This window comes from Saccopteryx leptura, chromosome 13 (genome assembly GCF_036850995.1).
Source record: "Saccopteryx leptura isolate mSacLep1 chromosome 13, mSacLep1_pri_phased_curated, whole genome shotgun sequence".
NCBI lineage: Eukaryota > Metazoa > Chordata > Mammalia > Chiroptera > Emballonuridae > Saccopteryx > Saccopteryx leptura.
Window position 1 is genome coordinate 1,547,014 of NC_089515.1, and position 67,840 is coordinate 1,614,853.

The window sequence follows — 67,840 nt, forward strand, 5'->3', positions numbered from 1 at the left end:
TGCTCCCTACTCAGCACAGCCTCTGCCTCAGACCCCCAGACGCAGGCGGGTCTCCGAATTACCACTGACGGAAACTCAGGGTCGGCAGGTTAGTGGCCTGCAGCTGCTCAGCCAGGAATCAATGGAGAGAGGCCTGCAGCCCTGGGTTTGGTTTGGTGGTAGGCAGTTAGCTATGAGCAGTGCAAGGCTCATAGCTCAGGAACAGGCTGGACACAGCAGGGCACAGGGCAGAAAGCCTACCAGTGGGCAAAACTGAGAGAACAAGGACCTTGCCCCCAGAGTGACCTTACTGCCACTACCTGGACTCCTGGTTGGTAGGAAGTGACCAGGCCTTCAGACCCAGCCCGGCCTTCCCTGCTGGCGCCCGCCCCGCTCTGTGCCGCTCCACCCTGCAGGCCCAGCCCGGCCTTCCCTGCTGGCGCCCGCCCCGCTCTGTGCCGCTCCACCCTGCAGGCCCAGCCCGGCCTTCCCTGCTGGCGCCCGCCCCGCTCTGTGCCGCTCCATCCTGCAGGCCCAGCCTGGCTGCAGCCCTGCTGGTGCCCGCCCCGCTCTGTGCCGCTCCACCCTGCAGGGCCAGCCTGGCTGCAGCCCTGCTGGTGCCCGCCCCGCTCTGTGCCGCTCCACCCTGCAGGCCCAGCCCGGCCTTCCCTGCTGGTGCCCGCCCCGCTCTGTGCCGCTCCACCCTGCAGGCCCAGCCTGGCTGCAGCCCTGCCACCCTGGCCTTCCTTCCTTCAGTGCTTCTCCCAGCTCACTGTGCGCTTCTCTCTACCTGTCTGCTCTGAACCATCACGGGTGAGGGGCGTCATACAAAGCAGCATTGACTCGCTCCAGTTCTTGAGTAGAGTCAGAGGCTCACGCCGAAAGCTAAGTCTCCGCTTGCTAACCCCTTTCCCACCCCAGTCCCTTAATTCCAGTGATGTCCTCCCTTGACGGTGGCCTGGCCTGGCGCCCTCCAAGGGCTGCCCGAGTCCTCCAGCGGGGCAGGTGGCAGGTCAGAGGGAAGCAGAGGGTGCTGTTCACTCTGTCATGGGTGCAGGTTGGGGGAGTGGAGTTAGGGGCAAAGGAAGTGCGTGTTTGGAATTTCCAGCTATTTCCAAGTGGCCTCCTTAGAGGTGGTGGTACCAGTTTATTCTTCCTCCAAGACTCTCCATTTCCCCACATTCTCCCCGAACCAATGTCTTTTTTTTTTTTTTTTTTGTATTTTTCTGAAGCTGAAAACGGGGAGAGACAGTCAGACTCCCGCATGCCCCTGACCGGGATCAACCCAGCACGCCCACCAGGGGGCGATGCTCTGCCCATCCGGGGCATCGCTCTGTTGCGACCAGAGCCACTCTAGCCCCTGGGGCAGAGGCCGAGGAGCCATCCCCAGTGCCCAGGCCATCTTTGCTCCAATGGAGCCTCGCTGCGGGAGGGGAAGAGAGAGACAGAGAGGAAGGAGAGGGGGAGGTGTGCAGAAGCAGATGGGTGCTTCTCCTGTGTGCCCTGGCCGGGAATCGAACCCGGGACTTCTGCACGCCAGGCCGACGCTCTACCACTGAGCCAACCGGCCAGGGCCTCCCAACCAGTGTCTTGTCGAACCTTTTCCTCTTTCTCAAACAGAGAGGTGGAGGGTGCTATCTAGTGCTTCAGATTCACATTCTCCTTTTTGTGCGGGGACGGAGCTGTGTCCTCCTCCCCCGGTGAGCACAGATTTGTCAAGTCCTCAGGGAAGTGAGCCCTTCCTCTGGACCACGTGTTGCAAAAGTTTCCTATGATTCAAAGAGATTTTTCTCACTTAGGAGTTTTGATGGGTTGTCATCAGTCTTTCTCCAGTTTCTGGGTTCTGTATTATGCCCATTGCCAGACTGAGAATTTTTATAATTATCTGCTTTCTTTGTGAATTTTTGGATGTCATTTCGTTTTCTGTTTAACTTGTTGATTCCTCTCGAGCGGTTGTGGTATAAGAGTGAGGTAGGTTCCAGGTTCATTCCTCATTCATTCGCCTGGCCACGGCAGCCAGGTGTCACATGCCATTTGCCACTCTTCGGTGGGTGTCCACCCCGCTTTGCTGCTCTGTAGCTCCGAGGAGTTAATTTCCAGACAAATGTGGCCCCTCTGCTAACCCGTAGGGCCAGGCCCAAGTATCTCCGTCGCTAGGCAACCGTCAGCGGTGTGAGCCGTTTGCTTCTGGACAGATGCGGCCCTGCTGCAGACCTGTAGAGCCGGTCCCGGGTCTCCCCGTCGCTAGGCAACGGCCAGTGATGTAAGAGGTTTGCTTCCAGACAAGTGTGACCTCGCTGCTGATCCGTAGGCCGGTCTCGCGTCCCTCTGTTGCTAGGCAACCGCCAGCAGTCTGAGCGAGATGGACCCGGTCATCACGCAGGAGCTGGCCCGCGCCGAGAGTCAGCAGGGTGGGCTGAAAGGGACGCCGAGCCCCGACTTGGGCCCTGGGGACCCCCGATCCCCGGGAACAGGCGACCATGAATGGGCTCACCGGCCGCGCCAGGGTGTGGGGGGCGTCCTGTCGCGGGCAGCGGCCAGCCTGACCGGCCTCGCTGACCCTCCCGCCGCCCGCCGGGGCTGACGGCCGTGCTCGCTGCTGTCCCGACAGACGCCGCCTCCCTGAGGAGGGCCTACGAGCTGATCAAGTCTGCCAACGTGGGCAAGTCCGAGTTCGACCCCGTGGAGAGCTTCAGCCCGCACCTGTTCGTCGTGTGTGCGGAGCAGGCCCTCAAGGTCGCTGTCTTGGCCGGTGCCGGGTTTCCTCTGGGGGCCGGAGGGGGCTGGGGCACGCGGCGCCTGGTGGGCGTCCCGGGAGAGGCCGCGGGACCCTGTGTCTTCGTCTTCGGGGCGACCCTAGGGGAATGGGGCAGCGACCTGACTGCGCTCTCTTGCAGATGGGGCAGCCAGAGGTGAGCGAGGACTGCATCCAGATGTACTTCAAGGTGAAGGGGCCGGTCACCCAGTTTCTGGGTCGGGCGTACCTGTGCAGGGCCCAGCTGTGTGCCCCCAAGTCCACAGAAAACCTGGTAAGAGCTGGTCCCTTGGTGCCACCGCCCTGGGGTTTCCTTCCAGTCCCTGTGAACCGCGAGGCTGAGCCGTGAGCCAGGTGGTCGTCCTTCCAAAATGAATCCATCTGTCCTGCTGCACTTTCCCCCGAGGTAGCCTTGTTTCTCCTCAAAATTTTGCGTCTTGAATCACAACAGTTGATATTTCAACCCACTGTCCAAGTTCGTTGGGCTACACAAGTCAGAAAGTTCTTTTGATCAAGAGTTCAGTAACCAGATTCGCTTTTAGTGACCTTGCCTGTTTGTTTTCTCCCTAAGCATTGGAGTGTGACTTGCATCCTGTTTGACACTTGACCTGTGCATCCTGGTGCCATGGCTGGGCTCCCAGTGGCCACCCCTGAGCCAGACTGAGGGGAACTTGTGGGGGAGAGGCCCAGGCTGCCCCAGAGCGCACACAGGGATGGCAGCAGTGGCCTCTTCGTCCCGCTCTGCTGGGCAGCCTGGACATGGAGGCCTAGTGCTCACATAGTGACCATGGGCAGTGATGGGGCTGTCAGTGCCCAGTTGGATTTAACTGTGCATTCTTTACGTTTTAGGAGGAGTTTGAAAATTGTGTGACTCAGTACATGAAGGCAATCAACTTTGCTAAAGGACAACCCAGGTAGGTGGTGGTCTGCCCTTCCCGAGTGGAATTGGGTTCAGGCTCCTCTTTGTTCAGGCTGCAGGGTCTCATCCTGGCTCTGCTCCTGCAGTGTCAGGCATGTCTCTGACACAGAGCTGGGCTGCGGGTTCGGTCCCCGCCTGGAGCTGCATCCCCTCGTCTGATCAGCGGTTTCCAGGATCTTGGTGACCTTTGCCAGCGTCTGCTGTGGGTGTCTTGGGGGTTCAGCTCAGTTTCCTCCCTACGCTACCCCCCCAGTGGCCTGTGCTCCCCCTGCTACCACCTAGGCCAAGGTCTCACGTCTGTGGAGGTGGTTTGGCAGAGACTCCAACCTCATTTCCTGCTTAATTAATGCTAGCTTCATCAAAAATCAGTATTATTCACCTTTTTTCTTTAAATTGATATTTAGAGACACAGGAAGGGAGAGAAACAGAGACAGAGAAAGAAACATTGATTTGTTTCACTTATTCATGCTGTCACTGGTTGATTCTTGTATGTGCCCCGACTGGGGATCAAAATCACAACCTTAGCATATCAGGATGATGCTCTCACACCAACTGAGCTACCCAGCCAGGGCCAGAATCAATATAACTGAAACTATTAAGCTTGCAGAGAACCTGTTAAGACAGGATGCAATATTAAAGGAGCTTCCAGCATAAACCCCGGGCTTGCTTACTCACTGTCCTACCATCTGCCATCGATGGCCTCTTCTAGCTGGTCCCTGTAACAGGTTTTGGGGATGCAGAGCCCTGTGATGGGTGCTGGGACATGGGGACCTATGACAAGTTCTGGGGATGTGGGGCCTGGTCCCCAGACACTCCTCCAGCAGGGGCCTAGAGCCAGCGGTTCTAAGGACAGTGGGTGTTTCAAGGGGACCATGCCCTGGAGCTGTGGAGCTGGAGCACTGGGCATCCTTGGGGAGGGGCCTGGTCACTACAAAATGCTTTGGGTTTTGGAGACACCAGCAGACTGCCTGATGGCGGACCAGGAGCCTTAAGGTTGTCAGGACCACCTTTAAAAACAGACCTGGGTGCAGCCAGGTAGGGAGGAGAGGGGCTGTGCTCACAGAGGAACCAGTAGCCTTGTCTTACTGGTGGCACCCTGGGTCCTTCTCCTTCCGGGGTGATGTCGACAATTAGCATCACTTGTCCACTTAATGGTCAGTGTGGGAAACTACCAGGCACGTAGGGTCCCACAGGGTGGAGCCCCTCCAGAGAGGCCTGCGATGAGAGAGGCGAATCAGCCCCTGTGGTTCTGAACTCAGTTCCTCAGGTGGCTCCTTGCAGCCCACAGGAAGAAGCCTAGCTTCCCAGGTGCCCTGACCCAGACTGCCTGTCCTGTGCAAGCCCAGAGACTGCTCCCCGAAGGCTCTGCTCTCCCTCCTCCACCTGCCCAGCTCTCTTTTCCTACACTGCTCTGGCTGATCCTTGGTCACTTTTTGGGTCTCAGCAGGATATCACCTCCTCCAGGGAGCCTTCTTTGATTCCTCCCTTCTCTTTCCTGTTCTTGTCTCTCCTTTGGGAACCAAAGAAGGCCTTGCTCAGTGGTATATTTTCATGGAGAGCTGGTTACCTTGTGGAGTAACTGAATGAATGAGATCTCTAGTTTGGCATCAGGAGCCTGTGGCCAGGTGATTGTGACTGGGGCTGAGTGGGAGCTGGGGCACTGTCTGAGCAGGGCACCACGCTGTCCCAGGGAGGGCTATGCATGTTTGCTCACGCAGTGTGGGCCATGTGTCTCAGATGGGACTACTGCCATTTTCTGGGGACAGAGAACCCCAGGTTCCTCCCAGAGGAGGGCTGCGGTCAGCCTGTGCTTCTGACCACGTCTCAGGCCTCCTCCTTTGGTGCCGCAGGTATTACTTCCTGGTCTACAATGCGTCAGTCCTCTACTGGCAAATGGTGAGGCCCTTCCTCAAGCCTGGATATCATCACCACCTGATCCCCAGCCTCTCCCACATCGTGAGCGTGTTAAATCAGATTGAGGAGGAGGACAAGGACTGGCAGGTGGAGCTGATGCTGTGAGTGGAGGTGACCGCCCTGTGCTTGCCCCCTGAGTGGTCATTCAGAGTGCAGATGTAGGTCGCTGCTCCAACTCTGCAGCGAGAGTCACGGTTTTGGGTGACTTGTGTGAAAATGCTTCTAAACTAGATGACCTCATGTAGGTACTGCAACAGGACACATGTTTAGTTTCAAAACCAAGGAGATGTGAGCCTGTATCATAGTCCTGGCTCATGGTTTTAAGAAATTAGTTCAGAAAATTCTGAATATAATAGACGTTTTAGCATAAAACGCAGCCAGAACAGGACACACACTGAGCATGTGGCCACGGGGACAGCCTGAAAAGCCACCATGAGTGGTGTCAGTCGATGTCCCTTGGGCTAAGGGTACAGAAAGGCCATGTGTCATGGGTCTTGTATCTGGCGATGCTATGGCAGGCCAGCAACTGGATGGGTGTCTGCACGACCCAGACGGTCTGTCCTGAAGCTGGACCCAGAGCCTGCAGGCTTCCTCTCCTGCTATGGCCATGTGGGGGCCTCTGACACAAATGACATATGAATGTGATCAAATGTCCCATGTGCCTGCACTGTGGACAATCCCTTTTCCCTGTTCCTGCCTGCCCGTTCCCGCTGAGCAGACTGCAGGCATGGGGTAAGGAGCTGACCCATCATGGTCTTCCCGAAGTCTGTGGAACATGGGAATGATCAAAGTGTAGTATTAGCTGCCTGTTAGACACTTGCAGCAGAAAACGGTGCCCTCAGATTTCCTGTCCGCTCCTTGTGTTATCCAGGGAGTTGCTGGAGTGTCACCTGCAAGCAGGAAGGAGAGAGGAGGCCGCGAGGTTTTGTGCCTCCGCAGCGCCCTTCATCAGGGCTCACGCGCCCCACAGATACCGACAGGTGTTTGCTGCGATGGTGAGCGGCGGGCCAGGCGGGCAGCAGAGGCGCCAGCTATGTCCAGGGTCGGGGTTCAGAACACGGTGTATAAAACCAGCCCGCAGACCCATCCACACCGAGGGATAGAGAACCTGCAGCTGCAAGACAGAGGGAAATCTTTTCTTCATGGTGACCCTGAATGTTTCCTTTGTCACGGCATTGACTTTTAAAAACGGAGGACAATTTGTAAAGCTACATTAGTTACCAGAACAGCATGCACAAGTGTTCGTAATCTTAAATTTTATGTCTTAAAAAATCAAATTCTGTTCGAGAAGCTAAATAATAAACGTCACAAACGGATACACGTTAATGACAAACACTGATGTTAGAGAAGGAAGGTTTGCAAAGTAGTAGCCAAACACAACGTCCTGATCTCTACCTAATTATTTGTTTACCCCTGAATTGATGTCCCGTTTCGTTTTATAACAGGTACAGCATGAACTGATGGACGAGCATCAGCTGAAGGAGGAAAAGAAAACTTCCATCAGCCTGTCCGTCACTTTCCAGATTAACAGGCTGAAAGGGTAAGTGTCCCCTGTCCACAGGGGCGTGGCTGTGTCTGTGCTGGTGGGGGGCTGCTAGGTGGGGGGCTGCCGGACAACCCTGTGTGGAGGCTGAGGTTTGACTCTTGGCCAGGAAGTTGAGCAAACCTGGAGGGATCAGGGAGAGGAATAGTCCCCAGACAGAGACCCGCTACCACAGAGAGGGGGCCAGGTGGGGGAGGAGGCACCAGCGTGTGTGAGCGATGGAGCCAGGAGGCGTGGGTCCTGGGGCAGCCGAGGAAGGGCCTGGTCCCCTGCAGCCTGGGCCCTGCGAGTGCGGCTGGTCTGGCAGAGCGGCTGGGGCACAGCGTCCCAGGCTGTGCTCACTTCCAGTGACGTAGGGAGGAAGCCGGGCCTGGGAGCGAGGACCCGTCAGGCATGTGAGGAGTCCGGGAGAGCCGCGGAGAGAATTTTAGGCCTCTGTTCAGTGGGAAAAGCAGGCTCATGGACTTAGAGGTTTTTTTTAAAAAAAGATAATTTGAATAAACCTGACAGGAGTTCAGTTATTTAATGTTTGAATTAATTTTAGAAAAATGGATAAAAATGATTTACCTGAAGATGTCAACAAAGTCCTGAAGAAGACCTATAGGCAGTTAGGTTCTTCCGATCACCAGCGCCCCCCTCTGGCCACAGAGGAAAAGTAAGTGTTTCCATGTCTCCAGTTTCTCAGCTGCAGGAGGAGCCCATGACCGCCCCGCCCGTGGGGTCCAGTTCTTTTCTCCCCTGACGTCTGTACTGTTCGGGGGGGGGGGCACCGGGGTGAGGTTACTTCACGTCATCCTTTTAAAAATCAAATTTATCTCAGCAGAAGCATTTTCTCCCCAAGTTCACCCTAGGCCTCAGGCCTTGCTGACCTGCTGTGCACCATTCCTTCAGGTGGGAGACAGACGCCCCCCCCCCCTCACCCATCCCCCGCAGGTCACTTCTCAGTTCTGTGTGTTCCTGGTCCCCGAATCCTCCGAGCCTGCTCGGAGTTTAGGATGATCCTGGCTCGAATTCTCGGGAGTGGGTAGCTGAGCCAGAGGCCAGCAGAAGAGAGGAATGTCCGCCAGGCTGTTCCCGCAGCGGGCACAGGGGTGCAGCGGGCTCAGGGGTGCACCCGGCCCAGCGCTGTCGTCCTCGGTGTATCTGATGGAGCGAAGAGACCGATGCCCGTTTCTGGGGCTGCAGTGACGCGGTGGCCATGTTGCTTTGGTCCTGTCTGCTGTGTGTGACCGCCGTGAGGGGTGCTGCTCGGCCAGGCCTGGGCGGGGCTCCCACTCTGACCATACGCCTTCTGTTTTCAGGGACTCCCAGCTTCTCCGGGCGCCTCGTGGTCCTTTGCCTGTAACAGTGGTTATGGCTGTGTTGTCAGTCTGTCATTTGATAGTTGATTTTGGGGTGTTGTGAGCTGAATTGTGTTTCACAAAAAGACATAGTCGAGTCCTAGCCCTCACTGCCTGTGAATGTGGCTCCTTTGGGAGTGGGTCTTGACAGCTAAAAGGAGGTCAGACTGCAGTGGGTGTCAGAGCTGAGAAGAGTGGCCCGTCGCACAGCAGGGCAGGCCTGGGCCTGCAGCGCTGTCCTGTCCTAGGAGCAGAGGGGGTTGTCTCTGGCTCTGCTCCTTTTCTGAGCTGCTCAGGCTGTCAAGGTCCCTCGCATTTCCCTGTGAGCTTCAGCAGCAGCTTGCTCACTCCCACAAGACCCTGATGGGACCGCAGAGGCTCCTGGTGACATCCCGGTGCCCGCTGCAGGACTTGAGTCGGGAAATCCTGTCTGTCCCCATGTTGCCCCGCTCCTGTGATGAATCTGACAGTGACCTGGTGGCCGAGCTGCTGTGCGCAGGTCTGTCCTTGGCCTTCCCCAGATGGTCCTGCATCTCCCCAGAGGCCAGGAAGAGAGCAGTGGACCAGGGCACAGCCCTGTGGTGTCCCTCAGGTCCTGTACCAGAGCCCAGGGGGCTGGGCTTGGGGGCCATGGCTGCAGGGTCACTGCATGCCGGCCCCCTTCCTGCCTGGGCGAGAGGACTGAGCTCGTGCTGCCGCAGCCATTCCCTCCGCTTTGCTTTTGTTTCCAGAATCCTTTTGCTCTTTGAATTAGCTCATCTTTCTTTGACCTTGAAGAGTGAGAGCGTCTCCTCCAGCTGCCTCTCAGACTTGAAGAAGATGGAAAGCCAAGTAAGTGGCCAGTGAGTGTGGGAGCCAGGCAGCTGCCCTCCGGGACCTGGATGCACAGGGGGCGGGAGGGAAAGGCTTGGGACCCCAGGAGACGCACTGCCCTCCGCCTTCCCACGTGTCTCCTGGGGAGGCTCCCAGGGGTTTGCACAGCACACTTCTGCTGCTCAGCGTGTCAGGTTTGTGGTTGGCTTACCTGCAGCCCCGTGATTGGACGGATAAATCCTGTTGTTTTTACTTGAAGCCTGCAGGGAGCACTTTGTGCCCAAAGCTTTTATGAGCATTTAGGATTTTTCCCCAGGTAAGTTCATTGACATGCAATTAATAGGGAATTCTCACTTTTAAGATTTCTAAATATACGTTACACTGTTGCCCTCCAGAGAGAGTTTTATATTCCTCCAAAAAGACCGTGAGAGTGCACGCCCCGGTTTCTTGTTTCCAGTTTAAGAAGCTAGGGAAGGCCTCTCACAGAGCAGAGGCTTGTTTCAGAGGATAAATTAAACTTGATTAAAGGGCAGGGCTCTGCCCTTTGGATGATACTGTTATGAAAATGAAAACACAAACCAGAGACTGAGAGTTTTGTCAAACCTCACCTGTGATGAGAGACCGTGTCCTGAGCACAGGGAGGGCTCTAACTACCTGGGAAACAAGCCGCCCAAGAAGTGAGAAAGGCAGAGTCTGCACCCCACCTGCGCATCCCGGACGCTGCGGGGCACCTGGGGGCCCTCTCCTGTCTCTCCTCCTGTGTTCACACCGATCACGCCGCTGCTCCGTCCCCTGGTGGTGCGGGTTTGTCCTGCTCCAGGAATTCTCTGACCCTAGCTGGGTGTCCCGCACTCGAGCTCCCCTCGATGTGTCTCCCCGGGGGTGTCAGCCCCGCAGGCTCAGGGCACGTCCCACGAATGCCCCACTCAGAGGCCAATTCCAGGTCTTCAGTCCCCGGGTTACCTACCGCTTCTGTTTGACGTGGCTACAAACTGGGGGTTCCCATTCCCCCTCCTCGGGTGTGATTAGTTTGCTGGAGCCGCTCACAGAACTCGGAGGACCACATTGACTGGCTTATTACACCACAAGGGACAGGACAGAGATGAGCAGCCAGGTGGAGGGGTCCACGCTGAGGTGCATCGCCCTCCGCTGGGGGCTCACCGGCCTGGACACCACGGGGTCTTTATGGGGACTTCCCCACGCAGGCACCACTCACCGTCCACTCCATTCCCAGCCCCGGTCCCTCCTCAAGAGAACTGTCCAAGCCTCTGACCCCCAGCCTGTCCTTCCCGGGACCAGCCCCCAGAAGCCACCCCGAGTAGCCTAGTCACCAAGGTGCTCCTGTCCCCCAGGGTCCCGGGCTCTGGGAGCCTGGTGCCGGACCAGGCAGAGACCTCTGTGTTGTCAGGCTGCAGCGGACACAGGGGCTGGGTTTGCGTGCCTGGGGGGAGAGGAAATGGCCCCATCCTTTGGAAAACACTGCAGCAGTTCCGTACAAAGTGACATCTCCGGGCCTCGTCCCTGGCAGGCGTGTCACCGAGGACTGGCCGCCAATGCTCAGAACAGAGTTTATTTAAAAATGTAATGTCCTGGCCCTGGCCAGTTGGCTCAGTGGTAGAGCATCGGCCTGGCGTGCTGGAGTCCCGGGTTCGATTCCTGGCCAGGGCACACAGGAGAAGCGCCTATCTGCTTCTCCACCCCTCCCCCTCCCCTTCCTCTCTGTCTCTCTCTTCCCCTCCTGCAGCCAAGGCTCCATTGGAGCAAAGTTGGCCCAGGCGCTGAGGATGGCTCTGTGGCCTCTGCCTCAGGTGCTAGAATGGCTCTGGTTGCAACAGAGTGACGCCCCAGATGGGCAGAGCATTGCCCCTTGGTGGGCGTGCCGGGTGGATCCCGGTCGGGTGCATGCGGGAGTCTGTCTGACTGCCTCCCCGTTTCAAACTTCAGAAAAATACAAAAAAAAAAAAAAAAAAGGTAATGTCCGGTGACATGAACTATATATTTCCCTCTGTTAAGGAGATTAAAAAAATTTTTTTAGCTTTCTCACTTAAATCTTTGTATCTTTTGGAAACATTTAAAATGTTTAAGTATACTTTTGTGTCATGATTTTTTACTTCCTCGTACATTAAGTTGTGGTTTAAAACGGCCTTTGGGTTGGTGAGACACTGTGTTCCGCAGGAGCCCGGGAGGCTGATCGAAGTCGAGTGCCTGGAGTACGAGTTAGAAGCCTTAAGACTCGAAAATAAGATGAAAACGTACGCGCGAGTGGCCGTGGAGGTAAACCCCAAGCAGCAGCTGCGTGCAGCTTCCCTGCGGGCGTGGAGCCCCGTCCGTGCCACGTTCCGGGGTGCGGACGTGGCGGATCTGCTGGCCTCACCCAGGCTCTGCCGCCGACTCCTGTGTGACGGACATGAAGCCAGCTTACTGTGCCTCAGTTTCCCACCCGTGAACACGGCCTCTGGTGTGACCGTTGGGGGCTGGGAAGGCACCTGTCCCTGGCTCCCAAAACCGCCTCAGCGGTCGGCGTGTGCGGGCAGGGCTGGGGGGCAACATGCCTGTGTGTGGGGGGCTGCCCCCCATAACACTTGCCCTTGGTGAGGGTCCCCGTGTCCCCGTGAGGACTCGGACATTCCAACATTCCAACTCATGTCCAGGAAGGCAAAAAGTCACCTCCCGCCATACCGTGGGGCCACCAGCCTCTTTGGGCCTAGAAACCAGAGGGGCTCCCGGGATGTGGCCAGGTCATCGCCAGTGGTGGGCAGGTGGAGACCCCAGGGAAGAGGGGGAAGCCACACAAGCAAGTCCAGAGGGACATGAATGCCCACCAGTGGTGGCAAGCGTGCCAGCTGGCGATGTCCTTCCTGAGGGAGGTGTGGGCTCCTGGGGGGAGGCCACGCTGGTGCCTGGTCCCAGCGGCACGGCAGGAACTGCCGTAGAGGAGGCTGCACGCGGTGCCTCTCTGCCCGCCAAGGCCTCGGGTGTGTGAGGCTCTGACAACATGTCCCCACGATGGGCCGGGAGTCCGGAGCTTGGGCCGCAGCCCCTGGGCCCTGGGCCAGTGGTGGAGAGAGGCCCGTTCCACAGACCTGCCTGCTGGCCAGGGTGCGTGTCGCCAGGCTGGAGGACATCATCCAGGGTAACACATCATGGGGCAGAGGCCCCGGCAAATGTGTCAGAGTAAGAAATAAGCAGACATGAGCAACTCAGGGGTGTGTGGAGCCGTTTACGGGGTCTGTAAGGCAAGCCGTCCGAGCAGAGATCACGTGGCGTCTCCGCAGACACGGACCGCGGGCTTCGCCCCTTTGCAGCCACCTGACCCTCAGGCTTCCCAGGCGTGGGGTCCGCCTGGGGACTGGTCCTCACCCCTCCAGCCCAAACTGCCGCTGTCTTCTGTGCAGACGCAGCTGAGCATCATACAGAGACTGGACGTCGTGCTGCAGCGCGCCATCCGCCTGGGTGAGCTGTGGGCCATCCACGTGGTGTGCACCACGCAGTGGAACCTGTGTCTGCCCTTGCTTCAGCACAACCTGCGCCCCCTGCTGCGGAGGTCGCTGACCAGCATCGCGGAGATCCTGGAGACGGTGGACAGGTGGCTTGCGCGTCTGTCCTGGGCCGGCCTCAGAGAGGGCACCATGTGGGGTGGGTGGGTGAGGGTAGGACCCCCCCGTCAGGGTTGAGGATGAAGTCCGGCTCCTTTCCCCCAAAAGTGATGTGAGCAGGAGGACGCCCCGTCGTCACAGCGGGCTGCAGTGGCTGCAGGGGTGGGGAGGCCACCGTCTGTCCTGAGCCGGTCAGGCGGCCCTCACCACTAGCTCAGGGCAGCCAAGAGCCAGCCTGGGCCCACGGGCCCTAGGGGACAGACGGATGACCAGATTCCGGTCAGACCTCTGAAAGCTGCTGCCCCATAGCGTGCCTGCGCTCCATGAGCTCCGACGGGGGGTCCTGCCACAGGCCCAGGCGCGGCCCAGGGCCAGCCGAGAGCCAGCATGCACTCCGTCCTCGGCGTGTGAGGGTCGGGACTGGAGCCCGTGGGTCTGAGTCGTTCATCACACGCCATGCACCAGCCTCGGGCCCTGGAGACGCACAGCCCAGGGGTGTGGCCACAGCATGTCCGAGCACGTCGATACCTGCACCTCTACCCACCACAACCCTCACCTGTGCCCACATCTGCACCCACTTCTTTACCACCTCTCACCGCTCTGTGTGTCGGCCAGCTGAGGGCAGTGCTGAGAAGGCCCATGCAGCAGGGAGTCGGGAGGGGATATGGAGGGTACAGCTTTCGGCAGGGTGGTCCCAGTTGGCCGCTGACCTGCTGACTCGGGGACCAGACAGAGAGAGGGACTGAGCGCGGGGAGGATGGAGGCCCAGCAGCCCAGCCCTGTGGGAGGCAGGCCCAGAGCTTGTCCAGGGCCCAGAGCTTGTGTCATCCTGAGTGAGGGGTGGGCACCAGCAAGCTGGAGACAGGAGGGCCTTCAGTGTCCCGTGATGTCTCTGCCGCTGTTGAGAATGGTCTGTGGACAATGCTGGCTGCAGGAGTCCAGGCGAGAGGGGACAAGCAGAGGGAGGCAGGTGCCAGGTGAGAGTCAAGAGGGACCGAGTGCAGGAGCTGGGACTGACCTACGGGAGTCGGGGACACACGGCCTTCCCTGACGTCCCCAGCTGGAGAGGCAGGAGCTGTCCTGTGTGTAGAAGGACACACGGCCTCCCCGAGGTCTCCAGCTGGAGAGGCAGGAGCCGTCCTGTGTGTAGAAGGACACACGGCCTTCCCTGACGTCCCCAGCTGGAGAGGCAGGAGCTGTCCTGTGTGTAGAAGGACACACGGCCTTCCCTGACGTCCCCAGCTGGAGAGGCAGGAGCCGTCCTGTATGTAGAAGGACACACGGCCTCCCCGAGGTCCCCAGCTGGAGAGGCAGGAGCCGTCCTGTGTGTAGAAGGACACACGGCCTCCCCGAGGTCCCCAGCTGGAGAGGCAGGAGCCGTCCTGTGTGTAGAAGGACACACGGCCTCCCCGAGGTCCCCAGCTGGAGAGGCAGGAGCTGTCCTGTGTGTAGAAGGACACACGGCCTTCCCTGACGTCCCCAGCTGGAGAGGCAGGAGCTGTCCTGTGTGTAGAAGGACACACGGCCTCCCCGAGGTCCCCAGCTGGAGAGGCAGGAGCTGTCCTGTGTGTAGAAGGACACACGGCCTTCCCTGACGTCCCCAGCTGGAGAGGCAGGAGCCGTCCTGTGTGTAGAAGGACACACGGCCTTCCCTGACGTCCCCAGCTGGAGAGGCAGGAGCCGTCCTGTGTGTAGAAGGACACACGGCCTCCCCGAGGTCTCCAGCTGGAGAGGCAGGAGCCGTCCTGTGTGTAGAAGGACACACGGCCTCCCCGAGGTCCCCAGCTGGAGAGGCAGGAGCCGTCCTGTATGTAGAAGGACACACGGCCTCCCCGAGGTCCCCAGCTGGAGAGGCAGGAGCCGTCCTGTGTGTAGAAGGACACACGGCCTCCCTGACGTCCCCAGCTGGAGAGGCAGGAGCCGTCCTGTGTGTAGAAGGACATAGGCTGTGGAGTTTGGGGGTGGGGGCTGCAGGGAAAAGCTTGTGAGGTCACCGGGGACTCCAGAAGGGGAGGAAGCCCATGGGGGGCAGTCTTTGAGGCTGCCCAGGGACATTGCAAGGATGGGGCAGGACCTTGGGAGGAGGCAGTGGGTCCTGCTGGCTGAAAAAGTGCTTCTACCAGGAGGGGCTCTGGGCTGCAGCTGGCTGGGGGTGATGCCAGGTGGGCAGGGCCTGCTGGGGCAGGCGCAGGAGAGCAGGGACGCGGTGGGGTCGCCTGGGAAGCACCGTGCTGGCGAGGGCCGTGAGTGGGGAAGCCCAGGCCGGGGGAGTGGCCCATTTCTGGCTACAGAGTGTGTTTCAGGTTCCTTGGCAGGGAGCGTGGACCTCACTGTGACAGGGATGCTGGTGGCATCGGCAGTGCCCTCTCCTGCCCACGGTGCGGGCTCTCTCGGGCAGCAGAGCCAGCACCCTGGCGCCGTGGGCCCTCCTTGCTTCCATCCCCGCGGCTGCAGGGAGCTAGGATGTGTATGCCTCCTCCATGCAGTCAGGTCCGGGGCCTGTAGAACGTTCACCTGACAGGTCCGTGAGGCTGCGGTTGTGTGCAGGGCAGGGCGGAGGCTGGTCTCGTGTGCTGTGGAGCCAAAGCTCCTGCTCAGACAGGCGTCTGCAGCCCGCCCAGCGCCTGTGCTTCCGGCACCGGCAGCAGCGAGAGCAGACGCTGAGCAGGGCTGTGGGGCGCAGGTGTGTGAGCCTCCGCCCTGGGGGCCAGGGGGCAGAGGCTGGGCTCACAGACAGTGGGGAGCCATGAGTTGTGAGACCCAGAGGTGGCACTGCCACGCGGGTGCCCACGGACGTGGGACGCGCCCCTCACAGCGCTCTCGCTAGCAGGTCCCTGTTGCCTGACCTGCTGTTTCTCAGTCCTGGAGCCCAGGTCCCAGCAGCTGTCACCAGCTGGCTCAGGCCCTGTGCCCCTCTGTGAGTCCCTGAGGCGGGGCACCGGAGGCCCACCGCACGTCCTCCCCGCCCCCGAGGGCCGTGCAGGCAGCCAGCACGCCCGGCCCGTGACACCCGCTGTGCCCCCCAGCCTCATGGTCCTGCTGCGCTGCCAAGTGCACATGGAGATGGCGCACATTGAGGAGGACGAGGACCGGCTGGAGCCCGCCATGGGGCACCTGCAGAAGGCCATGCTCCTGGACAGCCAGGGCCTCTACCAGGAGAGGCTCCAGATGGCCTTCACCCGGCTGCGCCTCTGCTCCACGCTGTACCAGTCCCCCGAGCGTGCTGAGGACAAGGCCATCATGGCCATCGAGCAGGTGCGGCCTGGCCTGCTCAGGGCCTGCCGGGGCCCCCGTGCTGCCTCTTCAGAGCCCACGAGCGCTCAGAAAAGACTGGACTGGACCACCTCTTCCCTCCACAGGCGAAGAAAGCTATCTCCAGAGACAGCGTCCGGGAGAAGCGGGCCCTCCTGGTGAATGCGGGCCTGGCCCTGGCCCCTGACACCTTCCAGATCGTGCTGGACAGTGAGAACGAGGCCAAAGGTGGGCACCGCCTCACTCCCGGGCTGCGCCGTGTCCCGCCTGCTATTGTGTGGCCGAGCCCCGGCCGAGCCTCTGCCACCACCCTGGGCCCCTGCAGGTCTGAACCCAGATGCCCTTGACCTCTGCCAACTAGGGCCTGACGTGTGGTCTGTGGTCTCTGGACGCTGGCTCTCTGCTGGTCAGTGTGGGCAGCCACAACACGTGCGTGGGTGCGGCTCACTCAGCAGACTCAGAGTCTCAGGTCTGGCAGTGGCGGGCAAGACCCAGGTGTGGGCAGGGCGGCTCCTCCTGGGGCCGAGGGCAGCTCGCTCCAGGCCTCTGTCCTTGGCTGCCGATGTCCGGCTCGCCCTGTGTCCTCACGCCATCGTCCTGCTGCCCTTGTGGCTCTCTGTGTCTACGTCTCCCTGTGAGGACACCAGGTGTCACAGACGGCCCGCCCTCCCGACTTCATCTCCGCACAGCAGGGAGGTAGAGGATGGGAGGGGGTCACGTCCCAACCACGGGAGGGACGGCTCTGGGATGTGACCCTGAGCACAGCCAGGCGTCTGTGCACACTCTGTGGCCATCGCTGCCTGTGTTTTCATGCCGCCCCGAGCCGTCTGGGGAGCGCGGGCTCAGCCAGAGTCCTCAGGATTCAGGCTTATGAGCTGGGAAGAGCAATGTCTGATGCCAGGTTGATCAAACGCCGGCCGTGGCATGGGGACGGCAGGTGCTGCCATGATGGAGCAGGCGGGGACCAGGCCTCCCTGAAAACACACGGATGCACAGTTAGCTCACCCAACTCTCATGGGAAGATAAAAATGCCCTGGGGAGGGGCCACTCCACACACCGTCCAAGCCCAGGGCTCCAGGGGGCTGTGCCCGTGGTTGCATGCCAGTGACACGGGCTCTCCCTCCATGTCGCGTGAGCCCTGCGCGAGGTGTCAGCTTCGTTGGCCTGTCGTTTCTGTCATCAGTGTCCACTGGAAAGAACAAGGGCCGGTTCACGGCCCTCTTTGCGAAGGCACGGCACCACACTGTCAGCGTGGACAAGGCCGCCGGGCATCTGCGGCGTTTGGGGACCGAGAACGAGAAGGAGCGGTGAGCGGGGGCCTGAGAGGAACCCACAGCGGAGCCGAGCAGCGATGGCAGCTGCCTCGGTCCCCCATGTGGTCTGGGAGGCCAGCAGGAGGAGGCGCATGGCTGGGGGGGGGGGGTTCCTGGCAGGCGGAACCCTTTTTGCCCCTGAGACAGCAAACCGCGCTGGAGGCAGATGATTGCACTCAGCTGAGACTGTCCTGACTGAGCTGGCACCACGCCAGGCCCTGTGTGTGGCCAGGACCTGGTCACTGGCCGCTCACTGTGGGACTTGGGGGGCCTGTCCCAGGGGAGGTGCTTCTCAGTTGTCACAGTGACAGGGGTGCAGCGGCCAGGACATCTGGGCAGGGGACCAGACAGCTTCCCACTGCCCTCTCACCCCTAACCCCGGGCCAGCCTCGCCCTGCTGGGGCGGCCCAGCTGCTTCAAGGCCTGGCCCTGAGCTCTGACTGGGCTGCAGTCGCTCTTTGCACCTTGGAATGGTAGACCCACGGGGGCCTTTTCTCACGAGCATTGCAGTGGCTCCTGGCTGCACGCCGCGCCCGCCTTCACGTGCTCCTGCCTTTGGGTCTTTGGCAAGCAGGGTGCAGATCTGGGCAGAGCTCGCCAAGGTTTCCCGGAAGCAAGGTGTGTGGGACGTGTGCCGCGCGGCCAGCCGCTTCTGCCTCCTGTACGACAGCATCAAGGTGAAGAGGTTGCTGCGGCTGAGGAGAGGTATGCGGCCACCATCCTGCAGGAGGCGGGGTCCGGTCCTGACGCCAGGGAAAGGGTCACTGCACGGGCTGGGCCCACGGTCCTCCGAGGGCAAGCAGGACTTGACAGACGTTCGCGCCTCGGCCACTGAGATGGCTCATGATGGAGTGACCGGTGTCTGGGTCACCCTGGGGCAGTGACGGTGAGCGTGAGGGCGTCGCGGGCTGACCCCTGGGCTTCATGCCTGCTGACCAGGGGCCTCCTCTGTCATGCCCTGCCAGGCTGGCTTCCTGTCCACCATCTGGTGTGACCTTCACAGTCACTTAGGGGTCAATCAGGAGACTGAGGAAAGGGAAGGGACCTGTTGGAAATGAGAGAACCAAGACCACGGTGGTGGGAGCCTGCGGGCAGAGGGCAGAGGGCAGCGGCTGACGGCGTGGCTGAGGGTGGAGGGTGGAGCGGCCTCCGTGCAGGCGTGTGTCTCAGGCATGTGTCTTAGGTGTGTGTCTCAGGCGTGTGTCCCAGGCGTGTGGGCAGGGCTGGTCCCCATCGCAGCACGGGGTGTAGGGACCGGCCCGGTCTTGTGGCTGTCCCTGGTGCAGGGCCTTGGAGGAGTCTGGTCTGGTGGGCGGCTAGGACACAGGGCCTTGGAAGGCACAGGGGCCTGGGACGTGGTGTGGCCGTGGGCCTACCCCAGGGAGCCCGCCACTCGAGCTGGGTCCTGGCTTGTTGGCTGTGGCCACATCTGAGCCACCGCTGTTTCCCTAGGAAAGAAGAGGCGAGGCATGGACAGCTTGAGCTCGGACGCAAAGGGCCAGATGCAGGCACTACAGCCGAGGCCAGGGTCCCCCACCCTGCTGCGGAAGTTGGCAGAGGTGGGCTTCATCAGCGCTGAGGTGAGTCCTCACACAGGTCGGCCACGGGCACGGGTCCCTCAGTGCCCCCTCCATCCTTCACTGTGGCCACATGGACAGCCCAAGGCATTGGCCTTGCCGGCGTTGACCCTCAACCCCCACCTCTGGGGCCTGCCCCGTGATGTGTCCCACTGCACATTCCCTGTGTAGGCCACTGTCCACTTGCTGCGGTCAGAAGGTGTGGCGCTGAATGACCGTCCCAAGCCCCCCGAGGACTTGAGCCAGCATGCGGCCGGCTACCTGCTCGAGAACCCCGAGGACAACTCGGAGTGGATCACGTACAGGTGACCGCGTGTCTGTGGCCCAGGCTTCGTGGGCACCTGGGGATGTGTGGGGAAGGGTGGGCGTGTCCAGACGAGGGCGTGGCTGGTGTCCACGTGAGGACTGCCACAAGACCGACTGTCGGGTGTTGACCGTCCTTGTCATCAGTGACACTGGGACGCGGGGGCTGTTGCGTCGTGGTGGCGGTACAGAGAGGGGCTGCTCTCCACCGTGCTCAGAGGGAAAGCCACACCTGTGCAGGCGTAGGCACCTGGGCAGCCATCGTGGGCACGCCCCGATGGCTCCCTGCAGAAGGTCCGGGGGACTCGCCCACATCCGGGGGTTCGCAGGACACTCGTGAAACGGGGTCTACATCAATAATGAGCATTTGGGTTGTTTTTAAATCTGATATTCAGTAGTTTTGAAAAGCGGAGGCCTGGACGTCCATACGTCACATCCCAGGAGCCGAGCCCGTGTGGCTGCCCTCACCCAGTGGAGGGGAGAAAGGCCCTTCCTGGTCTTTTCATGCAGTCAGCGGGCTCTCCCAGCCACCTGCCCCGAGAGCATTAGGGGGCGCTGCCTAAGCCTTGGGGACTCACGGGAGGAGAGGGGTGCGTTTATTTCGTGCCCGTAGTTGGACTCGGTGTAAGGTCACCTGTCCCTGGTCGCCTGTCTCGGGCCCGGGCCAGGGTTCACAGCGGTGGGAGGGCCAGCACACCAGGGCCCAGACCACGCCTGACCCGCGCCCAGTTTATATGGCACATGAGCTGAGTGGTTCTGATGTTTAAAAACTTTGTGAGATAAAGTGCAGATCTGCACGAGAGACCACACGGAGCCGTGGGGCCCAGCCCTTTGCAGGGAGGTCCCCACGGCGGGGCCCTTGGGAACCCTTGATAACAAGGACGGTCAACACCCGACAGCCGGCCTTGTGGCACAGCTGAGTGGGACCCGCCGCCTGAGGACAGTGGTCTGTCTGTGTGCGAGGCGGCCGCAGAGCCGGACAGGCAGCTGAGCTGACCTCGGGCCAGGACTTTGTCCTCAGACGAGGTGGGTCGGAGTGCAAGGGTCCGATGTGCATGTGTGACCGAGGGACACCCTGGGGGGTGACGAGGTAGGTCAGGGTCCTCAGGAGAGACTGTGGCAGGCAGCCCACAGCGGGCGCAGCTTTCTGACCCCATGGCGCGGCCTGGGCGGGGCCGTGGCCACGCCGCCCGGTGGGAAAGGTCCTGCTTCCGAGGGCGAGCTTGGCGCACGCATCCTGCAGGACCTGGATCGAGAGTCTGTCGCAGCACGCCATGAGCAACTGGCTGCGGTCTGCAGAGATCGGACAGGAGATCCAGGAAGCCTGGGTCGTGCAGAACGCCGTGGTCTACGTCCTGAACCACAACCACCATCTCGTCGCGGCCGGGCGGCAGAAGGAGCTAGTGGATGCCTTGTACCACCTCCTGGGCATCGTCAAGACCACCGGCCACAATGGGTGGGTCCTGGCCCTAGAGCCGGGGGTCAGACTTGTACCACCTCCTGAGCATCGTCAAGGCCGCCGGCCACAATGGGTGGGTCCTGGCCCTGGAGCCGGGGGTCAGACTTGTACCACCTCCTGAGCATCGTCAAGGCCGCCGGCCACAATGGGTGGGTCCTGGCCCTGGAGCCGGGGGTCAGACTTGTACCACCTCCTGAGCATCGTCAAGGCCGCCGGCCACAATGGGTGGGTCCTGGCCCTAGAGCCGGGGGTCAGACTTGTACCACCTCCTGAGCATCGTCAAGGCCGCCGGCCACAATGGGTGGGTCCTGGCCCTGGAGCCGGGGGTCAGACTTGTACCACCTCCTGGGCATCGTCAAGACCACCGGCCACAATGGGTGGGTCCTGGCCCTAGAGCCGGGGGTCAGACTTGTACCACCTCCTGAGCATCGTCAAGGCCGCCGGCCACAATGGGTGGGTCCTGGCCCTAGAGCCGGGGGTCAGATGTGTGTCCCCTTCTTCAGGGCTGTCCTTCCAGGGAGAGGGACCCACCATCGCCTGGTGCCTGGAGGTGACAGGCCGAGGACAAACCTGGGGGAGGGACAGAGGCAGGCCTTCTGCCCAGTGCATGTGCCCAGGTGTCTGCCTCTCAGTGTGAGGGCACCTGGGTCGGGACAGAGCATCACAAACGCAGGTAGTCACGGCCCGCTTCCTCCTGCGGGGCCTGAGCACAGCTCACGGAACCAGACAGTGGGCGGGTTCCTTTCTGTTTTGACCCAGAACACGGGGACCCAGGGAGCAACTGTGTGGACTCCGGGGCCTCGCCCTTGAGCCGGCACTGACCCACTGACTCTTGTTCCAGCGACTTCGTCATGCTGGGCACACTCTGCAACACGTTGGCTCGAGGCCTAATTATCAGCTGGATTTCAACCCAGGTACCGGAAAAACCTAGGAAGCCCATGCGGCCAAACCTCTCTCACCCACCCCTGGACGCGGGAGCCGCCTCTGAAGTCAGAGCCGCGGTGGAGGTACAGCCCACCTCGGGCACAGTCGTGGTCACGGTCGTGGTCACGGGTGGGGACAGGAGCAGAGGTGACCTTGGCAGCCTGTCCACCTGCCAGGAAAGGGGCTGTGTGTGTGTGTGTGGGGGGGGCACATGTTTCTCTAGAAACAAGGAGGAGTATCGGAGCAGACGCCCCTGCAGGGCTGGGCCAGCACTCTGCTGGAGGCTCCAGACCAAGGAGACGAGGGGAAGGGAGCTGGAAGGCACAGACCACATGTGGGCAGCAACGTAGCCCGTGAGGTCCGCTTCCTAGTCGTTTCCCGGCCCAAGGGGACCTCGCCATGTAACTCCTGGAAGGGAGGAAAGGCCAGGCCGTGGTGGGTGTGGAGGGCGTTTGATCATCCCTCCCATCTCGGGAGCAGAGGAGTCTCAGCGAGCTGCCCCGCGGTTGAGGGAGCGGCCAGAACCGGCAGTGATCCGGCCCGGGCAGTGGGCAGGTGGGGGCCCGGCAGGTGCCCGGGAGGGAAAGTCCGTGAGGAGCCCCGTGCCGCTGCTGGCCCTGTGCTTCCCGTGTACCCGAGGGGTGTGGAGGGGGTACCACTTGCCGCGACCTCCGTGCCCAGCGCTCCAGGACGGGCCAAGCCTGGTGCGTGTTTCAGGCGCCGCTGTGGTCTGGACCAAGAGCCGGGGCCTATTATGGCTTGTGATGTGGGTCTTGGCTCAGACTCCTCTGTTTAGAATGGAGGTTTAATGACCAAGGCCACCTCTGATTCAGGTCTGTGAGTTTGCCCTGAACCTGACCAACGGGGCGCTGCCCGAGGAGGCCGTGCCCACCGCCGCGCGGCAGCAGCTCATCGCCACCTGGGTGAAGGCCAAACAGCTGCTGCAGCAGCAGATCGGGCCGCGCCTGGGCCCGGAGGAGCAGGTGGGCCGCCCTCCCCGGGGCCCTGCCCCTCTCCTGCCTGGGTGCACCCCCCCCCAGAGTGCTGTTCCCAGGGGGGTCACCGCCTCGGCCCTCTGCCTGCCCAGCCACAGCGTCCCCTCTTTCTCCAGCCCATTGGCCACTCTGCTAAATGTCCACCAAGCCATTGGATCTCTGGGGATGCCGTCCACCTCACTGCGGTGGCACTCATTGTGGCCTTGTCTAGAGGTGCACTCAAGTCAGAGGGTGGCCTTCCTTGGCAGGGTACCAGGGACCCTGAGCTGTGGACACAAGGCTGTGGGAGTGGGGGCTGGGGAGCCAGAGGGGGCTGGAGAGGAGGGGAGGGGAGGGGAGGGGAGGGGAGGGGAAAGGGGCTGAGTGGCCACACAGGGAGACCACCAGGAGACTCCCAGGGCACTGATGGAGCCAGGACATGCTGGCACAGGTGGAAAGGGAGACCGGAGAGTCGGTGTGGGCGGGCATATGCGTGGACTAGGAGGAAGGGCGGGGCAGGGGCTGGGCCATCTGCTGCTGTGCAGGCCACCAGTCCTCCCATGGCCGGCTCAGCCACCACTCTGCACAGCATCCTGCCTCTTGATGGCGTGAGAAAGTCACGTGGAGACAGACTTTTATACAAACAGTTCTGATTATTGCCAAGGAGCTGATATTTCACAGGGTTCAAGTGCCAAGTGCCCCAGACTCCCCCCCCCCCCCCGGGACCGCGGACTCAGACGCTGTGCTTCCTCCCACCAGAGCACCAATGATGACGTTAGCTCTGTGACCAGGATCCTCGTTGCCCTGGAGATGTACTCCTGCAACGGGCTGGGCCTCATGGACTTCACTGTGCCCCCCTTGGCCCAGGTGGGTGTCACCACGTGTCCTGGTTGGCATCCCAGGGGCTGTGCCCAGACAGTTCCCCAACCTGCAGCCACTTGTGCAAATCCTGATGCTCAGAGGCAGAGGTGGGATCAGAGGGCGTTGCCCGAGGTGGTCAGAACCGGAACCCGGCTGCCCTAGTGACCCGTGCCCTCGGCACACCTGCTGTCCCCTCAAGGCACGAGTTTTTTTTTTAATTTTATTTTTTTTCTGAAGCTGGAAACGGGAAGAGACAGACTCCCACATGCGCCCGACCAGGATCCACCCGGCACGCCCACCAGGGGGCGACGCTCTGCCCCTCCAGGGTGTCGCTCTGTTGCAACCAGAGCCACTCTAGCGCCTGGGGCAGAGGCCAAGGAGCCATCCCCAGCGCCCGGGCCATCTTTGCTCCAATGGAGCCTTGGCTGCGGGAGGGGAAGAGAGAGACAGAGAGGAAGGAGAGGGGGAGGGGTGGAGAAGCAGATGGGTGCCTCTCCTGTGTGCCCTGGCCAGGAATCGAACCCGGGACCTCTGCATGCCAGGCCGACGCTCTACCACTGAGCCAACCGGCCAGGGCCCAGGGCACGAGTTTAGTCTCACATGGCAGCTTCCTCCATGGCTCTGTACAGGCCCCACGTGGGCACTGTGCTCTGTCCCCAGCAGCTGACCCTGAGTCCAGGCCTGGGGTTTGGTTTACGATTACCGACGCCGTAACGCAGCCTTGGTGGTGGTTGCCACGGGGATGGTCCGCTACTGTCCAGGTCTGCCTAGAAGAACGTAACTCGGTAACCCACTGCGACAGTTAGGGCTTCAGCAGATGCAGTTGGCCACCAGCCTGCGGCGCCCAGCACTGCGGGCTGAGGAGGCGGAACTCCCACACTGAGTGCCCCCTCTGTCCGCCGCGCAGCTGCTGAAGATGGCCTCCGAGTGCAACTGGGCGGACTCCTTGGTCGAGCTGCAGACCCTGACGCGCCTGAGCCACTTTGCCTACACAGCCCGCGACCATGAGGTTGCCATGGCATGCTCGCAGAAGGCCCTCCAGATGGGCACTAGGCACCTGAGGACGTGCAGTGCGTAAGTAGCCTCCCTGGCACCTGACTCCCGGTGTCCCGGAGATGCGGCCGTCCCCATCTCCCCCAGGATCAGGAGGGACACGGAGAATGTCGTGACCACACTCCCGTGTGCAGGCCCCCCGCAGTGACCGTGATGACGGAGGTCGCGGTCCCGGGTGGGGGCACCAGTACCTGCCAGGCTCCCACTCACCTGCAAACCAATCCACGGCGGCCTGTGATCTGGTGAGGGTGCACTGTGACCCCTAGAGCAACACTAGGAACAAACGAGGTGTAACTGAAACCCCCACAGAGGAGGCAAAAGGGGGAGATCGTGCAGGAGGGGAAGGGCCTGGGGGGCAGGGGGAGGAGGCGTCAGCACCACACCCACGTGTGAGCTGGTGTGAGCAGACTGCACACTGGTTAAATGCCATGTGTGTCCCACGGAACACACAACCAAGGCCCGACCGGAAGCTGTTTTCAGGGACCGGGTGAAAGGTGGGCTCTGTGACCCAGGACACAGCGCAGGTGGCGGGGCTGGGCCCCATGCGGCGTGTCCGACACGGAGAGGTGCTTCTCGGATAACGATAAAGCAGACACCCTAAACGCGTGTGCACGCGGTAGCCGCGCTGCGGAACTCGAAGCAGGAAGGAGGTGTGCACGCAGCTACAGCCATAGGGCTGGGTGCCCCCTGGACTCTGAAGAGCGAAGCTGGTGGAGTCGGGGGCGGGGGAGGGGTCTGCAGGCGACACGAGCGAGGCTGGCCTCGGTGTGTTCCGCGCTGTCCCCAGTGTCTGTGCAAAGATCAGCATCTGGGAAGCTGCTGCCCAGGCAGGGCCACACTCTTGCTCCTGGAGAGGGCCGGCCGGTCTGGGGTTTGCCACCAGAGCAGGGATCAGGTGATGCAGGCCAAGGGGCAGCAGTGTCCCTGGGGCTCCTGTCCACTCCCGCAGGCAGCTCTCTGGGCCCACGCAGGGAGCGTGCCCGGGACCAGCGTGCTTCTCTCAAGGTGAGGTTTGCGTCCTGAGCTGAGTTGCGGGCAACGGCCTATCCAGCTCTGGGCAGGGGACAGTGCCTCAGAGTATGCCCAGTGCAGCTGGCTGGACTAGTGAACGTCGGGGCAGCAGGGTTGCTGCGTGGGAGCTGCTCAGGACTGCCCTGCCCATGCGGGTCCCGGAGAGGCCATCCTGTCCCTGGGCACTGTGCCGACCCTACAGTTGGTCACTGGACACAAGCGGGGGCTGTCGTGTGGCTCTGCGCCAACAGCACTCGCCCGTTAGTTCTGTTTGAGGCCTTTGGGAGGCCGCTCTGGGCGTCCTGGGCCCAGGCTGCCCCCCACTGGCTGGCTGTCCCTGTCTGCAGGGTCCAGGCCCAGCTGATGGCAGAGATGCTGAGTGTGGCCGCCTGCACGCAGGGCCGGAGCATCATGGGGAACCTGACAGGACGGAAGCAGCTGCGGCTGACGGCCGCCAAGGCCTTCTTCGAGAGCGTGAGGTGCGCTCGGGCCGTGCGGGGGGAGAGTGTGTCGCGTGTCTGCGGTGCCTGTCACGTGTGGGGACCGTGGCTGCTCAGTGCCCGAGAGGAGGAGCCTGATGCAGGGGAGGGGGCAGCAGGGGGGCCTGGGGCGCGTCCTGCGGAGCTGGGCGGAGAGGCTCGGGGCGAGACCCTTGGCGGACCCGGAGCGTCAGTGCGTGCGGCTGTCTGTGGCTCACTAGGTCAGGACCTCCCTTCCAGGTTCGGGGGCATGGCGCACAGCAGCGCCCTGGTGATGCTGGCCGCGCGGCACTACTGGAACGCCCAGCTCCCCCTGCTGTCCTCCGTGGCCCACAGAAAGAAGTCCAAGGGCACCATCCAGAGGATCGTGGCCATCATCAACCAGATGGAGGCCGAGAAGCAGGTGCCCAGGGCCGGCTTCCGGGCCGCCTGGCCGCCTCTCAGGCTCTGTCTTCAGAAAGAGAGCGCGGGGTTCCCAAGGAAAGACAGACATAGGGGTGGACACCGTGTCTGCAAGAGTGGGGCAGCTGCCGGCAAGCTCAGACCTGCTTCCCCTACTGCCCTTGAGCCCTCCTCTCCAAGAAAACCCTGACCCCTCCCTGGAAAGCTCCAGTGGGAGAGGGGCAGGGAAGGGTGGACAGGGCCCTGGAATTAGCCAAGGAAAACCACAGAAGCTGCCCACGTGGGCGGCCTGGCAGGGCTGACCTCACGCTACTCATCCTTTCCCCGGGTGAAAAGGATGCAGTACTTTAGAAATTCGCTGTGATTTCTGTGAAGCAGTGCCAAGCCAAATGAAACACGGAATGCAGACGAGTAAACCGTGACTCCTGAGTGCGCCCACTCTTGTTCCTGCCGCAGGTCCAAGGTGGGGTGCAGCTGCTGCACCAGTGGCCGACGGCGGACTTCCAGGGCGGTGGGGCCCCTGAAGGCCCTTTCCTGCCAGGTTCGTGGCCACTCACGGTGTGCCGCTGTAGCCACCCAGGCCACGGGCCAGGACGGGCCTGCCGTGCTCCACTCCACGTGGCACTTCCGGCCCTGCGGGGACCCTGTGCCGTGGTCTCCAGGGGACGGTGGCTGGGGCGCGCTGTCCCAGCCCTGTCCCTGCAGCCCCAGCCCTGTTCCCGCAGAGGCCGAGGACGACCTGTCACTGCGTGCCGCGCTCTACGGGGCGCTGTTCCACTGCCACGCCGACCAGGACGACTGGGAGGGTGGCCTCAAGGTGCTGGACGAGGCCGTGCAGCTGCTGCCCCGGACAGCCCACCGCCTGTGAGTGCGCCTGGGTCCCTCCCAACCCCGGGCCCCCCACCCCAGCCCAGGGACCCCCTCCTGACCCCGGGACCCCCTGACAGAAACCCCACCTGCCACCCCTAGTGCCTTCTCGTGCTCACCCATCAGGGCCTTCCCCACCCCCGCCCCATTTCTGAAGGCTCCTCCTCACAGAGACGCCCCACAAGAGGGTGGGGTGCACAACACAGTGCACACGTATAAATAAGAAGAAATAAATGCTAAAAATAGTCCACAACACAAAAACCCAGGTCACTCAGGTTTCACTGTGTTTGTAAGTAGTAACATGGACAGATACTTGAGTTTTGGGGGAATTATGCACCCTTAAATCTTTGTCATTTGACTCAAAAATTCATTTCCCTCCCACTTTTCTTTAGCCTGATTTTCAAGCACATGGTCATCGTGAAGGCCAGACTTGGCCAGAGTTTCACGATGGAAATGCAGAAGTTCAAAGACGAGAGCGAGGACTACTTGGCGCACATGTGGCACCGCCTGGCCCTGAACTCGAAGAGCACCCATGGACAGCTGACCTGCTACCACAACGCCATCCAAGCCCTGCAGGTGTGCCCCCCAGTCACCCTTTCTCTGCAGGCGTGGCAAGGACAGCAGGTGGTCCCCTGTCCCCAGGCACCTGTTCCAGCGTGGAGGGACAAGGTGCGCTGCATGGGGACAAGGGTGGAGCTGAGGCCCCGCTGGGCTGTGGAGGGGCGGGCTCTGTGGCCTCTGGTTCAGGATCTGAGAGAATGAACGTCCTCTGGATGCCCTTGGGGGAGGAGCTTTTGTGGCACTTGCCTCAGGGTAAGACGGCCCTGACTGGGGGGCTTGAAGGTGTCCCAAGGCCAGCACCGCACACACGCCCGGGCGGGGGCGGGGGGTGGGGGTCTCTGCTGTGCAGAACACTTCTCACTCGTGGAGCAGAGCCCACGGGCCGGGCTGGGTGCTCCTGGGGCCAGGGCTGGGTCGGGTCAGGATGCTCAGGGTCCAAGCACGGGCTCTGCCATTGGCTCTGAAGTCAATGTCACATGGTCGGTGCAGAGGCCTGGGTCCCCCACGAGGGGCTGGGGGCGCTCCTGTGCTTGCTCCTGGAACCTAAGGCCAAGTCCTCCCGGGTGGCAGCCCGGCGGATTCTCTGGGACCAGGCAGTGTGGACCCCCCTCCTCTGGAGATGTGGACCCCCCTCCTCTGGAGAGAGCAGCAGGGCCCACTCTGGGGAGAGGTGCTCTGTCTCTGCCGACCCCAAGTCCCTTTCTGCTGTTGTTTTCTTAGGGGTGCAGGGTATGTTTTATTAAATTCACAGGGTTATACAGCCAGCACCACAACCCATTTTAGGACATTCCACCACCCCTAAAACACCAGGGCCTTTACTCCCACGCCCGCCCCACGCCGAGTCCTCCTCAGGGACCCAGCAGTCTGCTTCCTGAGCCCGTGCAGTTGTGTGTTCTGGACGCTTCTCACAGGCGGGGTCTGACGGGACAGGTCCCGTGACAGACTGCGGTCACTCAGCGCGAGGGCCCACGGTCCGTGCTGCAGCGGGTCCTTCTTCACTCCCTTTCATGGCCGAGCAGCCCCCACCGTGTGGGCAGAGGCGGTCTGCTGATGGGCCCTTGTTTCATTCACGTTTCAGCCGCTGCGGACAGTGCTGCTGTGGACGCCTGTCACAGTCCACATGGCACAGGGACACGTCTGAGAGACGCGTCGGGCCGCTGTGTTGTGGGAATGTCACAGCAGCACTGTCACGTGGACGGCATGCGCTCCGAGTCGCCGACGGCGTGTCCAGCTGGGTCTCGGGTGCCGAGCTAGCTGTGCGCAGGGGCCTCACTGTCTCTTCTGCCCCCCCCAAAAGAAGCCGGAGAGCGAGTGGCAGAAGGTCGATTACATCATGGAATTCAGCGAGTGGCTGTATCACCAGCAGTTCCCTGTGGACGACGTGGTCTTCCACCTGAACTGGGCCATCGACATCCTGCTGGGGATGAAGCCTGCCAAGGACACACCTGAGCCGGCAGGTGAGGCCAAGCGGCCAGAGTGCCCATAGCTCCTGGGCACAGAGGCCTGTCAGCCGTCCGCTCTGGTTCACAGAGTGGGCATTTCGATGAGAAGGGGGCACATCCTCACGGCCCTGGTGCCCCATGGGCTGCTCAGCAGTGACAGGGTGTGGGGCGCGGAGTGCCTGGTGGGTTTGCTGAGCCAGGCTGGTGAGCGGGTAGCCCCCTGTCGCCGCAGCCTTGGGGAAGCTTAAAAACTGTGGGGTTCCATGCAGCTGGTCTGGCCGAGGCCCTGGATGGGGTGCTCCCTGAGGGGTGGCGGGCAGCGGGCCAAGGACCGTCCTGGAGTTGCCACATGTTAGAGGAAGCCAGTCACCTTCCTGTGGGACAGTGGCCTCTGAGGGCGGTGGGGCTCTGAGAGGTGACCCCAAGCTCAGGCCTGCCCTGGGGGAGCGTGGAGGGCCAGGCGTCCATCAGGTGGGAGAGGAGACAGGGCTGGGAGGCCCCTCGTTTCCAGAGCTCAGCGGGCACTGGGGGGGGTGGTCAGGGTCTCCCCTCCCTGGCGGCTGGCCCTGAGCTCCTGAGGTCAGCAGGCCGAGGGTAGGGGAGAGGGTACCCAGGGCCCCCACGAGCAATCTGCCGGAAGGAAGTGACGTGGGAGCCAGTGACCTAAACATGCAGGCGCTGCCCACGCCAGGCGGCCCGGGAGGACGTGCGGCCCCGGCTCCTGTCCAGCCCTGGTCCTGCCCCTGCAGGAGGCTCTCATGGCAGAAGGGGAAACGGCCTCACAGGCCCGAGCTGTGGCCTGGGCCGGCTCCCGTGCAGCCTTGTCCCGGCCTGCAGATCCAGGCCCAGGAAGGGGCAACACCTGTCCACAGGCACCAGAGACACCTGCACTTGCCCGCTAGCCACCCAGCACCCCACCCCCGGTCTGGTCCGGGCGAGCTCAGGCCAACTAGGGTGACAAGGAGGGGCGGTTGCATCGCTCCCAGCCCTCAACGTGACCCCAGAGCCACAGATGCAAGCAGCCACACCCCTCCCTGGCTGAGGGTGGGCGTCTCCTCTCAGCCCAGCAGTTGCTGCGGCACCCCAGCAGTCAGGCCATGTGGTCTACCCCCCGGGGCAGAAGCTGTGGACCCTGCATGGGTAGCGCCCCATCTGCAGGAGGAATCAGCCCCTGGACAGGGGTGTGGTGGGCACTGAACGGATGGGCCTGGGAGGAGGACGGAGAGGGAGTGGCTGAGCCATGGGTGGAGTCACACCCACTGTGGGGACTTCCTGTCCACAGGGGAGCGCTTGCTCGCGCAGGCAGCCCCTGACAGCCCCGGCCCCGAGGAGGCGAGAACCAGCTCCCTGGACAAGCTGTGCAACGTGAGGCAGTTGGAAGCCGTGGCCCGCGCCTACGTCCTGCTGGCCCTGGTGGTGTCCCCCAGCGCGGCCGGCCACCAGGACTTCTGCCTCCTGGCCTACGCCTGCATCAGGCGCATCTGGCAGGTGGGCCACGCTTGCTCGTGCGTGGAGTGGACAGTCGCCAAAGCCTGTGTCTTCCCGGCCATCGGCAGTTCTGCCCCCCCACCTCGTCCCCTCCCTGGCTCTCACTGTCCCCTGCCCACCACCTCCTTTCTCCCCCTTCCTGGCAGCTCTTGGTGGCCTCTTGTCCTTGGGCCCCCAGTGGGCAGCAGGACCACATCTGTCAGCACCAGCCTGGGGTCTGAGTGCATGTCTGCCCCCCCATTGCCCCTTGGCCGCAGGAAGAACGGAAAGGACTCCCTTCCCCCAATGTTCTGTACGACCCTCTAGGAGGGCCACTGGCTGAGACTCCGGTGCCTTGTTGATTAGGGACAGGACAGTTACTGTACAGCTGCCCTCGAGGACCCCTCACCCCGATCCCTGCTGGGCCAGGGTGAAGGTGGAGCCCTGTGTGCAGAGGAGGCCCAGTGACATCATCACCACCTCTGCTTGACCAGCCACCAGCGTGGCCACAGCAGAGGAGTAGACATGGCCGCCACTCTGAGCCTCAGGACCACCGGACGCCCCCGGGGTCTGAGAGTCTGGGAGGAAGGTGGGGACTAGTGTCTGTTCTTAATGTTGCAAATTTTTATTTCCTTTTCCCAGGTTTCTTTGTTAACAGCAGGAAGGTCAGTTTCAGAAAGTAGAATTCCCGCAGCAGGGAGCTCGTTGTTGTTGTTGCCTAAAAAGGAGAAGGAGAAGGAGAAGATCAAGGAGAAGGACCGAGAGAAGAGCAAAGATCCGAAGCAGGTAACGCTTCCCCCGGGGCACCGGCAGACCACGAGGGTGAGGGGTGTGGACGCCACACGGCCCCCAGGCTGTGGGCCTGATGAGCTGGTCTGTGCCCAGAGTGGGAGCAGTGATCTGTCTCAGAGGTGCCAGGAGGGTCACAGGCGGTGGGAATGTCGGGCTTCTCCCTGGGGGTCATCCCACAAGAGAGCGGGTCGCTGCTCAAGCCCTGCCTCACCCAGCACAGTGGTCCCCATGTGAGGGCGGGAGGGGCAGCTCCCTGCCACAGCGATCCCGTCCCCCGGGGCCCGTCCTGAACCTGACCTTCCACCCGAGTGTCTGCGTGTCCTCATGGCCATGCAGCTGCCACCCGTCTGCCAGCTGTCCCGTCCGCGCCCCGCAGAGCTGGACGGTCGCCTGTGCTCAGGCGCCCAGCATTTACTGGGCGTGGACTTGCGTGTGGTGCGGGGACCGTGGCCTGGGGTCCCCCTGTGGTCTCGGTGGTGCAAGGGGCAGAAAGCGTACGTCAAGTTTTGGGTGAGAATGCGGACGAGTCTTGGGTTGGCATGCTCGGGGCCTGGATCCTGGGGCGGGCGCCGCTGTGCCGCCTCCTGTGCGCTGACCCATCTGCACAGAGGGCCGCCTGCAGACCCCGCCCTCCTGCCGCACAGGGCCAGACCCCGGCGCCCAGCAGAGAGCTGGTCGAGGTCCCAGCGAGCATGGAGGCGTGGGCTTTCTATTTCTGCCCAGAGGAGGTGACAGTCTTGTTCACACAGGACAGGAGCGACTTCACTGTCAACGTGTCCAGTATCCAGAGGCCGGTGAGTTCACGGAAGGCTCTGGGCTGGTGCGGGCTGGTGCAGGCCGTCACGGCTGCCTGGCTTGTGCGTGGCTCAGCCAGCATGTGCACGGCCATTTCCTCTGCAAAGAACTTTTAATTTCCTAATTTCTCATAGTTCCTGGGTTCTGTTCGTTCTCGCCTACCCTGCTGGCATGAAGGACGGACACGTGCCAGCACGGGTCCTTCCCTCGCTGTGTCCTAGTGGGCGCTGGTGCCCACTGCTGAGCACAGACGTCCCTGGAGCGTCTCATGGGCGTGTGCTCTTGGTTAAGGAAGCCCCTGACTTCTGTTCACTGGCAGTTCTAATCAGAGTGCTGTAGTCTTTATTAAATAATTTAAGTCATAATTTTTTCTTTTCCGTTAAATTACATTGTTTTTTTTCCCCCCGAATGGTTATCAGACGGAAGTCAACTTTGGTTGAGGTGGATTATTCCTTTTATGTGTCATCGGATTCCGTTGGCGAATGTGCTGTTTTGGGTGTTGTGACCGAGATTTCTGTGTTTGTGAGCAAGACTGATGTGTACTCTTCCTTTCATGCTGGGTACTTGTCAGGATTTGGTAAAAAGTTGCTGATTCTAAACTGTTTTCTCCTTTCGACTCTTCTGACACCAGATGTGTAGAGTTCTGTACCAACCCCCAGGTCCCAGTTCTCAGCAGACAGTGGGTGGGCGTCCTACAGTTTTAACTCAGTCCTGTCACTAATGACCGGATGCAGTGCAGGCCCCACAGGTTAAAGGCTCAGCCCCCTCAAGACTGACCCCGTCAGACGCCTGTCATGAGTATCAGGTCCCCAGGCCACCGGCACTTCTGTCTGCGTTCACTACCAATCAGGAATGCCCGCGACCCCTCCTCAGATTCCTTAACTTGCTAGCGAGCCTCCCAGATCTCAGGGAAACGCTTCACTTGCTGGATCACTGGTGTAGTATAACGGATGTCACAAAGCGATTTTCAACCCGTGTGCCACAGAATTTTAGCCATTTGTTTATGTGTGTGTGAGGCGAGTGGTGGACAGCCAGGTGCGGAGGGCGGTGGGGCGAGGTCTGGAAGGGTCCCCAGCACGGAGCTTCTGTCCCCGTGGAGTAGTTGTTCACGAAGTGGAAGCTCTTTGACCCCCTTTGTTGAGGGTTTTTATGGGGGTTCATCCTGTAGGCACAGCCCCCGACATCGGTGTGGGGCTGGCAGCTCCATCCATCTCATCCCCTGTTCAGTCCCTCTGGCCACCAGTCTGGTCCTGAGGCTCCCTGGGGGCTTCCAGCGGTCACCTCGTGGGCCTGAACTCAAGTGTGGGGGGAGGGGCTTCCAAATGACAAGATTCCAAGGGTGTTAGGAGCTCCGTGCCGGAAACGCGGTTGAAAACCAAACGTGTGGTCCTTGTTGTGTCACAGTGTCACATGACTTTTTAGTCCACTGGAAATGGTCTCTCCTTTTTTTCCTATTCCTGAATAGAATTTGCATAAGGTTAGTTATTTCTTCCATAAGTGTTTAGATGAATTTCCTGGTGGGCCTCTGGGCCTGGATCCTCTGTTTGTGGGACTTAAAGTGACAGATCTAGTCAGGTCAGTAGTTACAGATGTCCTCGGTATTTCTGCTCTTGGGACGATGTCGGGGCTGTGCTGCCCTCGGAGATCCCACTTAACATGAAGTTTAAAGTGTTGGCATGACGTCCTTCTTCAGCTCCGGGCGCCTCAGGGCCGGCGGCCCGGCAGGCTGCCCTCTCCACGGCCCAAGCCCTCAGGGGCAGCCCTGCGGACACCCAGCGTAGACATTTGGCTCCCGGGGCCCTCGACCCTCAGATGTGGTCAGAAGCACATTCGGCCTCTCAGCCACTGCTCGGCCAGCAGACAGCCCGGCCGTGACAGCCGCCCGCGTCCAGGCAGCGGCGCCGTCTCCTCGGTGCCCTCGGCGCTCTGAGTGCCGCAGCTGAGCGTTCTCGCTGCGCTCGACGGGCCTTGAACATCGTCTGTCAGCTCTCCTCATTGCCCTCGGATCATGATTTTTATCAAATTTTGTGCAACATTGTAAGAGGTGTTAGTTGTGTGGGTGCAGAAAAACATTCTGGTTTTCAATGGATGGGTAGTTTTTACTGGAAAAATGAGACAAACATTACCGTGAGTCAGTTTGTTCCTCAGTGGATTGTTCATTGTGAGAATCCTCTCTGCCTGAGTGCCGCGGACTTCAGGTCACTGCACAGGACCAGGTGAGGGGCGGGAGAGGCCGCACCCGCTCCACACGCTCCGGCAGCACCTGCTGCGGCCAGGCAGCGGGCACTGGGCTCCAGGAGAGACCGCCTGCGTTGCTGGTCCGGCCTTCCTTCCCTTGACCTCTCACGCTCGCTGTGCGTTTTGCAGACCTACACGCTCTATTTTCTGGACCAGCTGGTCACGGCCCTGCAGAAGATGTTCCTTCATGAGCTCACGATCCTGGTCCTACAGTTGGGTGTCCTAATTTCGACCTGTGTGGTGGACAGCAAGAGCCTCAGTGATCTCTACCACCTTCGGTCAGTACTCCTGTCTTCTTTTCCGGAGGCTTCCAATCTTTTCAAAACACACAGCAACATGGCACAGTGACGGTGCGGGGCCATGTGACAATGAAGTGGCCCCACCAGGAGGGACACTGATGTCGAGTCAGCACGTTGCACACCAGGTCCGCTCCCACAGACTCTGTAAAGGTTGTTTTTCACAAGAATGAAAGCAGAGCGTGACGTGACAGGTGGTCAGGCGCTGCCCACTGTGCCTTGTCTTGACCTCAGAAGGTGCCCCTGAGACTGTGAACCTGTGTTGAGTCAAATATATAGTTTTTCTACCTGAAGGTGGATAGAGCCACCTGTTCAATTTCCCTGGTAATTTTGCTTCGCTTGAAAAGTTACTGAAAATATCATCGAATCACACATTTCTTCCTTGGCTCCCGGTCGCCCCCGGGCCTGAGGCACAGTCACAGCCTGTACCCTGTCACCCCCCAGGCTTGCCCTGCTCTGCTCCAACCTGAAGCTGAGAGAAGCAGCTGCCTCCCACGAGGACGCGGTGGGGCCGGCCTACCTCGGGGACGCAGAGCAGGCCAGGTGCGGTCAGCGGCACGCGCGGGGCTTCCGCCTGCTGCCCAGTCTGAGCCGACTCAGAGCAGAGGTCGGGGCCCGCTGGGAAGAAGGAGCATTGTGGCCGGTGGGGCCGGGCCGTGTCCCCTCCCTGCCCCAGGCCCCGGCTCTCAGCACAGCCTCACAGTGGGTGTTGGGTGGGCCCAAGGGCGCGGTGCTTGGGGAGTCAGGGTCTGGGCGGCCATGCTGGGTGCCGGACCTCTTGTGTGCGGGCAACTCCCGGGCTGCGGCTATGCTGGGGGAGACAGAAGAACGAGGGCTTTGGGGGTTCAGGTGGGGCGGTGAACGGGGGAGGCGGGCGTGCTGACCTGCAGGGAGCCTTGGCCTTTCCCCAGGTCAGGGGCAGGGCCCTGTCTGGGCCCGAGTCCAGGTCAGGAGTCGGGAGGGGATGGCGGAGCATGGGTGTGGGACCCTACCTGCTGTTAAGTCACGGAAACGTGTGAGGGGACAGCGGCCTCCTACGGTGGTTTTGACTCGTGGTTTGTGGATGGCCGAGAGACCAGACACGTCTGATGTTTCTTGAGCCTGTGGCCGTGTTGCTCCCATTAGCTACAGGAAGGAGATTGCTGTGAAAAAGGAGAAAAACCAGGAGCCAGTGTTGGAGGAGAGCCAGCCCACGCTGAGTGAGTCCGTGGCCACCACGCAGCCGCCTGTGGCGAGGGACCAGGTACCTCACTCCCCAGGAAGCCTCTGCTTTCCCTCGGCCGGGGCGACCCAGGGCTTTCTCTCTCCCTGCGCTGGAAGCTCTGTGTGGTGTCCTGGGCCCTCCAGGACCAGTCACACGTGGCTCCTCTGTGGGCCCTGGCTGAGCAGCGATTCAGGATTCAGAGAAGCAGCTGGGGGATTGAGGGGCCCGAGAGCCGCTGCAGTCTGAACCTGCTCCCCCGCGGCGGCCCCACTGTGGGCTTGCCCGTTAGGGAAGCAGCACCCTGGCCACTGTGCTCTGAAGTCCGAGAGCCCTTGTCCCCACCAGAGAGCACACTCGGGCTCTGCTGTGACCCTGCAGTCCAGCCGTGGGGACTTGGTGGGAAGATCAGCAAGGCCCTGGGGTGCGTGACTGGCGCCAGGGCTGGTGAGGGTCCCTCGCGGTCTTGCTGAGGCACGAGAGCTCAGTGACCTGGTCCAGGAGGGGGACACGCAGCACGGAGCATGGGAGGGGGGAGGAGTGGTCCAGGAAACAGCTCTGGGTGAGAGGAGCCCAGGAGGACCGTGGGCGGTGGGCAGCGGGCACAGGCAGGACGTCAGGGGCAGCGCCAGCTTGGTGTGTCGCAGATTCTGAAGATGAACGGAGAGACCGGGAGAGGCCTGGACGGCACAGCCTTCCCGTGGCTGTGGCTGCTCAAGGCAGAAGTTCTGCTGGAGATGGACCGGCACCAGCCTGCGCGGCTGCTCCTGGCCGAGGCCCGCCAAGCCTTCCAGGTGGGCCACACCCGCACGCCGCATGCCGCACAGCGCGGGAGACGGCCCGTCTGCCGTGAGGCTGGGCTCTTCTGGGTCTGGAGCGCGCGCTTGACCCTCGTAGACATGGACTCTCCGCAGAAGGGTCCCGTGTCCTCTGTCGTCTGGAACTCGTTGACCAAGTTTGCTGAAGTTCCTGTTCCCATGGCTGCCCTGGAGGGTCCCATTCTGTTTCCTCACAGGCCTCTAGGGTGTGTGTGGAATGCAGGTGACCCCAGGGCTCCTTTCTGCAGAGGCAGAGGGCGTGCCAGGCCCCGCCGTGACTGATCTCACTCCTCAGGGTCAGCCTCGGTGTCTGCGGCCTCTCTGGGGTCACACTTCCCAGCTGGGCCATTGCTTTCCTCCTGAGCTCTGTCTCCAGCGAGGATGGACACCCTGGGGGGGGGCAGGACAATGGAGCCTGTGTGCATCCTCCTTCAGCCTCCGCCACCCCCCCCATGCTGCACACAGGTGGTCTGTCTCCGTCCACGTTCTGCATGTGTTCCCTGGGAGGGTCAATTATTTTGAAAAATCCAAACATAGAAAATTCCCGAAGAAAAGTGTAAAAACTCAGTGGCACCAACAAACCCTTCTTTCAGGCGGTAGGGACAGGCGTGCGTGGGTCTCGGGCGGTGGGCACAGGCGTGCGCGGGTCTCGGGCGGTGGGCACAGGCGTGCGCGGGTCTCGGGGGGTGGGCACAGGCGTGCGCGGGTCTCGGGCGGTGGGCACAGGCGTGCGCGGGTCTCGGGCGGTGGGCACAGGCGTGCGCGGGTCTCGGGGGGTGGGCACAGGCGTGCGCGGGTCTCGGGCGGTGGGCACAGGCGTGCGCGGGTCTCGGGCGGTGGGCACAGGCGTGCGCGGGTCTCGGGCGGTGGGCACAGGCGTGCGTGGGTCTCGGGGGGTGGGCACAGGCGTGCGCGGGTCTCGGGCGGTGGGCACAGGCGTGCGCGGGTCTCGGGCGGTGGGCATAGGCGTGCGTGGGTCTCGGGCGGTGGGCACAGGTGTGCACAGGCGTCTCCTGGTTGCAGTCTCAGCATCTTCCCCTCAGCCGCCCCTCCAACCAGCCACACCACGTTGGAGAGTTTGGGGCTCTGCCCTCCCCTTGGCTCCTCTCCGAGGCTCAGCACTGAGACCCAGGTGACCAGTGCATTGGGGTCGTCTTCCCTGGGTGTATGTAGGGACGGGTCCCTGTCTCCGTGTACTCCTGGGAAAGCGGCTGCACCTGCCCCCACACTGTGTCCCCACAGCAGCCCAGCTGTCCCTGTCCCTCCAGCTGCACCCAGGTTCCAGTGCTGTCTCCGCTTTCCGTGCAGGAGCCCAGCCTCCACGCCTACCTCTTCTCTGTGTCCAGCCCGCTTCCCCCCTCTGGCCGCTGTTCCACTGCAGCTGCACCTGAGCCTGTGTGCTCTGGTCCCTCGGGGGTCCTGCTCTTGGTACGGGAGGTGTGAGCCCACCAGACCTCCCTGCTGCAGCCTCTTTGGCTGCATGCTGGCTGGTCTCTGGGCCTGGCCACCCAGGGTGTTTCCTGCCTCAGGACCCTGCGTCCTCCTGCCGGGGCTGAGTCCAAAGGCCAGCAAAGCCCCCACCCTGCCCTCCCACCCCAGACCTCTCCAACTGGTGCAGTGAACAGAAGGTGGAAGCTCCAGCCTGGGGCCTCGGCCTTGGGGCAGCCCTTGGGCAGTGTCCCCGGAGGGCGGGAGAGCGCAGGAGCCGCTGCTGAAGGGAGGGGCTTCCCAGGGCTCTGACCACCTTCCAGAATCCCGCAGGTGGATTTTAGCACACACACAGGCCTTGGCCCACCCTGTGGAGCTGCTTCAGGTAGGAGAGGAGCCCGGTGGATAGATGGACGGATGGACGGACAGACGGATGGACGCAGGCATGGTCAGGGCTGTGGCTCTCCTGCTTGTCCTTCTCGCCGTCTCTGTCTGTCTCTCTCGCTCATTCTCCCCCACCCTCTCCTGTCTCCAGATATGTCTGTCTTTTCCAGGAGCTGGGTGATCCATGTGCAGAATCCAAGTGCCTGTACCTCCTGGCCCAGCTGGCCCACAAGGAAAACAACTGTGGCCAAGCCAAGAAGATGATTGAGCGTGCCCAGCACCTAGGTGGCGGCGAGGAGTTCTGGTACCAGTCCACTCTGACTCTGGCAGACACAATCCTGTCTATGGAAAAGGAAGGGCAAGAAGTGATGGTGAGGAGAGGCCCCGCGCTCTGGGGGGGCTCTGCGGGGGCCCTGGGAGACTCTGGGGGGGCCCACTGATGCCAGCCCCGCGGCCCAGGTCTGCCAGCTGCTGCAGAAGCTCATAGAGACCTTCAAGGTGCTCCAGAGAGAAAGACCGAACCGGGCCTCTGTGTTGGAGTTCATGATCACAGACCTAGAAGCCAGGTGACTTTTCTAAGAAAGGCTGCTCACTGCCGTGAAAGCCATGGGTTTTTTTCCTTCCATCTATTAATTCCTCCCATATTCCAAACCTGTGATGTTCAGAGAATCACATAACGGGGGCAATGTAGCCACAGCCTTTTCCAGTGTCCCTGTGCCCCTCAGACCTCCTCTAGAGTGTGTGTCCTGTCTGCTTGGGACGGGGCAGTCAGAACGGCCTCCCCTCGGGACTCTGAGCTCAGTGGGTCTTCTTTCCAGAATGCAGAGGCCTTGTCACATCCCAGATTCTCAGGGGCTGCTTGTCACCTCCCACCAAGCGCAGCATGGGCTTCCTGTGGGCCCCACCTGGTTAAGGGACAGGCATCGCCCTGCTGGGCTTGGTGCTGGCCATTGGGGGGTGGGGTGGCTCCCCCGCCCGTCCTCTGCAGGGCTGAGCTGGGTCAGGGGCTCAGTCGTCTTCCACTCCTCTGCCCTGACCGGTGTCCTGACCGGCCACGTGTCTGTCCACGGGAGACAGACCAGGGCTTCTCCACCCATCTGGGCCGGCGGCCGGTGTTGGGGGAGAGAACTGGAGAGCATCGCCATGTCTCCCCAACTGAGCACTTCCGACTCGGTGAGTCTGTGAGCTGCCCGTCCGGTGGCCCCTCCGGGTTTGGGCTGAGTCAGCGTGGATGCTCACGGCTTCGCCGTATCTGCTCTGTGAAGTCAGGACCACGGAATCCCATTGCTCTGACCTCGGACCATTTCAAAGAAGCGGCTTCTGTGTCCTTGGCTGAAGTGACAGGGTTCTGCCTCATTTGGGGTTTCTCTGCTTTCTGCTGCTCCTCTGCTGAGTTCCCCTCTCTGTGCTCGCTTCCCTGTCCCGAGTCTGCCCGTGACTTGTCCCACGGGCCTCCCGCCTCCTGTCCTAACAAACGTAGCTCCAAACCCTGGGCAGCCCTGCAGGCCCCTCGCAGGAACCAGGGCCACTTCCGCGGGGCCTGACCCTGCCTGCCCGTCATTCGTGAAGGTGGTTTTGAGTTTCCAAGTGGACGCCTGGGATGGGGCTGTCGCTTTCTGACCGTCCTATGCTGTGTTTGAAGAGTGTGGCCATGCGATTTCTGTTTTTTGAGAACCGCGGGATGGTGGATGTCATGTCCTGTGGGCCGTGGGCCTTCTGCAGGTGCCTGAGCCTCCGGGTCCAAGTCACTCAGGACGTGGTCGACAGTGGACCCTCTGAGTTCCCGTCTCTGCTGAACATGCTGGACGAGTGCTTGCTGGAAACCGAGAGAAGGTTCATCAGCTGCGGCCGCAGAGAGCGCTGCATGGACATGAAGCTGGAGCGGGCGAAGGTCCACAGGTGAGTGGTCTTGCCGTGGTCCTGCCAGGGCAGGGCCTGTCCCTGGAGGCCCCTGCTGAGTCCTCCCTGCCCCTCTGCACCGCCTCTCCCCTTTCCTCCCCATCGGCCCCGTTGGCCTCGTCCTGGCCCCAGCCCTGTGGCCACCTGCGTCTCCCTGGGGATGCTGCACGGGGTCTGCAGCCACTGGGGGTGTCCCTCACGAAAGGCTCGTCACAGTGTCCTAGTTCTTGTGCTGCTACCTCGGGGTCCCACCTGCGGACAGACGTGCCTCACGGTCCTGCACCCCCCCAGTGTTCACATGCGGGTCGCACATGCACATCATCCAGCCACATCTCACGTGCAGACACATGTCACATAAGCTTGTGCACATCACCTCACGCGGCCCCAGTGATGCTCCCCCTGCCCAGGGGTGCCTGTGTGCTTGGTGACACGCAGCCTCAGGGAGCACAACGCGGGTCACACGGGAGGTGAGAGACAGTGACCTGGGCACACCCGGGATGTCTCTGAGGCGTGTCACGGTGACAGACGTGGTGTGTGGTCATGGAGAAGGTTCAGAGGGCAGATCCCAGGAGGCGTGGGGCGGGAGCAGCTGGCACTGCAGGGCTGTGGCCCCCGGGGGGGCGCCACATGGGGGTTTATGAATGGGATGGGGAGCACACTGAGTGTCCAGACGTGTTGAGAACATGTGGACACGTGACACATGGAGTCACAACACGTTCAGTGCTAAGAGCACACGGCACAGGGACGCAGAGGTCACACCCATCTCTGCTGGTGCGCCGCTTTGACCCTGGCCGTGACCGCCCTGCGTCCTGTGAAGGCTGCGCGCCCAGAGTGAGCCGGGCGAGGAGCAGAGGACTGTGTGTTACCTGGAGGCCTACGACCTGGCCCAGCAAGCCGTGGCCGAAGGGGAGGAGCTGTCCCACAGCATCCAGAGCCTCCTGGCCCTTCAAGATGTAAGTACGTGTCCCGGACCCTGGCACAGCGTGGTCAGCAGTGGCGAGCATCACCCCTCAGCAGAGGTGGCCTGCACTGTCCGTGCTCCTGTGGGTGCTGGGGGGGGTGCAGCTGGGGGTCTAAGGAGAATAGGTGGCTGCACTTGGTAGGACAGCGGACCAGAAGGACCACAGAGGTGCTGGGGAGGGGGGGGCTGGAGTCCCCATCCAAGGGCTGAGCCAGTATGTCCTGTATTGGGAGGGCAGCACCTGAGGGCAAGGTGACAGACAGGACTGGGTCTGCCCGCCGCTGCCCGCACAGCCTCGTTGTCCATGGGCACAGGGTGGGTAAACATGGCATGGCCCACTCGGGGAATAATTCACCCTGGATGAGCATGAAGCGTGGCTCCATATCTACCTAAGTGTCTTACAAGGAGAACCAGAAAGGCCCAGCTGTTTCCAAATGACTTCGCTGCCCCTATCAAAGCTCAGATGCTCAGAACTGTAGAGACTCTGCACCAACAAGATCGAATGTACAGTGTCTCACAGCCAATCAGAAATGACCAGTACAGAGTCCCACAGCCAATCAGAAATGACCAGTACAGACTCTCGCAGCCAATCAGAAATGACCAGTACAGAGTCCCACAGCCAATCAGAAATGATCAGTCTTTATAGTTTTTGTCTCTAGAAGTTTGATTTCCTGCAAAAGGCAAGAAAGTACAACCCATAATAAGGAGGATAATCTGTCCATCAAATCCAACCCAGAACAGAACTGGCCGTCGAGGACATTCAGACAGGGGTTACGACTGTACCCATAGGCTGGCAGCGGGCAAACATAAAGGGACCAAGGCTGAGCTCTGAGGGTGAAGACGCAGAGTGTGGATGAACCGGCTCAGGTGGACGGCAGAGACCGAGAACCTGGAAGAAGAGAGGACAGAAGTTGAGATGAACGCGCTGTTGGCGAGTTGAGCAGTTTCACGTGCGTGGGCACCGATGTCACCGGGAACAAGGAGAGGAGCGATGGGGTGGACAAAAAAATATTTGAAGAAATAGTGGCTAAAACTTACTAAATTTAATAAAAGTGGCTATCCACCAGTAGAGTCAAGAGCCTCAGTGCACTCCAAGCTCAGGAACAATGAGGGGTTAAACCAGAGCAGGGCAGCCGTGACCAAATGCTTCGCACCCAGAGTGATGAGCACCTGCCGCTGCTGTCGGGTTCAAGGACAGCACCAAGTGGGAACCACCTGGGAGAACTTGTGAGGTTTCTCTCGTTATTTAAGTCTCCCTGGAAGAAAACCAGCCATCTACACAAAAATAATAGCACGTCTCCTTGGGATTAGAACACAGGGTGGGAGGGTCACGTACTGCAGACCCTGACACAGCAGTGGGTGACAGCACAGAGCTGCACCGCTTAGTCCAAGGGAGGGGCGAGAGGAAGTCCCCAAGATTGCCACATGCCCTGCCGAGAGCCAGGGGCCGGGGGACAGATGGACGGAAAGCAAACAGAAGGACAATGCCCTCAAACCTAATCGTGTCAGTAATCATACCTGGTTGGAATGGTGCACCCCCACAGAAGAGAATTTGTCAGCTGTATGAAAAGCAAAACCCGACTGACTCCTGCCAACAAGAAGCCACTTTACTTTTTTTTTTTTTTAAAGACTTTATTCAATTTTCAGAGAGGAGAGAGAGAGAGAGAAGGGGGGAGGAGCAGGAAGCATCAACTCCCATATGTGCCTTGACCAGGCAAGCCCAGGGACCTCAGTGTTCCAGGTTGACGCTTTATCCCACTGCTCCACCACAGGTCAGGCCAAGATGCCACTTTAAGTAAAAGGGTGGAAAGGACACGCCGGCCAACAGGCACCTGTGGAGAGCTGCGGTGGCCACGTGGGCATGAGGATGTGGCGGGGGGAGTGATGGTGATCCTGCTGGGTGAATGAGCCGGCACAGGGAGCAGAGGCGGACTCCAGGGCAGACGGCAGGTGGCCCAGGAAGGATGTGGGGAAAGCGGGGTGTGAGGGACACGCTCGTTGCTTCCGTGTGGTGACAGCCCCGTGGGGGTGTCTGTGTGTCCGAGCACAGCAGCAGGTCAGCGAGTCAGAGCCGATGCCAATGGACGTTGAGCCCCTCAGACCCTCCCCGCGCTGACCGCGACCCCTTGTCAGTTGCAGAACGTCAACACGCCCCTGATGAGGAAGCTGGCGCACCTCAAGCTGAACCTGGTGGAGGTGTGTCTGGACTTGCTGCAGCGCGTGTGGGAGAAGCCCCCGGACGGGCAGCTGCAGCAGGGCTCTGCGGACAAGCTGCTGGCCGATTACCTGCAGAGCCTCAGCGAGTACACCTCCGTTGGCTTGGTAACTCACCTGGACACCCACGGTCCGCCGGGGCTCTTGGGTCCACTGGAACAGGGTTCTGCCACCGGGAGGCTGTCTTGGGGGCTCGAATTCCAGTGGGAGTCCTCAGGCTGTTGTTCACAAGCACCCCCCCCAAGAGTGCACCCCCGCAGCCTGGGGCCCCCAGGCCTGGCTGAGCATGGGCTTCGTCTGATCACCTGGGGACCTATTAATTAATAAAACTGGGTGGCAGCTGCTCCTCCCGCGTCCTGAGTTCACTCTGACAATTACATCAGCAGATGAAAAAGCCCATAAAGTGAATTACACTTTGTTAAAAAAATAAGTTGAATTTACAAAATACTTGTTTTGAAAAAACATTCTGCCATGTTAGGCATTTTCCTAGATGTCAGGCACTGTGAATCAAATTAATTTGACATAAATGGATCAAAGATAGTCCTAAAATTGAACTTTATACAAACTTGTATGCCAGTGTATCCTAAATTGAGGTCATATAATCAAACTTTAGTGACCCTCCTGTGACAAGCCCTGGGGACCCTGGGGCGTTACTCAGACTGTACTGGTGGCCCTGCTTCCCCAGGCATCTGGGGTGGACCCCGAGGGTGCGCAGGCAGGTGCAGGGGAATTGGAGGGTGGGCCTGGTGCGTTTTCCGGGGTGGGGTGAGTGACCGACGCCTTGTGTTGAAGAAATGGTTCACGCTGAAGCGGACCCTGGCCCACACGGCGCTGGCACAGCTGGGCAGCCTCCCGCCGCTGAGCACCGGTTGCGTGGAGATCCGTGCACGCCTCCTGGGCCTGGCGGGGAGGGCCCTGCGCCTGCTGGCGCTGCGGGCGGACCCCGTGCGTCCTGCGGTCTACTGGGAGGAGAGCCCCCTGGTACGTGCCCCTGCCCCCAGCCCCCGCCCGGGCTCCCCCGGGGAGAGCAGAGCGCTGTCCTTGGTTACGGTTATGGAGGGCGGTGTGGCCGGGACGGGGTGGGGGGTTGGGGGAGGCAAGAAGCAGTCCTGCCAGTGAGACCCCGGGCGCAGGACAGAACGGCGGATCTCTGAGGACAGACTGTGGACCCTGGGCTGTCCCTTCACACAGGGCAGCTGGGAGAGGGGTCACAGCCGCAGACATGGTCTGGGCTTCTGGTGTCTCCCCACCCCAGCAGTCTGGGGGGGCCTGACCGCAGGTGCTGACTGCTTCAGGGGCCCAGCCCTGCCCACCGGCTGTGCGATACCCACACAAAGCCCACTCCCCTCCAGTCCCAGTGAGGCTGCCCAGCAGGGCCGGATGCCTTAAGGGACCACCCTGCTGCTCAGAAGGACTCTGGTGACAGCCACTGCTGCTGCGTCACCGTCATACATGCCTTTGCCAGTGCCACTTCCTCCCCCTGGACGGCGTCTCTCTGCCCCACGTGCGGCCAGGCTCATCCCCACACCTGCTTCTTCATTAAACCCCCTAGGAGCCCAAGCTAATGGCTTGGCACCCCGGTGTGATTTGGGGCGGGTGCCCCCCCATTTAGCCCCGCATGCAGGTCCTGAGGTCAGCCCCAGTGGCCTGTCTTGGGTCCCCAGGACAGAGGACAGGACTCACATTTGAGTGAATTAATGGAATTTGGCTCCCTGTTCAACCAGTATTTGTTGAGCACCTGCACAGGTGGCCGGAGTCAGATAGAGGATGGGGCCTTGTCCATGATGTGGCATCAATGCTACCCCCCAGGGAGGGGCTGTCAGGGAACCCTGCACTGAATCCCAGGTGGCCAGGCAGGGGGCTTTCAAGAAATGCACCTCCCGCCCGACCTGTGGTGGCGCAGTGGATAAAGCGATGACCTGGAAATGCTGAGGTCGCCAGTTCAAAACCCTGGGCTTGCCTGGTCAAGACACATATGGGAGTTGATGCTTCCTGCTGCTCCCCCCCCCCCGTCTCTCTCTCCTCTCTCTCTCTCTCTCTCTCTCTGTCTCTCTCTCCCCCCAGAGCCAGCTCCTTGCCAGCCTGGTTCCCTCCGGCACTTCCCTGCCATGACCTCACAGACCCGAGCTCCCCTCTCAGCACAAGTCCTCCTGGGCTCACTGTGTCCCTCAGGACCCTGTCGGGATGGTTGGTTCTACAGACAGGCTGGCACAGGCCCCACGGTCCCCTAGGTCCCAGGGCAGGCAAGCACCTGACTCACTGGGCCCTGGCCCCACAGAGCTGCTGGGCGCTGAGGCCCTGGGAGCCTGGGTTTTCCAGACTGAAGGAAAGTGAGCACAGTGCACGGCTGGCATAGGCCTGTGCCACTGGCTGGTTCTCCAGGGCTACTCCCCATCCAGGGACCCCTGCCAGTTGTGCCCTCCCCAGGGGGTCCTGCAGAGTTGCCCCAGCGACAGGCACTCCTGGGGCTGGCGGTGTCCACCCAACAAATGCAGCTGACTGGCGGCTGCCCCAGGCAGGAGCAGAGCTGACGGGCAAGTGTCTGGACATGGTCCTGGAGGAAGAGGATGGGGAGGAGGAGGAGCGAGGCAGCAGCCAGCTGGCCGGCAGGGTGGCCCCCGAGGAGTGCGTCAGGAGAGGCTCAGACCTGAAGGTACAGCGGCTCCCACCTTCCCGCCCAGCCTGCACACCCGGCGGAGCTGGCCTAAGCCCACCCCTGCACCCACAGAGGAGGAAGGCGCTGGCCCAGTGGTACCTGGCCCAGGCGTCGGAAGTGCTGCTGCAGTGCCTGCAGGTCGCCCTGGGCAACGGCCTCCTGGAGGTGGCGGCTGCCGCCAGCTTGGAGATGGTGGAGTGCGTTGGCATCCTGGACCCCGCGGCCACCTGTCAGTTCCTGGCGCTGTCTCAGGTGCTGCTCTGCTCTGTGTGCCCGCTAGGCTGCCTGGGGAGGGAGGGAGGGTTCCAGGAGGCCCTGCCCCCAGTGTTCCTCTTGCTGGTGGCCCCACCTTCTGGGCTGCAGCTGGGGCTTCTGCGTGGAACTGGGCGCTCACTTAGGGGCATGGCCTCAGGCCCTGGAAGAAGGTGGGAGAGCTGTCCCCTGGAGTCCCCGCCACCAGTGCTGGCCCCTCCTACCCACACCCTGCGGGCCTCCAAGCCTGGAAGGCCCTCGCACCTCCTGCGTTCTGTTCCAGAGCTGCTCCGTCTCAGAGATGATGCGGGGTATACTGCTCGCGGCCACGGCCAACACCAACAGCTCCCAGCTGGCGGCCCTGCTGCAGCTCCAGCACCGGCTGCGGCGCCAGGAGTGGACCTCCACCAGCCTGTTGGCCGACGTGGAGCACAGGCTGGCCACCATTTCCAAGGTGACCGCTCTGGGGGCCTGTGAACTTGGCCATCGTTTACAAACTCAAAGCTCATTTCCTCAGAAAGCCGGAGCCACGCTTCTGAGCCATCAGCTCGCTGGGGGCCTCTAGCAGTCGTCAGCCCTGTCAGTGCACGGGGCCACGGGGGAGAAGGGCCTTGGGGCTGACCCCGGCTGTGGGAGGCTGCAGGCCCAGGGAGGAGGGCCGTGTGCACCTGTGCCGTTTGTGCCCATGCGCGTGTGGTGTGGAGACGGGAGGAGGGCAGAGGGAGAGACTGTGCCGTTCCGGTTTGGGTGCCTATGCGCCCTGGGTCATGCAGACCGGGTTTCTGGTGTTGGCGAAGAGCCTGGGAATGCCGCGGGGGTCTGCTGCCCCCTTGTGGTGGTCACGATTCTGCAGGGGGCTCAGCCCAGGGACCCCCACCCACCGCCCGGCTCAAGCCTCTGCTGGGCCAGCCAAGCAGGGACCTGGGTGGCCAGTCCACCGCCAGCCCCAACCTGCATGGGCCCTGATCCCTGTTGGTCATACAGGCCTGGCAGAATCTCTTGGTCACTGAACAACATTTTAACCTCTTGAATGAGATTCCTCCCACCTTTCGGATCCTCTTCCTGCACCACTCACCTGACAGGTAAGGCCGATTTCTGTCCTGGTTCCCACCCGCCTCTTGCCCTCAGGGGCCCTGTGGGTCTGGTCTGAAGGTCACTCTTCACTGTGGGTAGACCCGGTTCACTGTTGGAGAAAAGGCCGGCTGCCTGCTCCGCCCCTGCGAAGGCTCGGTGTTTTCTGCGCTTGTTTTAACTCTTGTCTGGACCTGGCTGGAGGGGAGGGTGCCCCGGCTGAGGTGCACATGCCTCCTGGAATCTGCATCTCTGAGGCTGCTGTGGGACCCCACACGCTGGGCTTTGACCCCACCCTGCATCCCCTCCTGCCCACAGGACCCATCTGTATGGTGCTGCCTTCGAGAAACCCAAGTTTATTCCCACAGCCAAAGGGAAGGTGGCCCAGGTGGGGGGTGAGTTTCTGGAGCAGGGATTTACCCAGCACCATCCTTGGCGCTGGGCATACCTGTGACCTGGAGACACAAGTCCCTCCCCCGGGCGTGGTGACGCCAGCCCTCCGTCCCTCCATCCACTCCATTTCCCTACTTTCCCCCAGGGGGGCTGGGCAGGATTAGCAAAGTCTGGTGTCTCAGAGTGGGGGAGCCGCGCACCAGCGGTGACACTGCCCTCAGCTCCAGCCGCAGTCACCCCGTCACACTGTTGCCCCTGGCTACCCCGGAGCCTGTCACACTGGCAGTGGAACCAGCTGCCCTCAGCCTCGCAAGCATTTTTTTCTTGGTGGACGCCCTGCTTCTTCCTTGTGCTCAGACCCTGCTGCTTTCACCTGATGCTGGGGAAGGCCCCAGAACTCCAGAGCTGCCGGCTGTTTGCACCGGCCTGGAGCCCGCGTGCCCTCTCTGAAACTCGTGCTGAGTGGCCATGAGCTCTGTCTGTGCTCAGGATCAGCCCCTGGGGGCAGCCCCCGGGGCCCAGAGGCCTGGCCCAGCTGCTCCAGGCTGATCCCACGCAGGGTCTACAGCCCCGGGCCATTCCCCAACCTTCCCGTTGTCACCCTTCCTCCTGAGCAGGATGGTCCTCCCACACCGGTGCTGGCTGGGCTCCTGGGCCGTCTGCAGGGTCAGCCTTCCTGGGCGGGCAGCCTAGTGGACAAGCCCTGTGCCTGCAGCTTGCCCATGAGTCCCGAGCTCACACTCGCTGGGAGAGTCTGCGAGGCCACGTACAGTGGGTGTGTTTGTGCCCACAGGCTCCTGCAGGGTGGCTCGGGTGGCTGTGAGCCCGGCCGCCTTCTTTGGCCTGTTGGCCAGAGCCCAGCAGTTCCGGGAGCAGACACAGGCTGAGGTGTCCAGCAAGGACATGGCCTCAAACCCAGGCCTGGTGAGGTCCCAGGCCCCAAGCCCAGCTGTGCCACCACCCTGGCAGGATGGGGACCCCAGCCTGGCTGCAGTGAGGTGGGGTGGGGAGAGCTGGGCAGGACCCTCAGCAGGTGAGGGGCCCTGGCTGTCAGGACCCCGGCACTGCCCAACACCCAGCCTGGCCTCCCTGCTCAACAGGGGCCCCTTCTCTTTGAACCCCTGAGCACAGTCTGATGCACAGGATCCCTGGGGGACCAGGGTGCCAGGGGCTTTCCGAAGGGTAGCTGGTGACATGGGCAGGGAATCTGGTGCCCAAGGTAGGCAGGGCATTCAAGAAGCCATCGGGCTGTTTCTGGGAGTGGCCTCCCCCTTCCATGGCAGGCTGGGCCCCTCCACGGTGACCCTACACTTCTGATGGTAAACTGTCTGTTTGGGCGGGAGTCACAGGCCATGTATGCGGAAAGGCGGGGGCCCCCTCTCCCGACACTCGGTGACATCCTGAAGGCCACGGAGGAGTACCTGCACCCGCTGCTCACGCTTCTCAGCCCCCCTGAGGCCAGGTGCTTGTGCTGTGCCCACCTGGAGCTGAGGGGCTGGCATGGGGGCCTGGGAGGTGCTCTGCACAGGAAAAGCCCTGGCACGTCCTGAGGGCCTGGCTCTGTCCGGTCTGCCTTCGGGAGGACATACTGGTTCTGCCTAAAGTTTAACCCCCCCCCCCCGCCATGTCCCCTTGGGTGGGGTGTGGGGTGGGGACAGCGGGGCAAGGGGCTGCCCTCTGACGTGTTTCTGGTGGGAAAGCAGACAGCAGGGTCAGGCCTGGGGCTTCCTGGCCTGGCCAGTCCGTCAGCGAGGGTCCGGAGCCCCGTTGGCTCATGCCTGTGCCTTGCCCAGCCACTCTCGAGGCCGTCTCCACAAGCAGCCCTTCCTGGTGTATTTTTAAAACCTGAGAGCGTGCCTCTGACTTGCAGAACGCACGTTCCCACGACCGTTGCGGATCTGGGGAAACCGAAGGGCAAAGACAAGGAGCGGAAGCTCTCCCTGCCCCAGGGTGAGTGCAGCCAGCGCCCGGGCGCTCTGTCTCGCTCTGTCAGCGGGGGTCGCAGTGGTCCTGCCCTGTACCTGCCGTGTGTGTCCGAAAGGGCAGGTGTTCTGTAGCGGGAGGCGGGACCCACGGCCCCTCCCAGGGCTCTGTGGCCACCTGGAAAAGCCCTCCCTCTAACGGGTCTTCTGCGTGGCAGTCCCCAGCGCCCATGACCCACTCGAGCCTCTTCAGGGGGGAGAAGGTTGTGCCAATGTTGGTCCTTTGAAAGGGGGTCCCCTGGTTTGAAGGAGCCGTGTCATTCCAGGCTCAGAAAGTGGCCACCCACGCTGGGCAGGTCCTCAAGAGCCCTGGAAGGCTGACATCCCTGTGTCTGACCTGATCACACTATCAAAGCAAGTGTCTGTCCCCAGAGGACCTGCCATGTCCTGGGGCCCCGCTTTCCGCCAGGGGCTGCCGGGGCCAGACAGCGGCTCCAGCGTGGCCTGCAAGGCCCGGTGGTTGTGCCACGGGCACCCGTTCTGCTGCTTGCAGCTGGCACGCTCCCGCCCACTGTCCACCCTGAGGCTGTGGGCACCGTGGTCCTCGTTGTGGACAGGCACCTCCTGGAGCTGCCCCTGGAAGGCCTGCTGGAGCTCGGGGGAGGGGCCATCTCCTCTGTGTCCCGGGACTTCTCCCTGCAGATGCTGTGCAGCCGTCTCCACCAGGAGGAGGCAGGTGAGAGCCACTCCACTCCTCCTGGGCAGTTCGCGTAAAAGGGAAACTTTGTTTTTATCCCATGAGATCTTTACTCCTGTCTAAAAACAAAACCAAACAAACAAAAAACCACCCAAAAGCCAGCTAGAGGTTGCAGAGCCCCGCTGCGCATTCAGGGTGTCAGAATAGCTCCTGGCCTCCTAGCAGTGTCGCCACTGCTGTGCTGGGCACAGCAGAGCGTCGTTTCCACAGGAACACTGCACGTCCATAAACATCCGACTAGGAGTTAGTAGATGAGACTTTGGCTGCTATTCAAGATGAATCACACGGACCAAATAGGCCCTTCCAGCCGGAGTGAGGGAGAGTCCAGATGAGACGTGAACCCACGGTGCTCGGATGTAGGAGGGCAGGCGCCCGGGACGGCAGTCTGGGAGGAAGGCCCCGGGCAGATCCGTGGTCCCCCAGGCTGGGAGTCTGGGAACCCAGTGAGGAGAGTCCGCAGGGCCCGTCCTGGGTCTGCAGGGGGCCCCATGTCTTCAGCTGTTAGCTGGTCAGTTCAGGGCATAAGGAATCGGGCTCAGGTCCACCGGCCAGAGGGAGGCTGATAACCCACAGATGTTAGGTGCGGCCACCAGAGGGCGCTGCCTGCCTTGGAGAGGCCAGCTGCAGAGGACCTGCCTGGGCCCAGTGACGGAGCTGCGTCCCAAAGGGACAGTCTCAGCCCCCAGTAGGGTGGAATTCAAAATGTCAAGACACTCAGGAAAAGCGGCCAGGCACACGGAAGAGGGGACCACCGTGGCCCCACGAAGAGGAAAACAGCCAGCAGAGGCAGACCCAGGGGACGGTGCCTCCTGGGACAGTCCTGGGCAGGGGGCTGGGATGATTGGGGCCAACATCCCCACATTCAGTGAAACTAACTGCACAGACCCGAGACCCAGTGAACCCAGACAAAGAGCAGGAACAGCACGGGTGGGGGGTGGGTGCTGATGAGAGCCTATCCGTGTCTCCTGCTGACGGGTGAGCAATGGCGTTCGTGCTCAAGAACACAGCACGCGGTGTCGGCAGAAAGGAGACAAACCACGCCCAGGGTGGTGAATCCCGTCGACCTGGACGTTCTCGGCAGGAACGTCCAAGCTGGAGAAAGAACGACCCTCTCAGATACAGAGAAGCGGCACAGCCATCCGGGCGGTGCAGAGGGCCTGACACCGGGCGCGGAGAAGCGTCTGGGACTGCAGTTTAAACATCTCCTAGAGCCCTGGCCGGTTGGCTCAGCGGTAGAGCGTCGGCCTGGCGTGCGGGGGACCCGGGTTCGATTCCCGGCCAGGGCACACAGGAGAAGCGCCCATCTGCTTCTCCACCCCCCCTCCTTCCTCTCTGTCTCTCTCTTCCCCTCCCGCAGCCAAGGCTCCACTGGAGCAAAGATGGCCCGGGCGCTGGGGATGGCTCCTTGGCCTCTGCCCCAGGCGCTAGAATGGCTCTGGTCGCCACAGAGCGACGCCCCGGAGGGGCAGAGCATCGCCCCCTGGTGGGCAGAGCTTTGCCCTGGTGGGCGTGCCAGGTGGATCCCGGTCGGGCGCATGCGGGAGTCTGTCTGACTGTCTCTCCCCGTTTCCAGCTTCAGAAAAATACAAAAAAAAAAAACACAAAAAAAACATCTCCTAGGAGGACTTTGGCAGTTTAGGGCTGAGGCCGTCACGCACCAGGTCAGCGAGCACGGGTGAACGACAGGGTGGGCCGGGAGAAGTCCTGTCATCTCAAGAAGGGCAGGAAGAGGGGAGCACAGGATGTGACCGAGCCCAGACCCTCGCGCTCCCCGTGAACCGTGTGACCGCCGAGGGTGAGGACCCGCTGCGTGGATGACAGGCACGTCCCCAGCGTGGCGCCTAAAAGAGCGCGTTTAAAGTGCAGGTCAGTAACGGGGTAAAAGCGAGAACGTCTTATAGAAATGCTGGTGGCCCTGTGGCACTGCCCTCTGGAGGGCACCCACGTCTCGCTGGAGTGGGTTTTCGCTTTAAACGTTCACGTTAAAGAGGAAACAGGCCGGAAGTTTAGGGTAGCATCTAATTGGAGAGGTTGGAGCAAGAATGCAGAAAAGCCCAAAGAAAGCAGAGAACGGGCCGCACTGGGCGCATGAGCCGTCAACAAAAGAGAGAACGGAGGCAAAGATCAGCTGCTTGAAAAAAAGTGGGTACATGACAGAGAATGCCACGTCGGTGCCCCCGCCCGGGGGCCAGACCGCACCGTGCGGGGCAGGAAGGAGGGAGCCCCTGGCAGCCCAGGGCACAGGCAGAATGGCCGGCGTGGGCTGTGGATGGCTGGTGGGGGCCGGGGAACCTCTGGTGACCGCTCCTTCCTCGGGGTCTCCTGGCCCAGGCCTTTCCTGTCTCGAGAGCCTTTGTATCTGAGATGTTACTGCCGTTTCAACTTTAGAAAACTTAAAGTGAACGCTTCTCCCTGCGTCTTGGTTTCCATTGAGGTGAAATTCGCGTGGTATCAGACCACCCATTACGAGGTAACGAGAGGTGTTCCAGGCGTGACTGCGTTCTGCAGCGTCACCCTTCCTCCCATGTCTCCCGCAGACGGGGCCGTGAAGAAGGGCACCAGAAGCAAGGAGCCCAAGAGGAGAGGCCCAGGCAAGAGGGGCCAGAAGGTAGGCGGGCGAGGGCTGGGGGCGGGGGGCCGGGAGCCGAGGGCGGGGGGCCGGGGTGAGGCCCACAACCCCGTCTGTCCTGCAGGGCGCCGTGCCCCGGGTCATCCCCCCCGACTGCATCACTGTCGACTCAGATAACTTCAAGTGTATCCTTTGGGGTCCCCCGCCCGAAGTACCAGCTTGTGGTCCTGGTTCTCCTTAACCAGGGCCCAGTCGTCGTGGACCCCTACGGGGAGGCCTGGGGCCCAGGTGAGTGCTTCCCCGCCCTCCGTGCACACACAGGGCACCCCCTGCCCAGGGGTCAGGCAGGTGTGGCTGGGCTGCCTCCCGGGGCCGCCTGTGCTGAATGTGGCTGCTCCCTCCACTCCATGTCCAGTCCCAGGGGCTGAGGCCCTGCCCTGCCCTGCTGTGGCCAGGCCACGCCTGCCAGAGTGCTGCGAGGAGAGGCTCCTCGGGCCCCACGTGTGGAGCGGAGCGGCCACCACACTCCCAGCACTCGCTCCTGTGGGCTCTGATTTTGCAAAACCAGTCTGAGAACCTCCCCCAGGGAAGGGAGGAGCCAGCGTGTCAGCAGGGCGGCCCCATGCCCTGCCCCTGAGGCTGGCCTGCCAGGCGCCTGCCCCCCCACGCTCGTGCACGTGACCACGTCCTGTGGTTTGTCAGCACCCCTCTCGTTGCAGATGAGCAGACTCCTGTCTTCGTGACCCGGGGAGTCTTGGATAAGTTCAGAGACACGTTCACTGCGCGATGGGAGGGACATCTGGGAAAGAAGGCCTTTCCCAGGTTCGGTCTGGGTCCCCGGACGCCGTCCCCAGGGTCACTTGCGCCAGCATGGGGGCTGCTGCAGTCAGTGTCCACCTAGCTCTCCCTTCCTACCTGTACCCCATTCTGTCAGTGACCCCTGTCTTGTCCTCATTGTACACAGGCCCCGTGGCCTCTGTGGTACCTGGATCAGGTGTGCTTGTCCTCACCCCACGTTGCAGAGGGGGACCTGGGGACCTGGGGAGCCCCTGGGCAGGGTCCTGGGCCTGTCCGGCGGGGCGTGTCTCGGGAACAAGAGTGCTTGGGGCAGGGGAAGTGTCCCTCTAGCACTTTCCGGAGCCACAGCCTAGCAAGATGGGGTCCCTTCTGGGGATGTGGGTTCATCTTTCCCCGGGGAGCCACGTGGACCAGCTTCCCAGGGACCCCGAGAGGCAGACGCAGGCGAGGCCACAAGGGGAAGGGAGTGTGGATGGGGCTCTGTCTGTCTCAGCAGAGTGGGGTGGGGGAAAGACCGAGGAGGATGTCTTTACTTTGAAAACATGTTGTGGGAGGGTGTCACCCCAAGGGTTTACAGGCAGACTCGGTCCTCTGCTCGTGCAGGGACACCTGCCTGTCCCTGGCCGGCCGCCCGCTCACCGAGTCCCCCTCCCTGTGCAGCCAGGCCGAGTGGGAGCAGCTCCTGGGCGGCTGTGAGGGTTTCTTCTTCTACGGGATGGAGAGCTTCCTGTCGCACGTGTCTGTGGAGAGGTTGGCTGCCATGAACTTAGCAGGTGAGTGGGTCCTCTAGGGCCCCCTCCAGCCCAGCTCTTCACCAGGACCCTGAGCACCATGGAGACGGATCCGCACAGGACAGCGCAGGACCGTCTTCCCTGGGAGCCGCCCGTCCCCAGCAGAACCTCGCGGCAGCCCTTGGGTCCCCCTCCCTCTCTCGGATGCCCCAACTCAGACTTCCAGACCTGTCAGACCAGCTAGGGACGGAGTTGGGGTCACTCTGCCAGCTCAGGCCTGCAGAGGCCAGGGAGGCTGGGTACATCTTCACAACGCGCCAGCCACCGTCCCTCCCCACCCATCCCTCTTTCTGAACCTCCGACATTAGAGCTGTGGATGCCCCCACCCCCAAAGTACTGCGTAGGCGGCAGCAGCATTGTCAGGGACCCTCCAGGATGGCCCTCCCCTCCGAGGTGCCTGCCCCCATCGGTGGTAGCACGGGGCTGCTTGTCCCTGCAGGGCCCCTGAGCCCCCCCATCACCTGCCGTCCAGCCCTGTTTCCAGCCCCTCCCACACTGGTGGGTCCAAGCAGGACAGCACCCCGCCCACCCCACAAGCATGTCCCTGGGAGGTAGAAACGGGGCCTTTTTGAAACTGATGCCAAGCCTTCTCAGAAAGGCTGGGCAGTGAAACCCAAGAAACATGAAGGTCACAGGCACCTGCGGGGTGACGGTGTCACCAGGCCCCGCTGTTCCCCACAGGCCTGTCCATGAACAGCTGGAGGTGCTGCCCGACCCTGGGGACACTGACTCCAGCCCAGCCGTCCCCGTGGGGAGTGGGAGGGGCCTCTGCATCTATGGTGCTGCACACCCACCGGGCTGCATCTCAGACAGTGGCCCATTTCAGTGAACACTGGGGGTCAGGGTGACCAGCTCGCTGCCCTGCTCCTGAGCCTGCCCTGCGCAGCCCAGCACCTGGCCGGTGTGGGGTGCTGGGACCCGAGAGCCCACACAGGGTAGCGACTGTGGGGGCCGCTGCACAAGAAGCCGTGGAGGGTGGCGGGCTCCTAAAACAGTGTCCCGCGTGCCCGTGTGGCCAGTGGGTCCCGGAAAGGGGTCTATGGTTCAAGCCTAGCCTCTGGCAGATTGGGCTGCGTATCTGGGGTCCACTGCAGCCCCGGGCGATGGCAGCCCCCCCCCCCCGTGTCCCGCAGACTGCCAGCTGATGGTCCTGCTGGCCCTGAGCCGGTCCTACGAAAGCATGCGGCGGATGATGGAGTCCTCAGAGAACAAGAGGTGCCTGGTGTCCCCCTGCACCACTTGGCCGGCATCCCAGCCTGTGGATGGCTGGTGGGGGACTTGGAGGGCGTAGGAGTGATGGTGGGTGTGCCCTGGGAGTGTGGGGACACAGAGCGTCCCTACACATTGTGGGCAGAGCCCCAGGAGGGAGCCGGGGCTCCATGCTCTGCTCCCGAACCCTCCCTGGAAGTCCCGGGGGCCCCCCGTGCTGACCACGGCACCCTGGAGCCTCAAGCTGCTAGGATTGGGCCGGGAGACAGGGAGGGCAGCTGGGAGGGTTGCACAGCACAGGACCTCAGAGCTGCCCGGGGGCCCAGCAGGGCTCCCCCCTCTCACGGTAGGAGCAGCGCAGAGGCATCTGAAAAGCCTTTCCCTGTGAACTGACCTTTAAGTCTGGGGGCGAGACATTTTAAGAGCTGTCAGTCCAAACACGAGTTGCAGCCCTCGGTGCTATTAGGGTTGGGGATGGGGTGGACACTGTCCAACGGCAGCTCGGTCCCCCGCAGTGCCCTTCAGTTGTCCTTGGAGGAGCCCATTGAGACGGCCATCCTGCTGAGCCTGGTGGGTGTCCGGAGCATCCTGGCAAACCAGTGGCCGACGCGCCTGCAGGACAATGCGCTGCGCGCCAGGGTCCTCTGGGAAAGTGAGTAGCGCCCGGCGGTCCCCCCACCTTGGGCCTTCCTGGATGCTCTCTGGGGGGTCCACACCAGCTGAGGCAGAGTTTCTTCCCTAGATCTGCTGACCGGGGCCAAACCGACTGGGAGGGCCGTCCGTCTCCTTCAGAAGATGGAAGCTGGAGAAGCGGTCAGCCACGGTAACTGGAGACCGTCTACCCCATTGTCCATCCCTTCAGGCCATGCAGCTGCTACCTTGCTCCACCATCCTGCAGCTGTAGGGTCAGAAGGTCCCACCTCCATTCCTGCGCAGCAGGCCGCGTGCTGGCACCACCGTCAGCCTCCTGCAAATACGGCCACAGTGAGGCCTGCGTCCAGGGTCCTCAGGGGCACCACCAGTCATTATCTGATTTGTCTAAGATTGTGCAAGTCACACAAATTCTAAAAGCCCGAGTATGTTTGGGAGGGTCCCCACCACCCACCCTTTGGAAACTGGGACCCTAGTGAGCAAGTGACCAGGGAGGCGTCACAGTCCAAGGAGGCAGGTGAGACGCAGGGGTCACAAAGGTCACAGGAGCAGGAACAAGAACAGGACAGAAACCTTGGGCTTTGCTGGCTGAAGAGCAGCCGGCATGTGGCGTTCTCATGGGCAGGGAGCGGACCGGCCCCTGTGCCACCCCTGCTGCTGTGCAGTGTGGACGTCCGTCACAGGGAAAGGGACAAGCCGTGACTGTGGGAAGGCTGTCCCTGCTGGCTAGCGGCAGGAGGCCCCTGAGCATGTAAGGTCCTCCGGCCTCGATGTCCCTCGTGAAGGACGCATAGTAGTAGTGTCCACGCCCAGAGCTGCATCTGGAGGCAGAGCCAGGAGCACCGTCTCCCTGTCCAGCCGGGTGTGGGGTTCTTGGCTGGGGCCCTGGACATCTTGCCCCCCCCCCCCATGAGCCTCCTGTCCCCTCTCCCCTCAGATGAGTCTCCACAGACTTCCAAGGTGATGTTCCGGGCACAGCCGCATGGCCCCGAGTGGCTCTCTGTCAGCCTCAATCTGGTCCTGTACGGGCTGCCACACCAGGCCATCCTGTGACCACCCCGTCCCCCCCCACAGCCCCCCACCACTGTCAGGGGCTCTTCTCTCCCCGGGGGCCGGACGAGGGTGGATTCCACCTCCTCTCAGCCTTCAGCTGCCGGCGGGCCTCGGAAGACAGCTCGGGGCTGATGTCCCAGGGACGAAGCTCGTGGTCCCTGGAGGGGACATGCCCGGCTCCTAGACCTGGACAAGCAACACTGAGCGGCTCCTTTGTTCCCCACGAAGTGCTTTTAGTAAAAGGCCTAAGCCCAGCCTCCGTGAGTGATGTCCGTGGCTGAGCGCTGGGTAGTGGTGGGGCCTGGCCACAGCCTCAGAGGCCTGGGAGCTGGGACACCAGCCCCTTGGGCCCCCGCTGGACTCAGGGAGGCCCCGGCCATGTGAAAAGAGTTTCCAGCCTCCTTGGGGTCTCCAGCTTGGGCGGGTTCACACACCAGCCGAGGAAGGACAGGTTTTCCTTCTACGTGTGACTAAGGATGGTGTCTTCCGCTGGTCACGTGAGGCCGGTTGTAGCGTTGGTCGCTGAGGGCTGTGCCCCAGACGGGACCCCCTGGGGTCAAGGCCCTCCCGCTCCCGGCGGGAACCTGCAATGCAAAGCCGGCCACCAGGTGGCGCGAGCGGCCGCCTCTGCGCTGCGGGCGGTCCTGCGGGTTGGCGGGCTGTCCCGTTTCCTCCGTGCAGGGGTGGGGGTGGGTGGGGGTGGGTGGGGGTGGGTGGTGGGTGGAATGACAAAGAAAGGCTGAGTGGGTGCCCTCCCAACCCCCCCAACCCCCCAACCCCTTGCTGGCCCCCAGACCTTGGCACATTTGTGCCCCACTGGGGACCTGACTCCCCCAGGGCCCAGCAGAGAGGGGGTTCCCGCTCTCTCCAAACGCCTCGTGGCTGAATGGCAGCCCTGGTCCTGTAGAGGTCCCCCCGGGAGGGGCAGTGGGGGGCGCAGCTGGGCCGGGCAAGGAGAGCCAGCAAGCAGAAGGGGCCGCGACCTCATTTCCCCCAAATAAGGGACTGGACATGACAAACGTGTGGTGTGGACAGCACCAGGGGTCCTCAGGGAGGCTGTCTTTTCTCCCAACTGTCCGGCCTGCTGACCACTGCCTTATTCTTCAAGCTGGGGTCATCTTCAACGGCTGAAGAGTGAGCCCTCCAGGGGGGTGCCCGGTCCTATCCAGCACTGTCCCACTGGCTTCTGAGTACAAGTGACGTCCCCAAGCAAAGCCTTGTGCCTTGCCTGGAGGCTTCTCGGGTCTCTGAGCACCAGCTCTGAGGTCACCTGGTACCTGGCCGCCACCCAGGGGCTGGATGATGCTCAGCCAAGTGACCCCTGGTCACCATAAGGGTGTGGACCCAGAGGCTGAGTGGGTGGGAGATGAGATAAGTACTCGAGGAATCTCCTGCCACACACGACCTCAGGCCCGACCACAGCTGGTGAGACCACGTCACAGGAGTATGGCCACACTGCTCTGAGGTGCAGAGGGATTGAAACAGGACAGTCCAAGTAGTGAAAAAAACCCCACAGATTAAGAAAATGATGAGATTATCTACCACTCCTGCTCAAACAGCTGAAAGAAAAGCCAGCGACGCCACACATGCTGGTGAGGAGGTGGGGAGTGGTCTTCACTCCCTTGCTGGTGGGGGTGCATACCGGCACAGCCCTCCGCAGGTGTGTATCCTGGAGAAGTAGAGACGTGTGTTCACACAAAGACATGAATATTTGTAGTAGTTTTATTCTGTGACACAAATAAAAACAGCAAAAAACTAGAGTCAGCCATGCGAATCACATCTCATCTGGTGCTGGGAATGAAAGGGTGAGCTGCTGACACCTGTGAGCCTGAGGGTGTCGTGCTGGGAGGAAACACCAGTGTCAACGAGTCACCAATGTGTGATCGTGTTCCCAAATGACACAGCTGGAGAGCTGGAGGTCAGATTGGTGTTGCCAGAGGACAGGAATAGGGGCTGTGTGGGGGGGAGGCAGGGAGGAGGAGGCCTTCACACGCATGCATGCACGCACACACACACCACATGTGCATGTGCACACAATACAGTCACAGGAACACATACACATGCACACACGTGCATGCATGTACGCACACGCACAACACGTGCATGTGCGCACAACCCACACATGAACACAAATGCATATACACAAATACACAATACACACCCATGCACACGGGGGCATGCACATGTGCACTTCGTCACGCCCATGCATGCAGGTGCACACATGCCTGTACAGGGTGTGGTCGGGTTCCCCTTTGCTGCCTCAGGTGCCACCTGGGGGCGCTGTGTGAGGACACTCTGCACTATCTGCTCCATCTATGCAACTTCCTGTGAATCGATAATTAATTCCATATTAAAGTTTTTTCAAAGCTCACCTTTGATAATATTGAAAGGTGGAGATTCCCCCTTTTTGGTTTGATCATTTTTTCTTTTTCCAAATGTATACACATAGTCGTTTCAGGTGTCTTAGTTGTTGTTTTTTTTTTTAACGCTAACTAATGACCAGGGAATAAATTTAGATGAGAGCAGCGTTGGAAATATGAGCTTTCTCAGGGAGCGGTGTTGGCATGCGCCCAGATGACAGGAGTAAAAGCTTCTGGAGATATTTCATCGCACGCTCACCGTTCCCCTCCCCCGCGCTCCTCACGTGAGTGCGATTTCATGTTATCAAAGGCGCTAAAATAACTTTCTGAATTATGTCCCAGCAACATAACAAATCACATTATCAATTAACTCCCACTACAGAAGTGGCTTCTGTAATAGGTCTCCGCATGAACAAATGGTGTGGGTGAAATTTATGTAACCCCAAAACTGTGGGGAGAAGGATCACTTCGAATTTATTGGAAGTACTAGGGGATGGAAATAATTTGCACGGTGGATAGCCCTCTGACACAGGATGACCAGGTCTGCAAATTCTGGGCGTCTCCCACAAAGGACAGAGGCCGGGCTGCAGGAGGACCCCATTGTCCACTCCAGGTGAACCCCGTGAGCGTGTTAGGGGTGAGAGCCAAGGGCAGTCGGCTCTGGTCCAAGCTGAGCTCTGGATGGACTCTGAGACCTTGAGCTGGTCACAGAGGGACTGCCCAGTGCTGGGGTCTGGCCCCACCCAGCTCCCAGACCATAATCCCAGGTCTACGTGGTGCCCTGTCCACAGCGGTCCAGCCCCTCTGCGTCAGGTCCCCCTCCCACGCTGGCAGTGAGCGTCTGGCTTGTCAATCACCTTTTAAAAAGTTCGACTTGTTTTCTTAATTTATGACTTGAAAGTAGCAACTTCTGTATTTTAAAAAATGAGTGTTTTCAATGATATATTTTACTATAGGCAATTTGTAAAACAAAGTCCTCCCAGCTGCTGCCCGTGTTCTGGTGCGTGAGTCCCCATTGTGGCTGGACAAGTCCCCTATGGTCTCACTTAACATGCCACAGGGTTTTCCAGTTCAAGATTTTTAGCCTGACCAGGCAGTAGCACAGCAAATAGAGTGTCGACCTGGGATGCTGAGGACTCAGGTTCTAAATCCCGAGGTTGCTGGCTCAAGGCGGGCTCACCAGCCTGAACACCTGAGCGTGGGATCATAGACGTGACCCCATGGTCGCTGGCTTGAGCCAAAAGGCTGCTGGCCTGAGCCCAAGGTCACTGGCTTGAGCAAGGGGTCACTGGCTTGGCTGGAGCCCCCTGGTCAAGGCACCTATGAGAAACAATCAATGAATAACTAATTGAGGTGCCGCAAATAGGAACTGATGCTTCTCATCTGTCTCCCTTCCTGTCTGTCTGTATCTCATGATTAAAAAAACAAAACAAAACAAAACAAAATAAAAACAACAGATGTTTTAACTAGAGCTCTCCGAGCATCCCCACCCTCAACAGGCCATCTGCAAACACCAGCCCCCGTGCACGGAGCACCTGTCCCAACAGGGCTGTTTGTCCGTGGGGTGGTGGGGACCTGAGCATGAGTGGGCTGGGTTGCTGAGCACCCAGGTGCCCTGCCACTAGGCCCAGGTGATGAGGGCTCTGAGTCCACACTTCACGTCCAGTCCTCATTTCACCCCCATGGAATAGCATCACCCAGGCACAGATCGTGGCCATCACATGCTATCCCTTCTCCAGCCTGGCTACCTCTGCCCAAGCTGGTGCCGTGTTCACACCTCCTGCCACTGGCTCTCTGGGTTCCTGGGTCCCTCCCTGGGACCCTGAGCCCTGGGAAGCCACCCTGCCTTTACCCCCATGCCCCCATCCACCTGGGGCCCTGAGCACCTGGGCCTTTCTCCTGTCCTGACTTTACGTCACAGTCACAGCTGACACAGCTTCCAGACTGATTTGGATAAGAAATTAGGTGGGTTAATAAACTAAAATGTTCACAGACCCTTGTGTATAAATTTCTATTAAGTTCCCTCTTCCAACTCTCTGGTCTCTAATAGTTTCACTTCTGTATTAAATAATTAAAACTCTATTTTCAATTGCTGTGAACAATTGTTTTTCCCTAATGATCTTTCCAGAGGAGCCAGTAATTTTATATCTTGTAAAGATGATTTACGGGCATCATTATCCCATTTCCCTGAAATATAACCCAGCGGCTCCACGCAGGGCCATCCGTATTCAATTAACGCTCCTTGCGCCAGACAGAGGATCGCCTCACGCCACGCTGTCCTCTCGTTTTATGATGATGATGATGAAGATGGGAACAACCAGTTTAATTATCCCATTTCCAGCCATGAAATCAATTTGCACCACGTGTTCAACCTTAAAGAAAGAAGGCGAAGCGGGCGTGGGCGTTGGCGGGGCTCCTGGAGAGGGTGGCCCAGCAGAGCCACCAGGAAACTCCCTCCTGGGCTTGGAGGGCAGCACTGGGGTCTGCCCCCCGCCCCGCCCGCCAGCTGGCTGGGTCCCCAGCCTCCAACCACAGGGCGACAGTGGGGGCTCAACCTGAACCCTAGGCAGCTTCTGCATGGAGCATTTCCGAGGTGAGGGTGACCTGTAGAGAGCGCCCGCCTGGTTCTCATGCCCCACGGGGGGGGGGGGGGCTGCCTCCTCCACCCCCCCAGCAGTGGGTTCCCAGGCTGACCCTGTTCGCCGGCCCCACAGGGCCCTGGGGTCCTGGGAAGGACTCTACACAGAGTGCAGCCCCCACCTTTGTCAGGGTGATTCCAGGGACGTGCTGGCCTCGCCACTCTGTCACAGGGCGGGCGCTGTCAGCCGTTGTAATCTAATTGTTCGACGTTTTTATCACAGCTCATCGTGACCAGAGGGAGATGACTAGATAGATTACTACTCCATGTGGTTGGCCATCGGCCGGGACGGAGCTGACGGGCCAAATTGCAGGGGACTCTTAAATTTCTTCATTACAGATTTTAATTCTTCGTGACAGGAGGCGAGAGGGGGTGTTCAGATAATGAAGTGGCAGCAGCCATCTTCCGCCCAATACCCAGGGAGGGAGCACCCCCTCACACCCACTCTGTTTTCTGGGCACCTCCTGCAAGCCCAGCTCTGGTCTGGGGGCCCTGGGGGGCTCAGGAGCTCAAACAGTAGTGACAGGACGGGGACCACCTTGCCTACGACTCTGCAGGAAACATCTCTGACACCAAAGCTCTTGGGCTCAGAACTGTCCCCCAAAGACGGAGTTGCTGAGCCTTTGCCCTGAAGCTGGCCATGTGCCCTGACACGGCTGCTGGGGGCGCCCCAGGTGGCATTTCCTACGGCATCTCCTCGTTTCCTCGGCCAGGAGCCCAGCGGGGACTTGCATCTCCTGTCTGTGGGGGTGTTATTCGTGATTTGTCCTTCTCCTCCCTTTTTGTCTTTAATTCTAGTTCTTTGTGTAACAGCACACTAATATTTTTCTATCGCCGACGTTGAAACCTTCCTCCCTGGTTCTCATTTACGGCTGGGTCTTATTCATGATGGGCTTCATCACCCTGAAAATATTTTACACGGTTTTCTGGCACCGATGTGGCTGTTCTCATGTCTTGTGATGGATTTTCGGACGGAGGGCCGTCGGGAATGACCCTGCTCTGCCATCCAGGGGGCACTGCCCTGCTCTGCCTTGCTTGGGAGCCACGCTCACCCTTGTTGCTCCCCCTACCCCCACCCCACTGTAGACCTTTCTCATTTATGGTTACGTTTCAGACCTGAGACCCTGCAGAAGTCTCTGTGCACAATGTCTGTGGAAGAGGCTGGGTGTGTGGACAGGGGAGGAGTTGCTGAGAACCTTGCTGGACAGGCCCCAGCCAACCAGGGGTCTGCTGGCTTGGGAGCCCCTCGGGGGAGGGAGCAGATGGGCCCAGACTCTGCAGAGAAGCTCCAGGTAGAGGTTGAGGACATTGGACCCTGGGGGCTGGGCAGTGGGGCAGAGCCTGGGGCAGGCAGACGGTCTGGGGCGGGTTGGGACTTCGAGGGGACAATAGAGGGCTGGCCTGTGGGTTCTGAGCCTATACACCCCCAGATGATGGAGCCCAGGACATACTGTTGCTCCACTCCACTGCCTGAGGACAGGGCCACAGCTGGGCAGGCACATTTCCTCCAAATGGCCCCGTGAGGTGACCCAGGTACAGGGGAGGCTAGGTGCCATGTGACCCAAGGGGCTCACAGGGTCACTCCAGAATGGCTTCCCTCCTTGTGCCTGAGGTCTGCCCCTTCCGAGGAACCTCTCAGGCAGGCCTGGCCTTTCCCTGTGGCCCCATTAGGCTACTCTGTGACTTGTCCACGGTGACGCAGGAATGGGATGTGCCCTAAGTTGCTGCGCAGTTGACCGGAGCTTGCTGCTCACGCTGCAGAAGCTGACTGGCTGGTCTGTGGTGTCCCGAGCAGCCAGAAATCTTCCTTGGGGTGGGGTGCACCCTCCCCTCTTTCCCTTCTCTGTCAGGACCCCCTTTTCAGGGCTCTCTGCTCTGCATGGTCATCTGTGGTCGGTCAGCTCGGCCACTGCTGGGGCCACGGTGCTCCCAGCCTAGCACGCTACATGCTCAGGACACACCCGAGTACCCAGATCAGAGGGTGGAGGCTCCTTTTTTGGAAGAAAATCCCAGGGACCACCAGGGCAGGACCTGGGGCTGGGGGGCCTCCACCATCCTGGGAGGGAACAGGGCCCGGGACCAACTTCTCTTTCAGTGTGTCCCCAAGCTGCCCACATGCTCTGGCAGGGACCTCCGTGGGGGGACTGAAATCTAGTTCCAAGCACAGGAAACTGTTGTCCTGCAGAGTGTGGTTGGGAGAACCCGGGACCGAGCCCAGGACCGACTGACTTTCTGATCTAGGATGGGTTGGACCACCCGTCCCACCTCCAGCGAGCCTGTCCTATGCCTGAGGCAGCGGCCTGCCCCACATAGTGGCCCCTCCTCTTGGTTCTGTCTGTCTGACTTGGGTCTTTTCTTTCCCTCCCTCCCTCCCTCCCTCCCTCCCTCCCTCCCTCCCTCCTTCCCTCCCTCCCTCCCTCCCTCCCTCCTTCCCTCCCTTCCTTTCTTTTTTCTTTTTTCTTTATTAAGTGAGAGGAGAGGAGGCAGGGAGACAGACTCTCACGTGCGCCCCTAGTGGGATCCAGCCAGCAAGCCCACTAGGGGCGATGCTCTGCCCATTTGAGGCCCTTGCTCCATTGCTTGGCAACTGAGCTCTTTTAGTGCCTTAGGCAGAGGCCATGGAGTCATCCTGTGCTCAGGGCCAAATTGCTCTAACCATTTGAGCCATGGCTGCAGGAGGGGAAGAGAAGAGAAGAGACAGAGAGAGAGAGAGAGAGAAAGAGAGAGAAGCTAGAGGGGGAAGGGTGGAGAAGCAGATAGGCACTTCTCCTGTGTGCCCAGACTGGGAATCAAACCTGGGACAGCCACACGCCGGGCGGATGCTCTACCACTGAGCCAACCAGCCAGGGCCTTGGTGTTTGCAAGAACCCTCATGGGCACATGGGTTGGCGTAAAGGGCAGCCTGGAGGCTCTGAGAATCGGGAACCTGTGACCCCAGTGGGCACCTGGCCTCACGTGTGGGTCCAAATCACCCCAGCTCTCTCCTAACCTCTGGTCTTCTGGGACGTCCCCCCCACCACCACCTCTCACAGCACCAAGCAGATAACTAAGGGCACAGCCATCAGACTCAGTTAGCAGTTTGCATGCTGCCCTCTCCCTCCCCCCTCCTCCCCCAGGGAACTTCCCTCCCCACTCTGGACAGGCGTTTCCTAGGGACCTAGGGATAGGTGGACAGTGGGCTCAGGCCAGCCCCTCCCCGCATGGCTGTGGACAGCTGAGGCTGCTGGGCCTCCAGACCTCCTTAGGAAGGGACACCCAGGGACACAAGGAGGCTGCCCCCCGGAGGTGCTGGCACAGCCTGACCCTCAGCCACCAGGAAGCCTCCACACAGTGCAGACAGCGGCCTGGACGGCGGCCAGGAGTCCTTCCGGAAGTGCCCACGTGGCCAGTGCTGCTCCGGTTCATCTGCAAAGGCGGGAGCGGCCAGACACAAATCTTCCCCTGGGCGCTCAATTAGTGCGTTTGGCAGGAGGTCAGACGCCCCCCCGGAGAGCAGCCCCGGGAGAGAGCTCATTACCCACGATCCCACACCTGGTGCCCGCAAGGCCCCTGGGGAATTAGTTCTGAGCCGTGATTTACGGTCCCTCCTTTGTCCTTTCCTGAAGGAGACGAGAGTCTCTGGACCTCAGAGAGCACTTCTGAGGTGCCGTGCACTGGTCTCCGAGGGGCTTGGCCTCTGCAGTCCTGGCAGCTGGTTGCTGCTTCCTAGAAGCCCCTCCTGATTTAGGTGACCGCTGCATCCCTCTCACCCAGCCCTGTTTGCACAGGTGCTTGTATTTCACGAGTTCCATTTCTTGAGAGATCTCGTCAGCTGCGGGGCACTGGCCCTGCCTGCCAGGTGTGTAAGTTTGAAAACCATGCCCAGCCCAGTGGGGTCTGGCTGTAGCAACAGGTAGCCACAGGTCTCCGAAGCAGGAAAGCTGAACACAATGGCATGCACAGGAGAAGCTCCCAAAGCTGGGAGGGCAGGGGACCTGGGGCACGTGGGGGGTGCAGCCTCTGGTTCAACCGGAACCACATCTGGAGCTCCAAGCTGCCTCTGCAGGGGAGTCATTCACACAGGTCATCCCAGCTCTTTTTAGCCTGGGCCCCCAGGCCTGCAGGGCATTGGGGAAGGAAGGAGGCACCGGTGAGACATTCGCAGGGAGAGACCAAGGCTGAGGTCTGGGCGGCAGACCTGGGCGGTCCAGAGGGAGTGTCTGGAAGGAGGGGGAAGACCAGGTGTGGGGCTGCCAGGGGAGCCCGGGAGGACGGAGGTGACCCGAGGTGCCTGCGTCAGCAGAGGGGGGACCTCACTGCAGCCAGACCTGTCCTGTGCACATCTGTCCCCAAAGCAGAGAATGACCCAGGGTCCTGCCGGTCACCTAGAAAGCTGCACAGGCCCCGCACACCCATGTGGTTCTGGGAGCCAGTGAGCAGGCGCTGGCCAAGGGAAGTCCTGCTGAAGGGAAGAAAGGTCAGCAAATGGACAGAGGGAACCAGGTTTGGGTGACAAGAGTCCACTTTCTGTGGATGTTACATATACGAAAATAAATAGATTAAAAAAATTTTTAAAGACTTTATTCATTTTTAGAGAAGAAAGAGAGAGAGAGAGAGAGAAAGGGGGAGGAGCAGGAAGCACCAACTCCCGTATGTGCCTTGACCAGGCAAGCCCGGGGTTTCAAACCAGCAACCTCAGCATTCCAGGTCGACGCTCTATCCACTGCCCCGCCCCAGGTCAGGTCCAAATACCTCTTAGAGAAATAAAGGGGCTGCAGTGTGGAGGGGCTTCTGCAAGGGGGGTGGTGTTAGCCCATCCAGGGAAGCCAGAGGGTCAGCAGGGGATGGGCTGGGGTGAGGGGTCCACCAGATGGCCCCACCCTGCCATCTAGATCCCACTTCCTGGGCCCT

General features: G+C 61.1%; 1 protein-coding gene across 3 annotated transcripts; it reads left to right on the plus strand.

Annotated features, from left to right (window-relative positions):
* Positions 1 to 2,325: 2,325 nt before the first annotated feature.
* CFAP46 (cilia and flagella associated protein 46) lies at positions 2,326 to 58,168 on the plus strand. 3 transcript variants are annotated; one of them, XM_066355354.1, is made up of 60 exons: positions 2,326 to 2,390; positions 2,591 to 2,715; positions 2,877 to 3,008; positions 3,584 to 3,648; positions 5,504 to 5,668; positions 6,439 to 6,562; positions 7,013 to 7,107; positions 7,655 to 7,765; positions 9,182 to 9,281; positions 11,439 to 11,537; positions 12,659 to 12,849; positions 15,886 to 16,114; positions 16,219 to 16,339; positions 17,295 to 17,418; positions 17,999 to 18,129; positions 18,877 to 19,004; positions 19,173 to 19,306; positions 20,548 to 20,760; positions 21,605 to 21,770; positions 22,521 to 22,670; positions 23,421 to 23,528; positions 24,430 to 24,596; positions 25,934 to 26,065; positions 26,306 to 26,468; positions 26,924 to 27,008; positions 27,193 to 27,331; positions 27,727 to 27,910; positions 29,193 to 29,352; positions 30,620 to 30,825; positions 31,447 to 31,590; positions 32,241 to 32,390; positions 34,759 to 34,907; positions 35,370 to 35,468; positions 36,051 to 36,168; positions 36,774 to 36,920; positions 38,927 to 39,127; positions 39,216 to 39,322; positions 40,479 to 40,655; positions 41,473 to 41,608; positions 43,750 to 43,938; positions 44,623 to 44,811; positions 46,346 to 46,483; positions 46,559 to 46,738; positions 47,022 to 47,192; positions 47,723 to 47,820; positions 48,128 to 48,204; positions 48,996 to 49,126; positions 49,552 to 49,664; positions 50,073 to 50,152; positions 50,678 to 50,860; positions 53,419 to 53,489; positions 53,575 to 53,635; positions 53,703 to 53,738; positions 54,170 to 54,272; positions 54,909 to 55,021; positions 56,173 to 56,254; positions 56,764 to 56,900; positions 56,991 to 57,071; positions 57,837 to 57,859; positions 57,974 to 58,168. In XM_066355354.1, the coding sequence occupies exons 1-60, from the start codon at positions 2,342 to 2,344 to the stop codon at positions 58,082 to 58,084; spliced, it is 7,791 nt and encodes a 2,596-aa protein (XP_066211451.1). In that variant the 5' UTR covers positions 2,326 to 2,341; the 3' UTR covers positions 58,085 to 58,168. The 3 variants fall into 3 exon arrangements, with proteins under 3 accessions (XP_066211451.1, XP_066211452.1, XP_066211453.1); XM_066355355.1 differs by having other exon boundaries at positions 29,196 to 29,352; XM_066355356.1 differs by having other exon boundaries at positions 21,605 to 21,677.
* The last annotated feature ends 9,672 nt before the right edge of the window (positions 58,169 to 67,840 follow it).

What these genes read in the sequence shown, in the direction of transcription:
- CFAP46 (XM_066355354.1), top strand. Translation starts at nt 2,342, where the DNA reads ATGGACCCGGTCATCACGCAGGAGCTGGCCCGCGCCGAGAGTCAGCAG. An exon ending in ACGCCATCCAAGCCCTGCAG is followed by an intron (nt 27,911 to 29,192) that starts GTGTGCCCCCCA and finishes CCCCCCCAAAAG; the next exon opens with AAGCCGGAGAGCGAGTGGCA. An exon ending in GGAAAGAAGGCCTTTCCCAG is followed by an intron (nt 54,273 to 54,908) that starts GTTCGGTCTGGG and finishes CTCCCTGTGCAG; the next exon opens with CCAGGCCGAGTGGGAGCAGC.